Genomic DNA, 72,089 nt, shown 5'->3' on the forward strand with positions numbered 1-72,089 from the left:
ACATTTTATTGGGGGGAGAGGGGAAGCACCATGGAAACAATATTTAGAAAATATAAGTGTGGCTGGAGATACCGCACAGTGGTTAAGAGACATTCTATCAGAGGACCAGAGTTGGTACCACAACACCCACATCAGGCGGCTCACAAATATGCCTGTAACTTTGATTCCACAGGCTCCAGTACACCCTTCATGGGCCTCTGTGTTCACACACACACACACACACACACACACACACACACACACACACACACTGTTTCCAAAAATATCTGTTTTTTTGCATGTGTGTGTGTGTGTGTGTGTGTGTGTGTGTGTGTGTGTGTGTGTGTGTATTTGTGTGCTTTGTTACACGGGGTGAGAGATTATGTAGAGATAAGGCTCTTAAGAATGTAAACTAGGATTCTGGGGAATTCAGAGTAAGGTCTCTCTGTACCCATAGTAAGACCTTCTGGATTTGAACCCCATTCTGCCTGTGTTCTGATCCATGCCTTGGAATTCCACAGAGAACCATGCTTCTCGGGCTCTTTGTTGAACCAGAACCATTCTCTTTAAAATGGGATCAGCACTAGGAGGACTTCAAATGTCAAACAGCTTTTCATTCTCCTCCGGCTTCCGGTTTCCAGCAGTGACAGATGTTGCTCTGCTGTAGTGGGTAGCCATCCCAGCATTGGCCTGGAAGTTCCAACCCCCACTGAGGCTTCGGTAATGGTCACGCCCACAAGGCGGGGCAGAGGAGGAAGCGGAAGACGAAGGATCGGGAAGAGCTCTGTCTCTTGGTTCCCGGACTCTGGACGCTGGAGGTAGACCGAGCAGAGTTCTCCAGAGAACACCGCCGGACTGCGCTATACCCTTGCCAGACCCTGTAACCTACCCCTTCATTTATAAGTTACCCCACAAAATAAACCTCCCTTTTAACTACGTGGAGTGGCCTTAATAATTTAACCAATACTCTGCCTTTGGAAGAGCTGTTCTACCTGTGTGCTATCACTGTTAAGTAGTCACACACATACTTCACAGGGAGAAGGACAGCCAGTGGATCCTGGCTCAGCTGTTCTGTTGGGTTCTCGTCTACCTTCAACACCCAGTTCTAAAGCTGTTCTTCCGTTTCCCCCAGCTTTTTTCTTTATACTGTGAGATACTTTGTATTATTCATCGTGTTATATTTAGTCAAGATTTGTAAGATGTTGCTGAAATAATGCTTTAGAGAGAAATCTGTGCAATTAAGTCACTGTACTGAAAGGAACCATAATGTCAAATAGTGACGCTCTACCTAAAGAAGCTGGAAGCTAAAAAGAACGAACTCAGAAGAAGTAATAAAGAATAGAAACCAATTAAATAGAAAGGGGACAAATAACTGGGCATAGAGAAACAAGGAAACCAAGAGCTGAAATTATCAATAAAATCGATCAATCTCAAGTCACAACCACCAATCAAAGAGACAGCAAGCCAGATGGTGGCTTGCACCTGTAATTGCAGTACTTGAGGGCCTGAGGCAGGAGGATTGCCATGAGTTCAAGGCTAGTCTGGGCTACAAATCAAGACCCTGCCTCAAACAAAAGCACAGCACACGCTGATCAATAGCGTAAACAGGCAAGAGGACAATGTTGCTACCTACTATACACTATTAAAGAAGAAGAAAAGAATGGTGTCAGGAATTCAATGCTCATTAATCTCATAATTTACAAGACAAGGATAATTTTTTAAGAAAATAAAAATTATCTAATCTTCCTCAAGAATAAATAACCTGAATGTCCTTATATGTATTTTATGTAAAATCCTTCCAAGCCCGAGTAGGTTCAATAAAGAATTAGATCAAATATTTAAGCCGAGTGTGGTGTACCACGCCTGGTGTCCCAGCACATAGTAAGGAGTCTGTAAGGAGTCTGAGGAAGGAAGATTGCTGAGAGTCTGAGGCCAGCATGGACTCCATAGACAATACAAGAATGGTAACAGGGGTGAGATGGTTCAGGGACAGATATTCCTGCTGATAAGCCAGACAACCTAAGTTCAATCCTCCAGGAGCCATAAAGTGGAAGGAGAGAACAGATTTCTAGGTATCCTGTGACCCCGTGACTTCCACAGGCACATTGTGGCATGCACATGTGCATACACACACACACACACACACACACACACACACACACACACACACACAGAGAGAGAGAGAGAGAGAGAGAGAGAGAGAATAAATAAATAAAATGTAATTTTAAAAAGGGGACAGGAACAGGCTTAGTGGCACATGCCTTTAATCCCAGCACTTGGGAGAGAGGCAGGTGGATTTCTGTGAGTTTGAGGCTAGCCTGATCTATACAATGAGTTCCAGAGGATCTGAAGATTCATAGTGAGACCCTGTCTCAAAAACCAAACAAATAAACAAATAAATAAATAAGTGGGGGGAGGGGCTGGAAAGATGGCTCATCAGTTAAGCTCACCTGCTGATCTAGTTCCAGGGTATCTGACACTCTCTTCTGGCCTTCAAAGGCTCCTGCACATATGTGCTACACATAAACTCACTCAGGCTTACACCTACCCGCATAATAAATAAATTTAATTAATTAATTAAATCTTGGAAAGGAAAAGAAAGCCGTATTATCTCAATATGTGCAAACAAAAGCTCTTCATGCATTTTAATATCCCTTCCAGATGAAAATAATCGCCTAATAAGAAGAGAAAGGAACTTCCTTAACCCATTGAAGGGTGTGTGTGAAAACCCTTTTGTTAGCGTTCCATCAAATTGGGAGAGTCTCAGCACTTCCCTGTACTATCCAGAACCAGGCAAGGACGGGTGTGACTTCCACCATTTTCATTGAGCTTGGGCTGGGGTTCTCTGCCAATGCAATAATGTAAACAGGAGAACAAAAGCCATCTACATGAGGAAGGAGAAAGTAAAATGGTCTTTACTTACAGGTAACACTATTGTCATTTTTTTAAAGACAAAAAACCATCTGGGAATGATGGTGCACACCTTTAATCCCAGCATTAGGGAGGCAGAGACAGGTGGATCTCTGAGTTAGAGGCCAGTCTGCTCTCCAGAGCAAGTTCCAGGATAGCCAGATAAAGAAACTCTGTCTTGAAAAAAGAAAAGAAAACAAAATGAAAAAAACAAACTAAACCAATGTAAGGCATACACAAGGTGTTGCAGCACTATTTACAAGAGCCAGGAAATGGACCATCCTAGATATCCATCAACCGATGGGTGGATAAAGAAAAAGTGGCACACACAAACAATGAAATATTTATGCAGCCATGAGAACAATGAGAGCGTGACATTTGAGAGGAAATGGATGCAACAGGAAATCACTGTGTTATGTGAAATAAACCAGATCCAGAAAGGCAAATACCAGGTTTTCATCTGTATGCAGAACCAAGATTTTAAGTGATATGCATTGGGGGTGCAACATCAATTCCATTTCTATAAAGTAAAAACAAATAGAAACTGGAAAGAAAAAACGTTCAAATACCATTGGCCAGATGTGATGAGATAGGCCTGTAACCACAGCACTTCAGAAGCTAAGGCAAGAAAAGTGAGTTTGAGTTCGGCTTTGGCTACATAGTGAGTTCCAGGTCAGCCTAAGCAACATAGTGAGACCCTGACTCAAAAACAAAAGAAAAAAATTCATGAAAGTATGAAATATTTGTCAGTAAACTAACAAAATACACAGAGATGCATTCAAACTTAGAGCATACAGTCTGCCCTCTGGATCTGCAGGCTCTCCAGATGCACAGATCCAGATGGAAAACATTTAGAGAAAAAAAAAAATCCAGAAATATTCCAAAAGTAAAATGGATTTGTTGAGCAACACCCTCAATCCAGATAAAGAAGCAATATATAGGTGTACCCCACAGTAGCTTTCCGCCCTTTCACAGACCACTCCCGCCCCCCCCCCCTTCTCTTCAGCACTGGTTGAGCATGACTCCTCTTGCTCTGGGTAAGTTGTAGCTGTACCAAACATGCATAGACTTCTAAGTTGTCACTATTATTCTCTAATAATAAATTCTAACAACTATTTACATCAGGCTTGCATTGCATTGGGTGCTATACACACACTAGCTTTGACCTGATGTGTCCAGAGGGTCATGCACAGACTATATGTAGATACTGCACCACCTTAAGTGAGGCACTGAGATGTGTAGACTTTGACATTTACATGGGAGCCTGGCATTGATCTCCATGACTAATGAGGGATGACTGCATTAAGAAATCCAAGCTAGGCATGGTGGTGCACACCTTTAATCCCAACACTGGGGAAGAGGAGGCAGATGGATCTCTGTGAGTTCAAGGCCAGCGTGGTCTACAAATCAATTTCCAGAACAGCCAGGGCCATTACACAGAGAAACCTTGTCTCAAAAGGAAGAGAGGGGGGGGGAGAGAGGGGGGGGAAAGAAAGGAAGAAATCCAGGTCTTGGGCTGAAGAGATGGCTCATCAGTTAAGAGTGTATTCTGCTCCTGCAGAGGACCAAGTTCAATTCCCACTACACACATTGAGCAGTTCCAATTGACCTCTAACCTCAGCTCCAGGCACACTGAGCTCCTTACCATAGTTTCTAACATCAGCTTCAGTGGACCCAAGGCCTCTGACCTCGACAGGTACCATGTGCACATACCTACGCAGACACAGACACAGACACACAGACACAGACACACACAGACACACACACAGACACACAGACACACACACACACACACACACACACACACACACACACAACTGAAAGTTAAAGTAACTCTATTTTAAAAGAGAAATCCCAGTCTTTTACAACAAGCTTGCAAGCAAACCCATCAGCCTCTGTCCCAAGCGGACATACTGTCCTTATACCTCAAACAGATCTGTCTTGGGTTGTGGAGAGGCACTATAGGTGTGACACAGCAGTCTTACATTTTGTAATGATTGCTGAATCTCAGGGCCTGAACCAATGTCCAGCTCAAGAGGTTGAAACCTATAGGAATATGTTTGAAAAGAAGCCTGCAGGCTGCCATGGAAGTGTCTGGAATCACAGCAAAGACAGGACCTGAAGGAGACAAAGCTACCCCAATCCAAGCTCCCAGCCCTCAGCATGTTGCCTGCCTGTATCCCCTGATGCAGAAAACCTTCAGCTTCATCAAGAGAGCATTCAGTGAGTGGTACTCTGTGTTTCTCTCTTGGGCTTCTCATTACTCTGTGGAAGGCCTGTGGCCTCCAACTACAGTTTTTGGCCCTGCTCTTCTATGTGATGTAACAGCCCCCTCGGATCCTGAGTTGACTAGAATGAAGTCTGCCAGCTGCCTCGTTCAAGCTTTCATGCTTTAGAGAACAACTCCACAAATAGGAGTCTGTTCTATAATAAATATTCTTGGAGGGAATTAATTTCAAAGATGGCTTCTTCCTGTGGCTGGCCCATTGCATCATGTTTTCATGGTTTCCTCCACCTGGGAAACCAAACCCCACCTTTTCAGGGAGGAAGAAAGGATTCGTAATCATCCCAGGCTCATGAAGGATGCATCCGTTCTGAAAATGGCTTCATATACACCTGATTCTACCAGGAGCCCAGTAGGAGAGCCAGCTAAAGAAAATGGGTGCCAGGATGGCCAGCACAGACCCACAAGAGTGCTCCTTTGTTTCAGGGGGCTTTATCCTAGTCAGGCTTCCCACTTTGGTAGACCAACCAATCCACAACCCACGCTCCACACAGATAAGCCCGGTTCTGATTCTGTTTGGAGCAGTCAGCGTGTGAAATGTGATGAAATTCAAAATAGACAGGATACACACGCTCCAGAGGGAAGTCATTAATACCCATGAACAATGATAAAGCAAAATGCCATCTGCCAGGCTCATGTGGCAAACCTTTTAAAAATTCCAATTAGCCTATAAACCAGAAAGGGGGAGCAGATATGTCCCCCTGCCACAAGAGACCGTGTGTCCTCGATGTCTTCCATTGCTTTGTATGTAAACTGCAGTGTGGATGATGGAAACATTACTGGTATGTGAATCTATTGGAGAAATTATGTTCATTATTCTTTAGGACACAGGTGTTATTTATGTAACCAGGTGGGGCAGGATGATATAAACTGCTAATTAAGAACACATATGTATTTTCACACACATTCTGTTATAAAGACTGCTACCGTGATGTTATTGGATTTAGCCTTTACGTGTATTTGGAGTTAAAGATAATGAAACATTTCTGTGGCTGTTTTGTGAGGGAAATTGCCCAGCTTATGATGGATTCTGATACAGTAGGCCATTTTCCTGAGTTGCTTTTCATGAAGCACGCCACTATTAAAATCACAATGCCCATTATTAGAACTGGTGTATTTCAGTCGGAAAAGAAAGGCTCTGATTACAAACACATAGAATAGTTCTCTACGCTGTGCTTGCCCATTGCTTGTCTTTGAAAATATCAAAGAAGCCAGACAAGCTACTTCTGCATGCTGATGTTCTCAGTGTCTCTTGCTTTCTCCTTGGCTCATCATGCAAATGATAGTGGGGTTTATATATTTGGAATTTCTAATCCTAGCACTATCATTATTCAGTTACATGGTTTTGGGGAAAGCCACTAGTCTTGAGGTCCTTTGGTTTCTGTGCCTATGAGATGTCTTCTCTGCCATTGTAGAAATTTTTTTAAGTTATTGTAAGACTCAAAACTGCAAAAATTAAAAAATTTAGAAGTTTTTTAAACCCCTAATTTAAAAAAAAACCTAGACCAGATAAAGTAGACAGAATTGGATGTGTTATGTTAAAGGATGGAATTGGAATTGTGTAGCTATTGTTCAGACAGAAGTGTTTTTGTTCCCAGGAATCTGTCTTCTTCCTGGGCTTAGCCAAGGCGGAGCTAATAATACTCAATGAACAGCCATGCTCTGGAGGATACAGGCTTGGATACATAGGCTGTCTGAATTTGGGTAATAGGGAGTTATTTTGAAACAGGGACCTGTCTTCCAATTATTAACCAAATAATTTCCATTAATGAATTGCATTAATTTATATGAAAGGATACTGGGAAACTGACAGAATGTGAAGGACATAAATCTACATGTAACTTTCATGGAGGATGCTAAAGCACAGCCCAGGTGATGCTGCATGGATGCAGGGTCATCACTGTAACAAACACTGTGCATTCTGCGAGGTTACAGTACAGATGGGGAGGCTGCCCAGGTATAATGCTGATTAGTGTATGGGAGATCTTGATCTTCCACTCAACTGTCCTGTAAACCTAAAACTGCTTTACCAGCTAGTCTACTCAGAGGGGAAAAAAAAGGAAAGGAAGCAAGTCACTGTGCTATGTGGCTAGGATACCAGCACTTTAGGGGCTGAGGCAGGAGGATTACGAAGGTAAATGCCAGCGTGAACTACACAACAAAATCCTGCCTCAAACAAACAGGCTGAATTGTAGGAAGGGAATTGAATGGGATCCTGATAAAACTAAAAAAACAAAAAACAAAAAAACCAAAAAAAACAAAACAAAGGAAGGAGTAGACCTCCATCACTTTAAGTCATATATAATAAATCATTTATTGAAATATAAAGATCTCCATTTACACTTTTTTAGAACAAAACATGAACAGGGGTATCTGGAAGCCATCTTGTATTGGCAGACGCTCCCTATGGCGTTAGTTGCTCTCACGCATTCACCACACCACCATTTGGGGAACATGTAAGTATTTTTCCTCTTTATGACTTCTAAAATATAAATTTTGGACATTCAAAAGTGCAACAGTTAATGTGCCTGTGGGGAATATCACAGTTAAAAAAATATAAACAAAGGCAGTGATACAGCTTGTCATACACGTTTTGGCAGTATTCTCCAAGTCTACATAGCAATACATATATACATATTGATGTATAACATCATCTTATCTTATGTCCCTCTTCACAAATATAGGACCATTTTGTACAGGTTGGCAGACCACATTTTAAGGACATCTCACTGATCATTTAAAAAGTCACAAATTGTTTTCCTCGGGCTGGCTTTGATTGTCATCATACAAATAGAAAGCAGGAAAGATGGGTAAACTTTCTTTTGGGGACTCTGCAGGAGGCAAAATAGGAAATGAATCAGGGATACACTCAAAACACTGTTTAAAAATAAAAATGTATTCCTGCTGAGTGTGGTGGTGCATGCCTGTAATTCCAGCACTCGGGAGGCAGAGGCAAATGGATCTCTGTGAGTTCGAAGCCAGCCTGGTCTACAGAGTGAGTTCCAGGACAGCCAGAGCTACATAGAGATCCTGTCTCAAAGAACAAAAACAAGTGTATTCCCATTTAATCTCAGCGGAGAGAACTACTAAGGACAGTAACTGTTCATCCAACCTCATGGTGTCATGCAAGGCCCAAAGCAACATCAGAATAAAACGAACCAACAAAGTCAAGGCTGTTACGAGGGGGTGATAAACAGAATGCTTGAGCTGCAATTCTAGAAACACGAATGTGTTTCAGGTCTAATTGGCTCTAAAGAATCTAGTCAGGTTTTTGTTTTTAATTGGCCAATCTGGCTCAGTCTTCACACTTACTGTGAAAAAGGAAAGTTGGGGTTTGCACTGAGATTATACCAGTAGGCAGTCAAGTACCTTGTTATTGCTTCTGTGGCTTCCAAAGCATCACCTGCTGCAAGCAGATACAGTGATTGCAGTAATCACAGCCCATGTTTCATTCATACGGAGTCAGCAATTAGGCACATTGCAGAGAATGCCAATGAACTTACACTAACCAGTTTGATAGTTCGGAGGGTTCTGCTATCCTCCCACCTAAACACCCCCAAATCAGGAAAACCTTTTCATCTTCTCCACCACATACAGAACTGACTCTACAAAGACCTGACACACAGAGTTGCATCATCTGTGAACATGCATTGAGGTGGACAACCTGAGGCTTCCCCAACCAGTGGGAAGTGGTACCCACATTGTCTGAAACTGGAAGATGTGCCCAAACCAAGATTTTGCTTTCTCAGCCTTAGCTAAGCATAGAAACTTAAATTAAGAATGGGAATTGCTAGAGACGTGGCATCAAATGTTACTGACGTAGAGCCAAGGACTTAAATAGTAGCCTTCCTGCATGCTTGACTTCTAGCCCAGTTCCAAATTTCAAAATTGCCCCACCCACAGCAACCCTCTGTAACTCAGGCTGGTGTTTCTGAGTGCTGGTTAAACAGAAGCACCAAGGAGTTTATTAAGATTATATATAGGTTCCTGCTCCCATCAGACCTAGTGATTCCAAATCTCTGGGGCAAAGACCTGGGGCTAGTGACTGTAGTTTCAGTTAATGGTGGGAAATAAAGAGCCAAGCTAATGCCCACACAACCTTCATTCAACAGCACCATTGTGGTTTCGGGATCACCAGCTCTTTCTCTTTAAGACGAGAGAGGAAAGTGAGGTGCTGATGTTGAAGCATCCTTAAATGTCATAGATTTTATAAAGTAGGGATGGGTGGGATCCATCAAAGTCATCACTGGTCATAAAAGAAACTTCTGCCCATCTGAGCCCTTTTGTGAACTGTTCATTTCCACAAGGTCACAGCATGAGAAGTCACATTGGGCCCAGACTTAAGCCTTTATACTGAGAACATTTGGAACACGGGAGTTCCGCCTTGCTTGTTTCTAATCCCATTACTTCAGAGGTGATTGACTGCTTTCAGTGCCTTGGATTAGGGAGAACACTACTCAGTACATAGCATCAAAAACTTCTGGGCGACACTACTTAATACTCTGCTCTCTAGTGTTCACTAACTTTAATCCACTAAAGCTATTATATTTTACTGAGAAACATGTTATTTAATATAAATGTCAAAAACTGCCAAACTTGTCACCTACTTAGTAAGGGTTTTGTTTTAATTGTGCTTTCTCTGTCGGGAAATCATGTTATGGATTACATATTTAGCATTACTGTTAACAGTAGTAGTGTTATAAGTATAGATTACAATATACAGAGGAGTATGGGGCTCCTAAAAGACCCAAATCTATTATTCAAGGTTGGTTAGTTATCATCTTTTGCCTCTTTAACACTAACTAATAAGACAGTAAAACAGGGTGGTTCCAGTACCTTTCAAGGTTCAAAGTGGTTTTGCATGTACTTCATGAGAAAATTCAACAGCAGCTGGTACCGGATTCCAAGAGGGAAGTACATGGATGGACTGAGTGGTCTCTTCAGAAGTCCAGAGCGGAGAGTTAACACAAATCTAAACACATCCTTGGTTAGAGTTATTTACATAACTACAATGCTGGAGCTGTGTCACAGCACGAATTGCGTGTGTGGGAATCTCACCAAGGCCTTGGAAACACAAAGCTCATCTTCTGAGGCCTGTTATTCCCCTTGTCCGTCCTTTTCCAAACTTCACACACAGCTGAGATGCTACTGACACATTGCAAGAGGCAACACGGACCAAGTTCAATCCAAGTATCCCATTCGTTCACAGAGGCTCCCTGAGGCCCGGGTCAGGGGACTCCTCTTTCCACATCACACGAGTCCTCTTCTCGACCTTTGCATTGCAGGGAAGTGGTTTTCTTAAAGGGATCCCAAGGAGGCTCCAGGAGTAGACGATAACCCCCAACCCTGCCAGTTACAGGAAGCTGTCCTCCACCAGGTCTGAGGAGTCTATGCCGATGTCATCCATCATGTCGATGTCCTCAATGGTCTCATCCTCTCTCTTGATGAAGGTGGAACTGCTGGAGCCTGTCTCAATGGCACTCTCTTCCGAAGTCTGCGAGCTGGTGGGATTGAAAAGCAAAGGCTAAGGTCACGGACAGACTGACTACACGCTATACACGTGCTGCATTTCCAGGGTGGCTGCCCGAGGCAAAGGGACTCTTTGTGCAAGGTCCTTTCCTATTGAAACACGTGCAGCCAAGCATGGCAAGTCTGTCATAGAGCCAGCCAGCTACTCATTCATTACCTAGTGCCGCACAGAGGCAATACAAAACCAAGACACAGCCGTCTTCACAACCCAGCTTGCCTTCTTTCCTGTTTTGTGGAAATTGCTAACAAGACATGAGAGTTTCTACTTTCCCTATGAGGGAGAGAGTAAGTAACAGCCAATCAAAAGACACTGGGAAAGAAAAGCAAAGGAACAAAGTCAGCCAGACCAAGTTCAGTCCCACCAGCCGCTGACTGTCTCTGGAGCCTCCTGAGCAGGAGGATGGGCTCCCACGTTTTCCTCACTCCCCTGCCATGCTCCTTCTCGACTCTCACTTACCCAGCCCCTCTGTCTGAAGGCCCAGGTGAAGACAGAGGAAAGAAAGGTTTTCTTTTCGCATCTATAAAACGGCATACCAGAAGCCTCACTAACATGGCTGCCTAAGTGAGACCTGAATAAGAAGGACTCCAATAGACACGATAATGTGTGAAGGATGGCCACTCAGGTGGCCTCAACTCTAGACAAAGAACTACAGACAACGAAGGCACATTGAGATCAGAGAAATGGTCCTCCCTGGGGAGGAGCACGCCGGTTGCTTATCAGATATCAAACGGTCAGTCCCAACATACGCAGACAGACAGGTAGCATTATACAGACTGAGCAGGCTGTATCTGGAGACTTGGGTGAATATATCTACACACAACACAATTATAATCTCAAAAAATAATATATATATATATATATATATATATATATATATATATATATGAAATAAAATTTAAAAAAGATTTCTCTGGAACATAAATAAAACTAGACAAGGCTAAAAATGACATGACCGTAATGCCTAACAATATATCTGCTGAGACAATTAAATATGATAATAATCTAATAACCATGAACATATGAAGAAGCCGAATAAGTATTAGCAGTTATTATTCAAACTGTTATCTGAATTTGAATAAAGAGACCTGAGAACAGCTGTAGGTTTTCTTTCCTTCTTTTTTCGTTCAGTACTGGGGGTTGAACCTACAGCCTCAAACGCAGTCCATATGGATTCTATGTCTCCGACTCTAACTCTCTGGAACAGTTAACTTTCCTATTCTTAGCACATTAATGGCCTTATTCTTAGGAAGCTTATGCCAGAATACCAGGGGTGAAGTATCCTGGTGTTTCCTACTTAGCTTTGAGTGAAAAATAAAAATGCATGTGTGCTTGTGTGTGTATGTGTGTATATATGTATGTGTGTATGCATGTGTATGTGTATATGTATGTGTGTATTTTGTGTGTGTGTGTCTGTGTGTATATGTATGTGTGTATTTTTGTGTCTGTGTGTATATGTGAGTGCGTGTGAGTGCGTGTGTGTGTGTGTGTGTGTGTGTGTGTGTGTGTGTGTGAGATATGGTATATATACACTAAGCTGGATGGAGTAAATTAGGTCACCACTAACTGGTCAGTGTAGTCTCACAAAATTCTTGTGTACTAAACATTTTTTAAACAAAAGGTTCCAGATATACAATCGCTGAGGTCACCAGCCTGCCAGGACTCCCCATCTGTCTTCCCTTCCCTGGATTCTTGACCTCTTGTCTGTATTCTGCCTTGTCTCACTATCCACCTTGTCCTTGTATGTCTTTTTGCTCAAAACTCATGACCATCTGTCGGTGGATAGGACCATGGCTTCTTCCCCACAGTGGGGCGGCTGCCCTGTGCTTCACACAAAGAGGAGGCGAAGGCAGCCGCCGAGGAAGGAAGGACAGACGGACGGGGGAGGCCTGTGAATTGGCAGTTTGTAATTCTCAACTATAAGCAGGGCTAAGGACTATTGATGGAGCAGCAGACATCCCAACCCCGCCTCGCTCCTCCTTGTCCTCCGATCCATGACCGTGTAGGACCTCAGGGGAAAGGCTTCTCTGACCATCACCCCGGCTTCGGTCCGAGGCTGTTCACCAGAGAGGCGCTCACTGGGGGTGAAACACCTCAGAACCGTGGGGGAGGCATTTTCAAAATTGGGCGGGCTGGAGAGAGATGGCTCAGGGGTTAAGAGTGCTGACTTTTCTTCCAGAGGACCCGAGTTCCATTCCCAGCACCCACATGGCAGCTCACACCTGTCTGTAACTCCAGTTTCAGGGGACCCTGACACCCATGGCAGAAACACAAATGCACATAAAAATTATCTATATCTATGTCTGTATATTCTATCTATCTATCTATCTATCTATCTATCTATCTATCTATCTATCTATCTATACACACACACACACCTCTCTTACACACACACACACATCTCTCTCTCTCACACACACACATCTCTCTCTCACACACACACACCTCTCTTACACACACACACATCTCTCTCTCTTACACACACACACCTCTCTTACACACACACACATCTCTCTCACACACACACACACATCTCTCTCACACACACACATCTCTCTCTCACACACACACCTCTCTCACACACACACACACATCTCTCTCACACACACACACATCTCTCTTACACACACACATCTCTCTCTCACACACACACATCTCTCTTACACACACACACATCTCTCTCTCACACACACACACATACACATCTCTCTCACACACATACACACATCTCTCTCTCACACACACACACACCTCTCTCACACACACACATCTCTCTCTCACACACACACATCTCTCTCTCACACACACACACCTCTCTTACACACACACATCTCTCTCTCACACACACACATCTCTCTCTCACACACACACACCTCTCTTACACACACACACATCTCTCTCTCTTACACACACACACATCTCTTACACACACATCTCTCTCACACACACATCTCTCTCTTACACACACACATCTCTCTCTCACACACACACATCTCTCTCTCACACACACACATCTCTCACACACACACACATACACATCTCTCTTACACACACACACACATCTCTCTCTCTCTCTCTCTCTCTCTCTCTCTCTCACACACACACACACACACACACACACACCCCTCCATGAGCCACCCTGGACCTCTGCCACTTGTTGCCCAAGTTCACACCCCTGAGGGCCTCTGTTTCCCATGAGCCCTCCCCTTCCAGGCTCGCACATGGGGAGGTGGACAAGCACCCCACTTGCCTGTGCCTGTTCCTCTTGCCTAGGTCTTCCTCCTCCTCCTCCTCCTCCTCCTCCTCCTCCTCCTCGGGAACAGGGTCAATGTCTGGCAGGGGGATGATGTAGCCACTGTCTGCACTCAGCCTCTGCTCGTCCAGGCCGCCTTCCCAGTCCTTCAGCTTGTCCTCTTCGTTTTTGTAAGTGACGCCAATGTATGAGTTGTCAGAGTCCACGCGCATGCGTGCCACGGCCGGGTGGTCACTCTTTAGGAAGTCCAGGTGAATCTTTTCATAACTCTGAAAGTATTCATCGGAAGCATTTAATCAAGTGTTAACTGACAAACTGTGAAATGAATATAGACATTTAGAACATGTGGTTTAACATGAATGGGTTTCTACAAGGATAACAGTTTGTCATGTTCCAGATCAGACGGAGATACAAAGAGAGACTCTGTCTCATAATAATAACAACAACAATAATAATAATAATAATAATAATAATAATAAATAATGAAAGGAAGGAAAGAATAAAGCTTTTGTGCAGCAAAGGAAAACAACAAAAAGTAAAGAGAAAAACCTAAAGAATAGGGGAAAGCTTTGCCAAATATACATCAGTCAGTGGATTGGTATGTAGGATATATAAAGAACTGCAAAATTTAAATACCAAAAAAATCATCCAATCAATAAATGGACAATAAACTGAATATTTAGCTTATAAAAGAATAAATACAAATAGCCAATAAATAATTGGGAGAGTATTCAATATCCTTAGCCATTGGAGAAAAGTAACGCCACTGAACCCAGTCAAAGCGGCTATCATCAAGAAATCAGGCCGGGCCGTGGTGGCGCACGCCTTTAATCCCAGCACTCGGGAGGCAGAGCCAGGTGGATCTCTGTGAGTTCGAGGCCAGCCTGGGCTACCAAGTGAGTTCCAGGAAAGGTGCAAAGCTACACAGAGAGACCCTGTCTCGAAAACCTAAAAAAAAAAAATTAAGAAAGTAAATGAAAACAAATATTGACAAGTTGTATTGATAGGAGAGTACTTCCATACTGGATGTCAGTATAGAGGTTAGAGTCCTCAGAAAACAAACCAAGCAGGGTGGTGGTGGTGCACACCTTTGATTCAAGCACTCAAGAGGTAGAGGCGGGCGGATCTCTAAGTTTAGGATCAGCCTGGTCTAAAGAGCGAGTTCTAGGACAGTCAGGGCTACCCAGAGAAACCATGTCTCAAAAAGAAAAAAAAAAAAAAGTAGTCAAGCAAACCAAGAAACAAAACCCACTAAAAGTAAGTTGGGTATGGTGACTCACATCTTTAATCCCAGGATTCAGGAGGCAGAAGCAGTGGATCTCTGTGAGTTCGAGGCCAGACTGGCCTACATAGTGACGTCTAAAACAGCCAGAGCTACATAGAGACCCTGTCTCAAAAAAAAAAACAGAAAAAAACAAAAACAAAAACAAAAAATAAAAACAGAATCACCATATGACTTAGCTGCACCCCTCTGGTGTACTTAAATCAACACACCACAGAAATTCTTGCCATTCGTGTATAGGGTGGACCAGCCACAAAAGACAAAAATGGAAAAACCCTACTTTCAACCTCAGTGTCTTCCTCTTCCCACCAACAGAGAATCTTCCGCTGACCTAGGTGAATTATTCCTACCTGCTCCCAGCATCACTTCGGAGAGGCGCAACATGTGCAATCTAGACTGACCTTCTAAACTGTCAGCTCAAAGGGCGGGAGGCTCCAGGGCAAACTACTCATGTTGCCTCTCAAGAAGAAAGAGAAATGAGTCAGTCTACAGTGCCTACTCTGAGATGGGATTCATCACACTCGAGTGTGTGGCTTCCCTTCTCCAGGCCTCAGCAGAAAACTGCACCATTCATTTGCATCTCCCGAGTAGGTCCATGAAATCACATTTGTTCCTTTGAACAATGCTTCCTGTGCTGCAGAAAACCAGCTGGAGTCACAGATAACAGCTGGGATTGTCCCCTCCAGTCAGCTGGTAAAAGCCAGTTTCAAATGAATTTAAGTGAGTCCAAATGAGCAATTGAATGGCCTCAGAAGTCCTGAAGGTTCTAACGGCACTGTAGCTACAGATACAAATATGTCGGAGGATGAAGTGCCTACAGGTGTCGAGTATGTAAGACGAAAGAGAGCCCTATGGGAAGAGGTGGGGGGTGTCTTCATTCATCATTGCTATCAGGGTCCTGTAGAGCTCTCCAGAAGCCGTGGTCACAGAATTACATGATCTGTGTTCTCCTTTGAAAGTCCCTTTCAAACAGTGCTAACAGCGTAAGTGCCAGCTACTCCCTCGTCCTTGTCCACATCCCCCTGTCCACCATCCCAGGCTCACACTGACCTTTTTATATTGCCCAGGCAGCAGATTCTCCACGATCTCACTCAGGTGGTAGAAGGAGGGTCTCTTCTCAGGCTCGCTGTTCCAGCACTGCACCATAATCTCATAGCTGCAAAGGCAGAGCTCAGAGTGAGTGTGGGAGTGTGCGTAGATGTCAGCCACCCCACAGACCCTGGAGCACGGTTAGAGAGGAAGCTTACACTTCACTGGTGGCATGGTCAGGTTTGGCCATCCGGTATCCACTCTTGATCTTATTGTAGAAAGTAGAATCAACCATCATGCCAGGGTAGGGTGTGCCACCTAAGAGCCAAAAAAGAAAACTAGATGACCAAGGGCTACTATGGGTACCACACATCTTTAATCCCGAAACCCTGATGTCCCAATTCTTTCAAAGAATCTGTAGGTTAGCATCTCCTTGACTATGGAGGACTGCTCAAACTTGACATAGGAGTCTTGGTTGGTGGAGTTCAAGCATCTTGGGCAAAAAGCATACAACTTTAGAAAAAAAAAATCACTAACGAATTTAATAGTGGTTTGAACTACTGGATACATACACACACTTAAAAGGTGAGGAGGTGTTCTAAGCCACTAAAGGTAAGAATGTCATTTTCTTTTTTTGTTTGTTTGTTTTGTTTTCTTTTGAGACAGACTTTCTCTGTGTAACAGCCCTGGCTGTCCTGGAACTCCTAGAGATCCACCTGCCTCTGTCTCCCAAGTACAGGGATTAAAGGCCACGGTGCCCAGCTTAAGAATGCCATTTTCATCACAAGTGTCAAATAATTATAGCCAAATTCAAAGCTGGGACTGAACTGTCAATAATCCACTGTTTCAAGGGAGTACAAGGCTTCAGGAAATGGAGAGTGGGAATGAATAGTGGTGCCCTGAGCACCTGCCAGGTCAAGTTTGATTTCCTCTCTGAAGCTTCTACTCCAAAACTCTTCTCCTTCCTCTGAACCCATGTTATAGCTTGCAGGGTTTACCTCTAACTGTGTAACCCATATGTCCCCAAAGGTCACAGTCGTACCTCAGCATTCGCTTACAGCCCTCCCCTGTCAGCAGTCACCTGACCTGTCCAGGCCCTGGTGACAAGTGATCAAATGTTAAGGAGGTTTATCTCCTCCAGACGGGGAGCTACACCCCCTTCCTTGCCGCATCACCTCTCACCTGGACATCAATCATCATCAAATAAAGGGGAAGAAACTCTCAGTAACCTATGTCACCCGGAGTCCAAAATGAAAAGGCAGATGTCATGGGAAGCACTTTCCATGGGGACAAATCACTCTGGCACAACCCACGAGAGCAAAGGGGCAGTGGCCAGGGATGAGGGAGCATCCCCCAAAGATTCCTCTGGGTCTACTCAGCCTACATCAGACATGGTAAGGACTGACTTGTGGAGCAACTGCAGTGTTGACACTGTGTGTGTCGGCATCCTGGACCTGGGACCGACACATATCCCTTCAGAATTAGCCACACCAGCAAAGCAGTCAAACCCATACCAAGGGAAAAGATCTCCCAGAGCAGGATGCCATAAGACCAGACGTCACTCAGCGTGGTGTAGAGGTTGTCAAAGATGCTCTCAGGAGCCATCCACTTCACAGGCAGGAAGGTCTGCAGAGAAGGAGAGAGGAGATTAACCCAGGCTATGCTCTGAATGTCTGCAGAAGAAGAAACGGGAAGGTTCTCCCTGGGCTGTGAATAATGCATTAAGGATCCTGTCTGCATCATGTCTCTCGGGTGATTCGTGTTCACTGGCAACTAGGGGTGTTATGCGTGTATATGGATATGTGTGTATGTTCACATGTATGCAGGTGCTGTGTGTGTGTGTGTGTGTGTGTGTGTGTGTGTGTGTGCTGTGTGCGCGCGCGCGTGAGCGCATAGGAGGCCAAAGACCTCAGCTGTTGTTACTCAGGATACAATCCACCTATGTTTTTGTTTTTGGTTTGTTTTTCTCTGAGAAAAATCTCTCAATTCAGCTAGGCTGCCTAGGACAGAACAAAGAGTTCCAGGGATCTGTTTCTGCCTCCACAGCACTGGGATTACATGCACCAGCCATTATGTTTGGTTTTTCATATGAGTTCTGGAGCTCAAACTCAGATACCCCTGCTTATGCAACAAGCACTTCACTAACTGAGCTATCATCTTAGCCCACTGTCTAGATTCTTAATAATCATAACAAACAAGGAATGCTCAATTGTCCCTTCTTATCTCTTGGGAGGAATAATACAATAACAAAATTTAACTTTCTATTTAGCAATGAAGTGTGACCTTTGACCAGACCAGTCCCCCTGTTTTCAGGTAACTCTAGGGAACAAAACTAAAAACAGATACAGCAACCTGTAGACCAGTGACAACTTCCAAACTCTAAGAAATAAGTGGCTATTTTCCACTGTCAAAAAAGAAGACACTGAGATGTATCTCCTTTGCGAAGCCAGTTCAAACTTCAGATGAATTAATAAGTCTGCACAGATACACAACGCAACATCCTTCAGGCTAGCATCTTTCACCCCTCAATTACTAAGAAAACAGCAGACATTCATAACCTTAGATGAGAAATCATTTCTAGCCAAGTGTAGCAACTTGCTCAAGGTGCCTGGAAGAGCCACAGCTCTGGTCGTGGGCATTGAGTCCTGAGTCCTGAGGCACCAACATGGACTGTCCAGGCAAGTACTGTGGCTCTGGGAGCTGTCTTACTCCAGCGGAACAGAGTGGCACAGAATCATACCCCTGGGTGGCAGACATGTCCTAAGCTGCTCACATGCTTAGGTGGAAGGGATGGAGAGGTGGCTCAAGGAGGTAATGAAACTCTCTTTAAAGAAACTGAACCGTTCTTTTAACTCCAGCCATCTTAATGTTCTAAAGCTTAAACTTGCCTGTTGGAAATCTGGTAAGAATTTAAAAACTAGAGATCTCCCTGGAAATGCAAGCTTGTATATTCATGTACTTACTTGACTTATTAGGAGTTAATACTTACTGGGTGGGTCTAATTGTCTGTTTTTAGTTTTACATGTATGGGTGTTTTGCCTTCAATGTCTGTATGCTTGCATGCATGCCTAGAGCACATAAAAGCCAAAAGAGGGCATCAGATCCCCAGAGCTGCAGTTACCGATGGTTGTGAGCTGTCACATGAGGGCTGGGAATCGAACCCAGAAACTCTGGAAGAGCATCAAGTGCTCTTCTTAACCAATGAGCTATCTCTCCAGCCCCTGCTGGGCACTTCTCTATGTCAAGCACTGTCTATAGCACTTTATATAAATTACCTAAATTATTCCCTTGTAGTAATTTAGGAAATGGGTAATGCTACAGAGAAACTAAGGCATGAGATAGACATTAAACTTGACCAAATGCCAGCCCTGCTATCGGGTGGAGCTGATACCAGGCTGTCTGTTAAGCCCAAGCTTTCCCTATTGAGACCTCTGGAGCCAACTAATGAGCCCTGTGAACCTATTTCAGAAATCTGACTTCTGAATTAAGAAACAACACACTTCAGAGATTAAAGGGGTGGAGGTGGAGGAAACTTACACTGCCCTTTGACACGTAGTTGGAATCATGCATGATGTCTCTGGCCAGACCAAAGTCACAGATCTTCACAATTTTCCCCTGTGCCAGAAGGACGTTGCGGGCAGCCAGGTCCCGGTGGACACACTACATGGGAAGGAAAGATGTCATTTCAGAATGGCTCCAGCTAAGGCCAGACAGCAGCACTTCTGCAAGACCAGCCACTCCATGGTGGCACTTGAAGGGGGCCCTGGTAGGAAGAACCTGCCCTCCCTCCCCATGCTGACTCCACTTGAGGGACAAAGGGTCCCAGGGAAAGACAGACGCCCAATGATATCAGACTCCCAGCCAGTTTGGGGAAGTGACGACGAGGTAATAATCTGAGACCCCCTGTTACTGCTGCTCTAAGATCTCCCTACTGGCATGTCCGCCTCCCTCTGAACCTGTGGCTGGGTCAGAGAAGATCCCTGTGCCTTGCTTGAACTTACATTTTTGGAAGCCAAAAATTCCATTCCTCGTGCAACTTGATAGGTGAAGCTCAGTAAATCCAGCAAAGTAAGACCCTCGGAGTCATCATCCGACAGGAGGTTTTTGACTTCTGAGTCTGTGGGAAAGGCATCCAATGTGTTAGTGTCGGCTCAAAGCACAGGACCCTGCGGGACCCTGACAGTCCCTGGTCTGGCAGGTCGCAGAAGTTTGCCCAACGATCTCCTCTGAAAGCATTTTCTCTTAGTTTCTAGACTTCACAGGATACAGAAATTATGCCAAGGAGGCTATGGGTGTGGCTCAGTGGTAGAGAATTTGCCCAGCATGCATGAAACACACATTTCAACCCCCAGTGCTATAAAAATAGAAGACATAATGGCTCTTTCTTCCAAAAGAAATAGACACAGGTTGAGAATTCCTGACCCAGAATCCTGAATCTAAAATGCTTGAAACACCAAAAACTTAGTTAGCACCAGCGTGATGGCAGAAGCAGAAATATTCCCATGCCAGACGTCATGTGACAGGTCATAGTCAAAACACAAGCACACTAGAAAAAATATTGTATAAAATTACTGTCAGCTATGTGTCTGAGGTGTGCGTGAAACAGATAGGAATTTCTATTTTGGTTTGGCTCCCAACCCCAAGATATCTCATTATGTATATGCAAATATTCCACAATCTGAAAAAAAAAAATTCAAAACACATTCAGTTCCAAGTATTTCAGATAAGCGATACCCAGCCTGCATGCACAAACACATACCTGGGGGGCCTAATAATCAAACCAAACTTCTCCACGGGTTCTCACATACAGAGTTCTGTTTGCCCTTGGCTTTCATTCCTCCCCTTAGTCACAATCATCTCAGCCATCTTGGGGAGACACACATACACACACACACACACACACACACACACACACGGAAATCATCCATGGCAAGTTTGAGGCTTGCTTTAATTTTCTTTCTACTTTGTGTTTAGCTCGCCGACTACATCAACTAACCAAACAGACCAGGCAACCATCTTAAAGGACGGTGCCCATGATCAGGCATTGACCTGCCCTTGTAACTTGTCCATTTCCCAACTCCCCCATTCATCCCTTCTGGAAGGACCCCAAGAGTTTTCCAGGAAGGCCGTCTAGGCCAGCACTTCTCCGTCCTCGACGATGTTCAGGCCAGTGATGAGCGGCTTCAGCCATTCACACTTTTTTCCTCCCAGCTATGGGAAGGCCAGAAAACTGCAGTCTGCCTGCCAGCAGGACCCAGGCCGAGCATGAGTCAGGCCCACCAGCTCTGCCCTGGAAGCAATGTAAACTATTTTTAACCATATGGGAGTGGAAAGGAAGCAGTGCTTCCAAGAGCTCTCATTGGGTAAACTTTAAGAAGTGTTTGGAAGTTCACCCATTTGGCAACGTGAAGTGAATGGAGCTGCAGATATGGAAAATATTGCATGTTGGCTTTTACAAAACAAGCACATACTTTTTAATGGTTTGTACCTTTCACTTAAGAATCCTGAAAGTATTCAGAGAACACTGGAGAACTTTTTTTTTTTTTTTTCAAAACAATCTCCACGGCAGCTGAACACTTTTGCAGCAGCTGATGAGAGGCTCAAACCCCCAAAAGCAGGATCACAAGAAAAGGTCAGGCTCATAGACACTGCTCACTTCAAGTGTGTGGTTAAGCTAGATCCCTAGAGAGGCCACCCGAGAGCAGGCGTGAGGTGGTCCATCTGGCATGGCATTACCAGGTGGCCCCCTGGAGTTGAGAAATGAATTCATCCCCACCACATACGCTTCTGTTTTCAAAGCAGCGGGGCATGCTTTCAAACAAAAGTCAATAGAGACACTTGTCAGAAACTGTAACCTCAAACTGTCTACTCTCCAGTTACTACCCCACATTGTATGTTAGGAAAGTGAAAAGCGAGGATTATCGCGCACACAGAAAAAAAAAATCATGAGGAAACAATGTAAGATTGCCAACTTTTAGTTTGGCCACGGAAGGAAAAAAAAAAAAAAAAACACCAATTATCACCGCTTTCATTTTTTAACAAAAGACATGTTAACAAGAAAAGATCATTATAGCAGAATGAATTATTTATTTAAAGCAATGACATTTAAAGTTTGAGAAATGGATTACATTAGGTCTGTCATTATTCTCTATTTTTATTTTTACAATATTATATGTTTTTTTTTTTTTTTTTTTTTTTTTTTTTTTTTTCAGTGCCGGAGCTTGAACTGTGAACACACCAGGCAAACAAAAATCATTGATCTCCATCACTAACCTTGTCTGGACCCTTCTCATTCACAGACCACAGATCTACAAAAGACATCCAGGCCCATGAAGAGGCCTGTAACTTAGGGACCACACAGCCTGACAGATGTACCCCTCTTCCCCATTTCCCCTCCTCTGAGTATCCCATCAAACCACAGAAAGATCATATTTGCCAGAATGAGCATGGGCACTTTTACCTAGCATAGATTTCTTCTTATAGGAGGCTGGCCGATCATACAGCGATCTCTGGATGTCGGAGTACTTAGAGACTTCTTTCCTTTCAAGCATGGGGACGTACTGTGTGGTATCAGCTTGCTTCATGTCCATGTAGTCACCATTGTTTTCAAAAGATAAAATCACGTAACTGGAAAAAAAAAAAAAAAAAGACAAGGATGTTTCACCCCCAGTGGCCTCTAATTTGGTCACTCAGTAGATAACATGCTAATTTGGGTGCCTACAGTGTGCCATTAACTGAGGGAGGTATCTGGGTCTCAGGGATGAGCATAAACAATCCCCAAGTGCCCACTGCATGGGGTGGTCCAGGCAGACAGATGACCATTAATCCATCACAAATGGATGGATCATCTCAAACCCAGGCGTACTGAGAAGGAAGGATGCTTCTGATGTGGAAGAAACATGCCCATCCAGGAGGTAGCAAGCACTTCTCTAAAGAGTGTGAAATGAATACTATCTACATTGACGGGACACACTACAGGGTCAGCCGGCGTCCACAGATGGTGGCTACCATGATTCTTCATGGTTGACTTCTCTGTCCTCAATGTCACCCCTCTACAGACCCTCAGAAGTAGCAGAGACATCCCCAAGAGCCACAGGGAAGTTGAGAGCTACATTCCCGGAAACACAAAATACTCTGAGTCTGGTACACAGAGTTGAAAAGTTCATGACAGTAAGGACAAGTCACTGTTGTCCTCCGTCGGTTAAGCAGCCACGTGGCCATGTGGCTCCAACAAACAGTTCCTACGACTGAATGCACCCATTCAGAGTTCATTAGGTATTTTAATAGCAAGGGCGGTCCTTGGACTTTCTGACCTTACAGAACCTCACATCCATACTCTTTACAGTTTTAGCAGCAGAGACAATTGAGTATCACTGGCCCAGGTTCAGCAAGGACCAACAGCTCGAGCCTACAGATCCTCCAACAGCTCCTTGCAAGGCACAAATCTAGACATCCCTGGCCAGAGCTGCACTGACGCGTCCTGAGGCATCACATACCAAGAAGAGAATGGTTTTCAGGAGGGCCCCCAGCTCCCACTGTCACTCAAACCTATCAGTACAGCCTTCCCATGGAATGACCTAGTCCCAAACACCTGCAGCTATGTATCCATCCACACTGACGTGGATGGCTGGGTGGGCTGCAAGCCTTGTGGCCTCTGGGTGCTGGCCCAGAATCCGCAGGCCTGGAATCTGTCAGGACAGGCTTTTTGCCAATAGGACAAGGACACAGGCTGCTCCCTTTGTACTTACCTCCTTGTACTATCATCGGCAGGATTCAATCCGAAGATGTCCAGCTCCTTCTTTGGCTTCTCTGGATGACGGCTCATAAAGCTATCTCTGTTCTTATGCAAATAGTTGACCAGATCCCCATAGAAGCAGTACTCAGTGATGATGTAAATGGGGCCTGTGGGGACCAAATGCACCCAGGTATAAAAACGGGCGACAAAAAGAAGCAGTCATGCTCAGAAGCAATGAACTTTGAAAAAGGCAAGGCCACCAGTGGTCTCCACTTAGGAGCTTCATACCCATGAGGCATGAGTGCAAAGGCATGAGGCATGCTTGGAGTGCAGGGAGAGGAATGTGTGCCTGAGACTGGATCAAAGTTCCACGACCGTGAGTGTTCCCAACACACCCTCCCTCCAGGTCAGGGAGCCTACCTGACTTGGTGCAGGCTCCCAGCAAGTTCACAATGTTCAAATGTGGTCCCAAGTGGGTCATTATCTTCAGCTCAGACATGAGGGCTTGCTTTTCACTGGATCTTGCTGTGGCTGTTGAAATAAGAAAGATTTCAGTTCAACTGAACTACCTACCCCTGGCTCTCAGACAAACACATCGCTGCAAGTCAATAATATTAGTTCACCAAGAGTCTAAAAGAGTCCTAGATGGTCTCCTTAGTCTAGACTCGAATGATTGTGTGTGTGTGCATCTGTGTGACTTTGCTTATACAAATACACATGGAGGCCAGAGGTGGACATCAGGATAGCTTCTTCAACTCTTTTCCCATCTTATGTTTTGAGACAGGGTCTCTCACTGAATTGAGAGCTTGCCATGTTGGCTAACCAAGCTGGCTCGTAGTGAGCTCCCAGGGTCCACCTGTCTCTTACTGCCTCCCTGCAGTGTTGGTTCACCACTTCCGGTCACCATGTTAGCACAGTAAGCACCTTACACACTGAGCCAGGTTCCCAGCCCCAGAAACCCTAGTCTTTAAGATTAAAAAAAAAAAAAAAAAAAAAGTCACCAGAAGTGAAAACATCTGATTTTTCACAATGAGGGATGAGAGCAAAAAAAAAAAAAAAAAAAAAGAGAGAGAGAAAAAAACAAAAACGTAAATCTACATAAAACTCAGAGTCTGAAGACTCACAACACAATATTCAATTTACTAGGAAGTCACTTAATCTCCATGTCCAAAGCATCCCTGGGAGGAAACACTCACGCTTCAGCATCTTCACAGCCACCTTCATGACAGGCTGGGACCGGCTTAATCCATAGGCTGTGCCTTCAACCACTTTCCCAAAGGCACCAGATCCCAAGATCCGACCTGTGGGCAAACAGAGCCATCAATACCAGCTCCAGGCTCCTCGGCTTTACCAGCAGAGGCCAGCGCACAAGGGTGGGAGTTTTTCCTGTATTGAGTAAGCCTAATTATTCCTCCAAGCCATCATGGCAGAAAAAAAAACAAATTGAGCCCACAGGGAAGGAAATTAGTGCAATTGCTTTTGTCAAATAACATTTGCACTGGAAAGGAAAACACAGACGAGAGAGAGGGGAGCTCAGCCATCCCTGGTGTGAACATGGGCTCCCGCCAGGCCCCGGGCTCCTGGGCACTCACCGCCATGGCTTCCGCCCAAACCCCCTGTTTCTCTAGCCTTCTGTTTTTCTCATGCAGACAGAGGCGACCTTTGCATTAACAAATCCTTAACCACTGGAAATCTACAGTATTCCAAATGCCACTGATTCTGAGGAATGCCCGAGTGAAAGCTTGGACTAGTATCCTTTGTCATGAAGGAAGGTCCCTGGACCAGAGGCTGTGTGCCAACACAACCCTTCTTTGTGGAGGGAGACCAAAAAATCAAAGCTGTTGTCTCCACCCTTAAAGAGACCGTGATCAGGAGGGGAGGTGCATTTCAGTTAGCCAGTCTGACCAAGGGCAGCCCAGGCAGAAAATGACACCAAGAGTGGACATGCCCTCTCTTCCAGTCTGTACCTCCGGCATCCATGCCTGGGAAGGTGATGTTCCTCCAGTGAGTTGGACTTGCCCGAGAAGACAAGGACAAAGTGATGGACAGCAGGGGTTTGCCTGCCCCCACCACCCAATGTTACTATCTTTAACTTCTCTAAGCTCTGCATCCCTTTTTGGGAAACAGTGGTGGAAATATAATAAAGATGCCCAGGTATAAGCGAGGCAGCCTGGCTTACAGTTGGAGTGACTCGGAGATCTGAGCTCTGCTGTACTTTGGAGTGAGACAGACAAATAATAGAAAGACCACATTTGAATCTGGTGAGCCCCTTGATTGTGACATAACCTCTAAGTCTAACTTTTTTTGCCTTGGTCTGGTTTTTATTCATTTAGAATGTGATAAAACAAAACAAAACAAAACAAACAAACAAACAAAAACCCAAAACTCTTCCTGACTTCAATTTTTAGGTCCCAAGTCAGGATTGAAATCTTTGAAATGTGTGACAAACTGTCTTGATTTTTATGTTTTGCTTTAAAGTGTGTGTGTGTGTGTGTGTGTGTGTGTGTGTGTGTGTGTGTGTAGATAGGAGGGGGTTATTTGGGGTTTTTTGAGACAGGATTTCATGTAGCTCAGGCTGGTTTCTAACTCTCTATGTAGCTAAGGATAACCATGAATTCCTAATCCTCTTGCCTCACTGGGATTATAGGCATGCACCACAACACCAGCATGTATTTTTACATCCTACATTGAATTTATATAAAGAAGTATTTTATTAATCCTCAGAACAGATTATAACACACTGAATTATCTCACTTCTCAGCTAGTCCTTTTCAGTCACAGAAGTTCATTTCATTTCCCAACGTGCTATCTTTGCCAGGCCAAAATCATTCCAATAATACAATTATGAGTGTCTTTCCTTTTGGTATGTGGATATAGGGTCTTGTGTAGCTCAGGTTGGCCTGAAACCCACTATGTAGCTCAGGATGACATCGAACTCATGATTTTTCTGCCTCCACCTCCCTAGTCCAAAACTGTAAGTATACTGCCATGCCCAGTTAACTGTACCCTTTTTCAGTTCTGGGGATAGAATCTGGGGCCTCACATAGACTAGACAGCTTCTCAACCTTGACTTCCCCTTCTCGGGCCTAATGAGCTCATGCTCAAGATGTCTGTGTAGCCCAGGCTGGCCTTGAACTCACAGTCCTCCCCAGTGCTGAGGTGAAGAGTATGAGCCACCGCACCCAGCTCTGTGAGCAAATTTCCTACAAGGCAGAGTTCAAGCCCCCAGTTCCCCCCCCCCAGGCCCATAACTAGCAAAGCTGTGCAGGCGACACTGGGTCCTGGGAGGTTGCCCTCACAGGAACTTACCAAGCACCAGTCCATCCCTCGGGAATTCCCATCTGGAGTCATAAGGCAGCTGCATCGGATCCACATAAATATACTCGTGTCCATCAGGGCTGATAGACTCAATGACCCTCCAGCGAATTTCATAGCGCGGTTTCTGGAATTACCAGGGCAGGTAACTAGTGAAGTACCAGTCTTGAGGCACCCAAGCTTCACTGCAGAAGCAAAGTGACTGGACCCAGGAAGTACACGATTCTCCACACATGTACCTAACACAGTCCACCACACCTGTATCTAACATAATCTACCACATATGTATGCAACAAAGTCATCTAACACATATGTATCTACCATAGTCCACCATACCTGTACCTAACACAGTCCACCACACATGTATGCAACAAAGTCATCTACCACACATGTATCTAACACAGTCCACCACACCTGTACCTAACACAGTCCAGCACACATGTACCTAACACAATCCACCATATATGTATCTAACACAGTCCACCATATATGTATCTAACACAGCCCACCACACATGCACCTAACACAGTCTACCACACATGTACCTAACACAGTCTACCACACATGTACCTAACACAGTCTACCACACATGTATCTAACACAGTCCACCATATATGTATCTAACACAGCCCACCACACATGTACCTAACACAGTCCACCACACATGTAGCTAACACAGTCTACCACACATGTATCTAACACAGTCCACCATATATGTATCTAACACAGCCCACCACACATGTACCTAACACAGTCTACCACACATGTATCTAACACAGCCCACCACATATGTAATTACTGAGCCCCTTCTCTGGACCAAACACTGAAAGAGGCAGCCGTTCTTGTTCTAATGGCTCCAAAGACTCACCTGCTTCCAGATGACAACCAGGACAATGAGAGAGACTATGACAATCACCAGCAACACCAGCACTGCGGCTGCCACCGTGAGCTCAGAACGCAGGGCTGGGGGACAAGAGAGACGCAGTGGAGGATTTCCTCAGTTATGGGGGCAGAGAGCAGAAAGGCAGTGGTTGAGCCTGACTGGGACTGTCTTACTACTGGCAGGAAAGTGTCCAGGCTCCCCAGCTCACTTTGGGGGTGGCCAATACCATCTCTCCAACACTTGTACCCCTGAATGAGATGTGATTCTTCCCTGGGGCAAAACACATTTTCCAAAGATTCTCCCAGGATCCCCTTTTGGACAATTTGAACAGAGACAGGGAAGACTGGGAATGAGTTGGGAGCGATTTCATTTGCAGGAACAACCACCTCATCAGCTTCATGGTAGAGCTTTTTGAGGTGGCATTTTGCCTTTGGCTCTGTTCCTTTGTTTATTTCTTTGGAAGATCTCAACCCAACTCAGCTGTTCTAAGGAGCCAGAGACAAAAGATTCTTCCTCCTCGTTGCCCATCCCAACACCAATGGTCAAACTAACGAGGCTTAGTAGCTATACTACATTTGACAAACAAAAATGTCAGTGTTGGGGATTAGCAAGCACAAGGCCCTGGGTTCAGTCCTCAGCTCCGGAAAAAAAAAAATGTCCACAGCCTCTGCAAATGCAGCTGGGTCTTTATACAAATGAAAGGGCCTGAGCACAAGACCAGTGCTTCAAGTGCAGACAGGGCTGAATTTCTGTCTTGAGACCTTCCTGACTATGTGACCCCTGTCTGGCATTCCACATCCCACCTGAGGAAGACAGGGCTTGGCTGGGGACCTGGAGTTGTCCTGCCTACTGAGATACTCACTGGGAGCCACCAGCTTCAGCTCTCGGTTCCCAATGCCAAGGTCATTCTTTGCCAGGCATCGAACTGCGATGGTCTCTTCCACTTTGGCAAAAGACACTCGTCCCTCCACAGTGCTCCTGCCTCGGCGATGGAACTCGGTGATGATGTTGGAGACATTGCTGGCCAACGTTGTCCATGAAGTGTCATTGTTACATCTAGAGAGAACAAGACACAAACGGGGGTCTGATTACTGTGAGTCACAAAGACCTGGGACTGGTCCACATTTGTGACCTTGCACACATTTGGGGGTTGCCACAGATTAGCTTTCTCATTTTATCATGCATGTTCACCTACATCAGAATTCCTTTGCACCTGCTCAGAGGAGCAGTCTCACACTGATAACTAAGTTTGTGAAGGAGGCAGATAAATTAAAAAAAAATACAACTACCAATCCAAAATCTTGGGCCTATGAGCAAACTGAAGATAATATCAAACTTGTTTAATAATCCCAATTCCTCAGTCCTTCAAAAACACCCTCTCTCCTCACCACCAGCCCCAGGGAGAGCTTCTGAGGGGTCCCTAGGGCTGCAGGAGTCTTCTGGATTAAGTTATTAGACCTAGAGATTCCAGCACCTGAGTTGTCCCACAGCCCTGGGGGAGGGGAAGAGCAGAAAGATCAGCCTTCAGCAAAGATGCACTGAACGCATTCTGAACACAGCTGGTTGCCATGGGGATAAGTGTGAACACACATTTCAGGGGCCCATTTATTAAGGGGGAGGAGGGACTGGAGAGATGGCCCAGCATGGAAGAGCAGGTGGTGCTCTTGTAGAGGACCCAGGTTTGGTTCCCAGCACCCCCACTGGGAAGCTAACAACCACCCTGCTACTCCAGCTTCAGGGGATCCAATGCCCACTTCCGGCCTCCAAAGAACCAGTGGCTGTGAGCGTTCATGTGGGCACTGTTTTTACTTCTGTTCCTATGCCAGTCTGGCCATCAAAACAAAGTTGACCAAATCAGAGATGTGAGCTGGCCAGGGGTGGTGGTGCACACCTGTAGCCCCAAAACTTGGGAGGGCAAAGCAAGAGGATTTTATGTTTGAGGTCAAACTGGGCCACATAGTGAGACCTTGTCTCATAAATAGGACTGAGCTAAAAATATGGCTGGTGTGGTTAAAACCCTTGAACGACAGTGGTTCTTAAAATTCTTCTTGTTTTCACATTAGAGACAGTTTTATAAGAGAAATAGAAAAACAATGGTAATAAAAGGGAAAAATAAAGGCCCTTTGAGAACACACATTCGTGCTTGCATGCACACACACACACACACACACACACACACACACACACACACACGCCAGGAGACGGAATCCACTTTCAGAACCCCATTGTATAGTTTGTGAGCAATATGAGCCTTGGGCCAAGAAGAATCACGAATACAAAAGGGGTCAAGCAAAGACATAAAATGCACTTGAGGTCCTTGATGTCATGAAGGAAACATTCTGACCACACAAGAATAGGGGACATCTGGTTTCCATACTTCTTAATATCCTTGCAGATCATCCACTCAATGTCCGGAAGAGGTGTGCCTTCAGCTGTGCATCTCACAGTCTGTCCCCCGCCAGAGCCATGGTGGTCATCCACAAGCTCCAGGATGGATGCAGGAACTGCAGAGAAGGGGAGAAGTCAGAGCTGAGCTATTCTTGTCCCTGGCCATGGAGGAACATCCCTCCAAGGAACGTTCCCACGAGTTCAAAAATGGCCCTCCCGTTGTGTGAGACAGAAACACTCCAGCTTGAACAGACCCACTCAGTTAATCGCGACTTCAGTGTCAGCAGTGTCTCTGGGGGCTTTGTGCCTGGTTTAGACCTGGACCGAGGAGAGAGATAAGCGCCTGTGGTCCTCAGAGTGGAAGGCAAGGAGGACAGTCCAATTAGCTTGGGATCTGTCGAAAGGGTCATGCCAAGCAGCCTTCACCCAAATGCATCCGAGGGGCATCACTAGATTTTAAAGATCCTTTTGCCGATTTGTAGTCAAATACATTAGAGACAGCCAAATGTTTTGCTGTGCATGTATGTGCACCATATGCGTGTCTGGTGCCTATGGAGGCCACAAGAGGATACTAGATCCCCTGGAACTGGAGTTAGGGATGGTTGTGAGCCACCATGTGGGTGCTGGGACCTGACCCTCGGTCTTCTGCAAGAGCAGCAGGAGCTCTTAGCCTGGGAGCTATCGCTCCAGCCCTTCAATTTGTTTTAAAATATGGGATTCCATCATTAAGTAATAATAATAAACTGGAAAATATACATCTTTAATTGACTTTTACATACTTTAAAGTAAATAATAATTTAAACTAAATAAATATTTTAAAAATAAACTTAAAAACTAAACCGAATAAAATTTTAAACTAAAAAATACATACTTTAATTTAAAATTTTTCCTCAGAACAGTTTTTAATCCAAAAGTGTTTTAGATTTCAGACCTTTTCAGAAGTTGGGTTCTAATGAGATATCTTAGGGAAAGACTCGGCCTATGTATGTAATTCATTTATACCTTCATATACACCTTATACACACAGCCAAGGTGATAATTTTATGCAATATTTTTATATGCTTGAATATTTTCTGACATGTCACAAGATGTCAGGTCAGGATTATCCACTTGTGACAACATGTGAACAATCAAAAAGTTTCAGATTTTAAGTTATATGTGGAGGCACATGTCTGGAGTCTTAGCACTCTGGAGGCTGAGGCGGGAATATTACTATTTCAAGGCTAGCCTGGGCTACATGCTTAGACCCTATCTTGTCCCCTTCCTTGATAAAAACAATGTCTCAGATTTCAGAGCATTTCGGACTTTGAGACTAGAAATGCTCAAACCGAACCCGAATTTGCAGGCATGACAGCGTAGTCCCTGACACGTGCATGTCTGGTCCCTGCTCCTACCCTAAGGTCTTGCTTTTCCTCCAAGGCTATGAAGAGAAAAGCCAAGCTGTCGCTGATGGACAGTCATTCACTGAGAACGCATGGCCTCGACATGACCTTTACATACCTAGAGTTGACAGCTCAAACGTGTAAGCCTTCACGTCATCATCGTTTTGAACTATAATGGTATAGTGGCCGCTGTCTTCCTCCTTAGCCCGGATCAGCTTTAATTTGCTTTGATACCTTAGGAGAAGAGAATTTTATTCTAACAAGCAGTAGCCAAATAAACACCAATTGTTCAAGCAATTACAGTCTTTGAAATTTTATTTCTGGGGGAAAAAAGTCTCTTTTTCTTGTTATAAGGTCAATGTCTTTTCTAGAATTCTTGCCCTAGCTTCCACACACTGAAAGTCTCATTCAGAGACACAATAAAAAGCCAAATATTTTGAGATAAGCCATCTCCAGGAGCTACCAATTCTGGCAAGACCTCATTTCTAAGTGAAAATAAACACAGCCTCTTTCAATGAAAACACTTAAGAGAGCTCAGTTGGTAAAACTGCTTGCTACTCAAGCCTGACAGCTTGAATTCAATCCCCAGAAGCCACATAAAAAGTCAGGTGCAGAGGTACCCCTCTACAACCCCAGCACTCCCACTGTGAGATGGGGGAGACAGGAGAATTGCCCCAAAGCTCTCCAGACAGCTAGCTTGAAATATTCAGCACAATGGCAGAAATAAGAGAGACCCCGCTTCAACAAGGTACAAGACAACAATGGGGTCCCCAAAATTGTCCTCTAACTTACAGGTATGTTTGCCTACATTTGCATGCACATGTGTGTGCCTCCTGTGTGTGTGTGTGTGTGTGTGTGTGTGTGTGTGTGTGTGTACAGTATTTTCACATTTAGCTGTCATTATAAAACATTCCAAAACATAGAAACAGCAGGGATGGAACAAAATTGTAGAAGTTATTGGACTTTCTATGCCTCCATCTTCTTACATATAAAATATGATAATTGTGCATACAGAGCACTCATTCTGAGAATTCATTAGATAATATTAAATGTGTGGGAAAGCATTTCATGGGCTCCAAACTACTCCACAAGTGCAGGACCTGTAGAAAACCAGGCTATGCTAGCCTTCCCTCTCTGGCCTCTACTGGACTGGCTTCAGGACTGGATTTCCTTAGAGGCCACCTCCGCACACCCAGCTGTGGATGGCCAAACGATACAGACCAGTCATAGCCTACACTTGTTTAGCCAAGAAAGTCAGTGGGTTCATTGGTTTTAAGTTTCATGAAGCCAGATACTCCGCTCACCTCGTGCTGCCTGGCCCACCCAGGAATGAAGAGATTTAGCGCTGAAGGGTTCTCAAATCACATTAGTAAGCAGCTTTCCAATGCCACTCCCCAACAAGCCTGCCTTGCCAATGCTATTTATTACAGCCTGGAATTCTGGCTCACACACAAGTGAAATGTCAGCTGTGCCAGGATGACCCCGTATCTCCCAGCACTTGCAAGCTGGGGCATGAGGGTCACTGTGAGTGTGAGGCCAGGCACGCTACCATAGCAAGACCCTGTCCCGGGAAAACTAATAATAATAATAATAATAATAATAATAAGAAGAAGAAGAAGAAGAAGAAGAAGAAGAAGAAGAAGTAGCATGATGATAACTACTTTAAATGGTGCAGTGGTTCACACCTATAATCCTAAAGACTGTGAGGCAGGAGGATTGTTGAGAGTTTAAGGTCAGCTTAGGCTACAGACCCTGTCTCAAACAAACAGAAACTGTGCCCTCTGACTCCTGGATTTCACTCATAACTAGAAACTGCAAGAGAAATTGAGGTGCCCAGTGGGAGAGGGCTTGCCTAGCATGCAAGGGGCACGAGAGACCCAGGGTTGATCGACAGCACCAGGAGCAAGAGAAAGTGGCACCGGTAAGAGATGAGAGAACCCGCCACCTCACCAGGGTGAGGATCCAAATGACTCAATGACTGGAACTCAGTCAGACTCCACTCATTGTCAGTGAAGTCCTGCCCTGGGGCAGATGCACTCCAGATGATGGCATTTTATACAGGTAGGTCTACCTATAAATTACCTCACAAGTGGAACCCGTCCATATGTCTGCTGGAATCTGATGACCATCAAGGATTCTATTGAGTCCAAGCACATCCGATTGCCCCATCTTTCCCTCACTTTTAGCTAGATCCAGTATGCTGTCTTTCATGGGAAGACAAACCTTTTGGGTCCTTTCTTTCCATTTTGCCTTAATTTATCAACCAACGTATTTTCATCAGGCTGCAGCGTTATCACTAAAGGGTGATTAAAATGGGACTGTAAACACGTCTCAGCTCAGGTACTACACCTGGTGGGCTGACATTTGGTCTGGGTGCTCAGGCATAGATCAACCTCTTTCTAAGAAGACGCGAGTGATGGAAGCCATCTTTGAAGGGTTCGCTTTACCTTGTTTCCTGGCTCTTCTGCACGTCCGTGGTGATCTCAGTGAGATTCTCAATCAGAGTCAAGTTGTCCTTCAGCCAGGATATCTTGGGAGTGGGATAGGCCTGTACCTCCACCACGAACTCTCTGACCTGATGCAGGTTGACAGATTCCAGCTGGCCGAAGGTGGGTTTGATCTCAACAAAACCTTTCTCTGTGTAAGCAAGAGTTCCCGTTACATAATAATCACTGCATATGGATCCCAAGTACCACGAATGACTGGCATGTAAGAAAATAGTACCGTGGACGGAAATGGTGACTTTCTTCATTTCTTTGACTTCCTTAGTGGCCTGGCGGGCAGCACATTCATAATCTCCACTGTCTTTGACCGTGGCCTTGGGGACTGTCAAAGTGTACACCAATTTGATGGATGGGAGTTTGATCTCCTCCAGCATGGTGATGCCTTTGTTTCTCTGAAGTAGCAAAATAAAACAAAACGAAACAAAACAAAAACACTAATGTTTGAAAAGTTCCTTCCAGATTGAACCCTAGTAAGAACTCATCGGTTCTGATGGATGCACACTCCGCAGGAGTCTTGGCAATCGGGAGGGTAAATATGGGTCAGAGCAGGGATTATGCTGTACTTTGCAATTTTGCTGTGAGCCTAAAGCTGCTCTAAAACATAAAACCTGAAGAATAAAAATAAAAACAAGAATACGGAGGGGGAGGAGCCAACAAGGCCCCACTCTCCCCTGGGGACCTGGAAGCAGTCAGTGGTTGCTAGGAGACATTTTCTTCAATGATGTAGGCCCGGGGAAGTGACCCATTCCTGCCAGTGGCCCTCTGGCCACCCTTCTAGAAACAACTCTAATTAAGCTAACGAGGGCACAGACAAGTGGTCAAAGGGCGTGAAAGGGGGACAGGGACTAGCTTGAAAGAAGAAGGATATCAGCTAGAGCAGCAGGGGCAAGAGAGGAGAGTTAGGGTAGACGGGCATAATCAAATGTATGGATGAAAATGCTGTCATGAAATCCATTATTGTATATAGGTCATATATAAAAGTGAATATAAATAAAATAAAATAATAATAAAAAGTGAATATAACCCCAAATCTAGATCCTTTAAAAAAAAAGTCATGCTTTAAAATGATATTAGAGTTAGGTGTGGTGGCTGACAGCTCTAATCCAGCATGTGGGAGGCTGAAGCAGGACTGTCCCCCAAGGCTGAGGCGAGCTTGAGCTACATAGCAAGTTCTAGGTCAGCCTGAACTATAGAGTAAGCCCCCCCAGAAAATCAAAAGACAGGCAGACATTAAAACACTGGGCCGGGGCAGTGGCTTGGCGGTGAATCATGTGCTCAGCACATATGAGACTCTGAGTTCAGTCACCAATATTGCAACACATTTTTTAATAAAAAATAAATAAATAGGATAGTCAGTGATCTGTGTAAACTGTCCATGTGACCCACTTGGGGGAGGATGGATAAAACAGACTGTGTTGAAAGAATGATACTTATTATTTATAAATATTTATCTATGCATGAAAATTTCAAAGGGTCCATCTGTCTGGAATCTGAAAACGATGCTGATCTGAGAGGCAGGTTTTCCTGTGTCTCCCACCACATTTTTACAAAGTTTCAAAAAGAAACTTTCACTACTTTTGTGAAAAAAAAAAATGTGTTTATGTATTTTATGTATTTGTGGGACAAATATCTTGTGTTTCTGCTTAAGAATTACCTGCCTCGGGCCGGACAGTGGTGGTGCACACCCTTAATCCCACTTGGGGGGCAGAGGCAGGCAGATCTCTGTGTGTTCAAGGCCAGTCTGGGCTACAGAGTGAGTTCCAAGAAAGGCTCCACAGAGAAACCCTGTCTCAAAAAAAAAAAAAAAAGAATTATCTGCCCCTCATAAGTGAAAGGAATTTTTGTTTTAAGGATTTAAAGCAATCTAGAATGAAGAAAAAAGTGTCACCATATCGTGCCAGGAGTATGTGAACATACTAGACAGTGAGTATTCCTCAATGAATAGAGTTGATAACGTCTAATTTAAGAACGCCCAACTTGGCTGGGCAAGACGGCTCAGTGGGCGAGGGCACTTATCCTGCAAGCCTGCAAACCTGACTTCAACCCCTGGGACCCATTTCAAGAAGGAAGGAGAGAACTAACTCCAAAAAAACCGGAGTCAGAGCCCTGACCTCCACACCTATGCAGGTGCCACCTCACACATGTGCCAATAATGAATAAAAATGTAAAAGAACAGCAGGAGGCAAGGAGAGCCAGCCGAAGGAAGCCTGGGAGAGAAATGACCAGCAGAAGGCCAAGTTGTCCGATGACAATAAGACCAGCAGACAGAAATGTACAACTCAAGAGTAGGGAGAAAAGAAAAATACTTCTGTGGTGTGTATCACTGACACAGGGGTTTGTTCCCTCTGAGGCCCCCTCCACATTATTAAACACCGTTTCTGCATCAGATTTCCACACTCTTCGTGCACATCTCTGATATTCTCACTTCAGCCATCAGAATGAATGAAACTTTATACAGAGTTCCAGTTAGACGGAAGGAATACGTTTTGGTGTGCTGCCGCACAACTTGATGACTACAGACCGTAAGGACCTAAATGCCTAGCGACACGATCAGATGACTCAAAACCCCAAGGCACGTGAGTCAAGAGAATGAAGATGCATGACTACTTCTACAATGGGCAAATATTTAAAAGCCAGGCACTTCCTGCTTTTCTAATGTTTTCATTGTTGTGTTATAACCACAGAACCTCCCTGTTTGTTTCTGACGTCTCCAGGGGAGTCTTGGTGCATTGTGAACACTCTGGCCCCTTTACGTCATCTCAAACTCTCCCTGACTGAGAAAAAGTAAAGGCCTTGGAGTCATGTTCCCATTGTCCGGATGGAAAGCTAAAGCCTGGAGAAGCTCAGGGGAGTGCCCATGGGTGAGAAACACCACTGGCCTGTGGGCATTTCAAGTCCTGTTGTGCTGGCTCTGTGCACTCCATACGCCCCCCCCCCCGGGGGGGGGGGGGGGTACCTACCACTTCTCCAGGGTAGGTCCACTGCAGGTCAACCACCTCATTGTTAAAGACAGCACAGGTCACCACAATCGTTTCCCCTGATTTATACACAGTTTGACGTGCTTCCATCTCCAGATTCAGGTCTGACGTTGCTGTAACGGAAGTACAAAGGAAATACGGTGCAGTTAGGATCTCAAAGTAAACGTGGAGCTGAGTCAGGTTCATTTAAAATGATGAAGAATCGTGTGCAAAGTAGTGTGATTGAGACAAAAGCTGGAAAGTCTAAGAAGTCTTGCTGTTTGGTCCTATCCAACTTGGGACGTAGTTATAACAGAGTAATACAAAATAATAACAATAAGAAGAATGAATCTCTTTTAACCAGAACACCACGTGCCTGAGCATTTGGGTTAGCTATGGTTGGACTCTTTCAGGCCACCTTAAGGCTCTGGGCTGCCAGCGGCCACCACTTCTCCGCTCCTCAGTTATTCTCAGCGCCTCCCCCAAAGCCCAGCCAGCACAAAATAAGTTTGTAACAAGAGGCAAGTGACATGTTCTTGCTTCTGCCCCATGTCCACGTAATGTCCTCCCTAAAAAATCTTCCACTCCAGCCGCCAGCGTGTGATAGACTTTGCCAGTCTGACTAACCCCTCACATCCAAGGGGGGAAGTTCTGCCTCTTTAACTCCAGCCTTCCTTCAAAACTGAAATCACTTCGTTCTTAAGTTACTGCAATGAATCTAGGTCTCCAGCCCCCTGGGGTGTATGTTTGTTTCTTAAGGCTGTGTAGTCAAGAATGTGAATCAATAGTAAGAGGCTTATGCAAGAAAGGATTCCTTGTGGGATTTCTCATGGAGCATGCAATCTTACACGTATAAGCAAGTTCAGCCTGTGGTGGTTTTTAAGCCTGTGTTATTATAGCCACAGAGGTCAAGCACATTGTATAATGAAAGAAGCATCTTAAATTCCTGAGCCAGAACCAGGTCTCTGCTGCCAGTGCCTACAATCAAATTAAGAAGCCTTTAATTGTTCATCCGCTGCTCTCACTGAAAGATGAAGAGTACCTTTCAAAGCATAAACGTTAAATTCGCCGGTCTTGAACGTCCGTCCTTTGACGGTGGCCTCACAGACGTATGGCCCCACACTGAAGGTCCCGTTGAACCCCTGCCTGCTGTCGTAAGAGGCAAGCACCAGCCTCCCATTATTGCGCAAGGTTACTTGAGTCTCCGGGTCTGTGGTGCGACAAGGTATGATGGCCGAATCATCTTCTTCCACGATGACTAAAGAATCTGTCATCCCTAGAGGCACAAAGGCCATGTCTGGGTCTGTGATTTTAAGGAGAGAAAGAAGGATCTATTAGGGTTTCATTTCATTTTTACACACATATACAGAAAAGGTATCCCACTGACATTATCATCATCGTTGTTGTTATTTATTGTGTTCGTGTGCTAGGGAAACAACGCAGAGGTTCACACACGCTAGACAAGTGCCCTGCACTGAATTACACACCCAGCCTGGCATTATTCTTGCTAGGTATGAAATTATTATTATTATTATTATTATTATTATTATTATTATTATTATTGCTAGGTGTGAATGCTACCTCTGTACATATATCCAAGAGTCACACCGCCAACATTAGTTATTTTGACATGCAGAAAGTAACTTTAAGATCAAACAACAACTAAATAACAACAATGATAATTAGAAATAGCATCCAGGAAGCCAAATCAAAATTTTTAAGATTAACACCAATTATAGGGCGATGGTGGCTCACATTTTTAAACCCTCCAGGATTAAAAAAAAAAAAAAAAAATGAAAACTGAAGGAACCTACGTGTTCTTATTGTCATTATTAACATTATTATTAGTTTCATCAACATCATTAGTATGCGGCATTAAAGTAATATTCTAAATATATATATATATATATATATATATATATATATATATATATCTCCTCTTTTCACAATAATTTTTTTTTTACTGTTAGAAAAAAACATTTCAGGGTTGGAAAGATGACTTGGCAGGAGAAATGCTTGCCATGCAAACACAAGGACCCGAGTTCAGATCCCCAGCACCCATGTAGATGCAGTAAAAACAGGGTAGCCAGCAACAAGCCTATAATTCCAAAGCTCTCCCCAGCCCCCAACAACGTACTGAAATTCCCATTGTTTCAATTTGTGTTCAGAGTTCCAAACCCTTGAATCCTGTCAACAAAGAGTTCAAACAAAAGCCACATCTTAATTTCAAGTTCGGAAAGACAGACTAATGTCCCTAATGCTTCAGCTGGGCTTTCCTTTCCAATATTAATCTTCCCCATTAGCAAATACAATGTATATGTCCTCAAGGTAACGCAAGGGCCCTTCTTTGTACAGTTGTCCCTGGAGACAAGACCACATACACGTACTGACAGTTAAAGGTTGGCAAAGGCTCTTAGCAAAGGCAAGGTGGTTGGTAGACCATCTCCAGCCGTCCGCTAAGCCTGGATTCTGGAGAAAGAACATCCCTCCAACCACAGAAGCTTCACTCTCTAAAGCCTAGCCTGGTGGTCCTCATACCCTAAGGTCACACTCCCCAGCAATGCTTCCTACCAATGACTGAGGGGAAACTGAGGTTCATGGACAAGGAGGCCCACTCCCCAGCACTGTAGCACCTATCTACTGATAGAGTCAAGCAGGACCATGCAGGACTCCCCCACTCCTCTCCTAGGCCTTGACCCTCATAAAAACCCTTGCATATCTTCTATCTCAGCGCCTGCTTCTCAGCGGACACGAGATCGTATCAACAGCATGGAAATTCCCCTAAATGTTAGTGACAAAGACAAGAACAATTCCTCCCACTTCATCAAAAGTAAATACATGTTCGTATTAAATCTGAAACTGAGTGGCTATTTGGAAACTACCCGAATGAACTGTAAATATCCAAGGCAAGGCCTGTCTGTTGAATCTGCCTCGTACACCAGGCATGGTGCCTGATACATTTGTAAGCGCTTTTTTCACGTTGACTGACCCAAACAGAATGACTACATTTGATTTTTTGGCACCATACCAGCAAAAGACATGCCATAGTAGAGACTATTTTCAAAATGAATAAAACTCAGACAAGTTGACAATAAATTCTTCTCTCTGGGTGAGATCTACAGCCTTCCACATGCTAGGAAAACACTCTGCCACTGAGTTATAATCCCCAGCCATGAATCTCTCTCTCTTTTAAAAATAGCATTTGGGGTGGAGAGATGGCTCAGAGGTTAAGAACACTGGCTGTTTTTCCAGAGGTCCTGAGTTCAAGTCCCAGCACCCATATGGTGGCTCACAACCATCTGTGGTGAGATCTGGCTCCTTTTTCTGGCCTGCAGGGATACATGCAAACTGAACACTGTATACATAACAAATAAATAAATCTTTTAAAAAGTAACGTTTGTTTGTGTGTGTGTATAGGTGTTTTGGCTAGGTGTATACAGGTGCACCACATGTGTGCAGTGCTGGTGGAGGCCAGCAGAGGGCGCTAATCTCCTGGAAGGGGTGTAACAAATTGACACAGCCATCTGACTGCTAGGAACCAAACCTGGGTCCACCACAGGACTAGTGAACATTGTCAACACCTGAGCCATCTCTCCAAGCTTCCCATGAGTGTTTCTTGATTTGGAAGTGCCAATGATCTTGATTTAATTTTCTGTATCTGGGTACTCTCTAATGTGGGTACTCTCAACTATCTGAGAGGTTGAGGCAGGAGGATTGCTTGAGCCTGGCAGTTTGAGGATGTCCTGGGCAACACAACAAGGACCCATCTCAAAAGCAACCACAAAAGGGCTAAGTATGGTAACACATGCCCATAATTCTGAGACTCAGGAGGTGAGGAGAGAGGATGACGAATTCAGGACTAGTCTGGACTACATAGGAGACCCTGTCTTTAAAAAATAAAGATAAAAAAGCAAGCTAAACATGGTAGCCCATGCCTTCAATCCTAGCACTCAGCAGGCTGAAGCCAAGGGTTGCTATAAATTGGAGGCTAACCTGGACTACATTAGCAAGTTCTAAGACAGCCAGAACTGTACATCAAGAGTCTCAAAAGCCAAAAACAGACAAACAGACAGACAGACAGACAAACACAGAGCTAAGGAGATGGCTCAGTAAGAGCATTTGCTGTCCAAGTATGAGGATCTGAGTTCAAATCCCCAACACTCATGTAAAAATCTACACCCTCAGCTCTGTGGAAGGGAGAGACAGAAGGATAGCTGGGGTTCACTGGCCGCCAACCTAGCCCCCGCCTCAGTGAAAGAGGGAATAAAGTACAGTGAGAGAGCAAGAGGGAGAGGAAGGGAGATGGTGGGGGGAGCAGGGAGGGAGGAAGGGAGGAAGGAATGAAAAAACAGTTTTCTATCTTCCAATTTCTCTGCAATAAACATTTATGAGCTTTACATGTTTTATGAACCTTCACATGGTGAATCAGAGACAGGACAGGAAGCAGCTTGGTCCAGGAGAGTCCTCCAACTCACCTGGCACATAGATGTAAATGTGCCTGCCTTCGATCTCACTCTCGTCGGTCTGAGTGTGGTTGTAATAGCAAGTGTACCATCCGGTGTGGGCCGCGGAGGCGTTGACCACTTCCAGCACGGTCACAAAGAGGCCACTGTTGTTCTCCTCGTTTCTGACTTCCACGTTGGGGTCCTCTTCTTCAGACATGGGGTGCTGCCAGCTCACTTCACTCTCCCCAAAGCATCTCAGAGAAAACGAAGAATTCAGCTGCACAACCTTCTCATTCTCATTTGGAAGGATAGAGGGTAATAAGAGCTGGCAGAGGATGAGGCTCGGCCCTGTAGAAAGAAGCAGGCATTGAATAGGGTGAGCCAGAAAGGATGGCTTCGCCGGAGCACTGAGAGTGGCCACAGCAGAGGCTTGCATGAACAACGGCCATTTCTGCGGGAAACGCCATCGCTCTGGATGCCCATGAAAGGCCCCCCATTATGACAGCCCCTGCATCTGCTGAGAGTAGCAAGTGTTCCAACGGCCTCAACAGCCCCCCAGCCCCCCAGACTCACCCCCTCCAAACACTCAAATGGATAAAGGATGTCTGATTCCAATTCCATATTTCACACTTTTATGTGTGACCATAAAATATCCCAGTGCGGTCTGGGCTCAGGCACATATGGGTTCTTTATCGTGCATATGCCCTGCAGAAGTGTTCCTTGGTTTTTTTTTTTTTTTTTTTTTTAAAAAAAAAAGTGGGCAGAAGATGTGAGAAAGAGGAGATAGAGGAAACAGAGCACAGAGAGAAGATCTGGACTCCCTCAAGAATCACACATCTTTCCTCGCTGCGGCCCAATGACACGGCATCGCTCCTTAATGATTTCCAAAAGCCAAACCAGGAAGGCCTGGGTTTAAATTCACAACTGAGAACTCAAACCTGGGGGGAGGGGCTTGAAATGCGTCTCCAGGCTTCACGTTTCAGGTTAGCGTCCTTTGTCCATAGAGCGAAAGGAGACACACTGACTTAATTATTAATCAGTGGTCTCTGGTTTCCCTTGCTACCTAACTTTAGAGTAATATCCCAACACGTAAACATGGGGATGAAATCTAACACATACCAGGCAAGCACTCTACCACTGGGTATCTCCCTTAGCTTGGCTTTTTTTTTTTTTAGAAGGGTCTCACTATGTAGCCCTGGCTGGCCCCGAATTTTTATCTTCCTGCTCCAGCTTCTCAAGTAGCTGGGATGACAGGCCTGAGCCACCAAGCCTGGTGAAAGATTGCCTGAGTCATTACTCTATTTGAGCATGCTCGAATTGATCCGCTCCTTCTTCGCTGCAAGCCCATCCCAGGAAGAGCAAGAGAGTGGTGGGCAAAACATTTCAATGCCAAAACTATTCACAACCCTCAGACCTCTGACCGGCAGCGCTTGTTTCAAAACAGAGTTAATGCCTGTCGTTCAGCGAAGGGCACCGAAGTTCCTGATCACCCTAGAGAACCGTTGGTTTCTCCTCACCCCCTTTAGGTCTGTGGGCAGATGAAGAGGCCCACGGAACACAAGAAATAAGCATCAAGATTCCCGGGATGGTGAGTTAAGAGGACAGGGATGTATGGGAGGCTACGTACCGGTGAGGAGACAGCTGAGGGCCAGGAAAGCCTGGTGGGAGGTCCCCATGGCTCCTTAGAACTGCAAAAAGACAAAAAACCAGCATAGGGCATGAGCCAAAGGGAAAGCCACCGTTAAGCCAGGTTCTCCTGCAATGGGAAGCCTTAAAGGTACCATTTAGTAGAAACATGTCCCAGCTTAAGGTTAACAGCTAATATAGTAACGCAGATAAGAAGAGAGTATCAAAGAGCCTGGCAGGGCCTCAAAGTCATGCCAGGGTCTGTGGACACTGTCCCCAAAAAGAGAGAGAAAGAAGAAATAAATGTTAGGGGCTTTCTCGGCATCTAAGCAGGCAAATCTGCCTCACACGGGCTGTTACCGGCTTCATATCATGGTTGATCAGGAGTTTGAATCTCCCAACACTCAAAAAAGTTCCCTGGGCTGGAACAAATAATTTGATGATAAAATGGGTTTCAATGTAGACTAACCAACACAGCTTAGAGGTGGCCCCTAAGACCCAGAAGCATGTAAGGACCTGGGTTCCCAGTCTGTGTTCTTGTGGAACGTGGACACACAGCCAGGCTACTAGAAGCTTGGAAAGACCAGGACAGGCACATGAACAAAGGAACAGCTAAAGAGAAAGGAGGAGAGGCCTGGCATGGGTGAGGTACACTTTTAATTCCATCCCTGGGGAGGCATGAAGAGCATCACTGTTGTCAAGGTAAGAACGCAGCACCCTGCGCAGACCAAGTTCTGGGGAACAGAAAAGCTCCTTCCTAGAAGCTATCGACAGAGGGGGACCTCCATCTGTCCCCTCAGTTTCTTGCTGTGAGGTACAAAACTTTAGCAAATGATCCAAAAACACACAGCCAGGGCCAGATCCAGGAGTGAGTGAATGCATACGCACATGCTCACATACCTGTTCATGCATGTGCCTGTGTGTACAGGTGCATGTGGAAGCCAGAGGCTGACGTCCGACATCTTCCTCCATCGCTCTACACTTTTTTTGAGGCAAGGTCTCTGCCTGAAGCTGGACCTCCCCAATTTTGGTGGACTAGCAGGCCAGCAATTCCCAAGGATCCGGGAATGGTCAGCCTTTTGATGCCCACTCTTTCCTAGTACAGCCTGCCCCTGACCCCTCTCCTCTGCACACCACAATTAGAAAACCTAATTGCAGGGTTGTGGACCAAATGCACTTTCGAAAGATGCCGGCTGGCTTAATGGCCTCTGAGGATCTTGGCAGGTGCTGGAGGATGTAGGGTTTCCAAACTGCTGTGGTGACAGCCACAGGGGGCCCCAGAGCCAGACTGGTCCCTGATTTACCACAATTAGCAGTAAGGGCCTGTGTGTTTGTACACACAAATATCAACCTCCCACCGATAATCCACTTGGCCAGCTTCAAAGCAGCTCCCAGCGCCTGCCAGCTTGCCAGCCATCCGGCTGGAGGTTTTATCACATTCCCATCCTGTAGTTCTCCAGTGAGGCTCACCAGCCATGAACCTTTCCAGCCCCATGAAGCTCAAGAGAAGAACTCAGCACACTGACCAAGCAAGCTCTGAGGACACCGAGCCAGGATCCAGAAAATTTCCTTCTGTGTGTCCAGATATGATGCATTGGCTGCCAGGGACGATGATTTACTGGCATATCAAGTGGGCAATGCAAACAGGGCCTCTGAGAGCGTGATAATGATGCGAACAGTGAACATCCACATGTGTTTGCTGAAGATTTCAAACTTCCGTCTCTGGTAACCGCAGTTCCCTGGCTAGGAAAGCTGGGGGTGTTTACGAAGTTGCATGCTATTACTCTTGTATAACCTAACCTAGCCATGAATGACTGTGGCATGTCTGCCCCCACAGTGAGAAACAGAGACCAGTGAGGGAGAAAGAGACTCCCCATGCCTGCTGCCTGTACTGAAGATCTCAGGAAGGGAGTCTTGGTTACACTGGTCCTTTCCCACCCGGCAAGTACCAGTCCTTCACGGCTCCCAGACTGGAACTCCCAAGGGTCAAACACACAGATAGAAGTGTGTACACTTATTCCGTTACAAAATCTGAAGCTTGTGGCACTACTATAAATCAGTGTGATGGGGAATGACACTTTTTCTGGAGTTGGGGGTTTGGATTTTGTTTTGCTGGTTTTTTGTTTGTTTGTTTGATTGATTGTTGTTTTTGTTTTTGAGACAGAGTTTCTTTGTGTAGCTCTGGCTGCCTTGAAACTCACACTGATCAGGCTGGCCTCAAACTCAGAGATCCACCTGTCGCTGCCTCCCAAGTGATGGTATGAAAGGCATGAACCACCACTGCCTGGCTGGAATAATAGATTTCTTTAAAAAAAAAAAATTAATGGGACAGGTGAGATGGTCCAGTGAGTAAAGACGCTTGCTCTCAAGCCTGATGATCTAAGTTAGACAAGACCCAAATGGTGAAAAGAGAGAGAACAAACTCCCACAAATTGTCCTCTGGCCTCCACATGTGCACTGCAGCACACAAATAACAAATACATAAATGTACTTTTAAATTCAATGACTTATTAGTTCGGCATAGTGATATAGCGAATGAAGATCCAGAGTTCAAGGCTAGCCTAGGCTACAAGAGACTTTATCACAATAAATAAATAGATAAGTTTTGTTTCCTTCTCCCATGTCATTCCATGTTGGACTTGTCCCCAGCCTCCATAGTCACAGCTCAAAATCATGTCACAGTTGGAGAAACAAACGAGTATATTGCAACTATGCTGTCTCAGGCAGGTGCCCTGGTTCAACTCTAGCCTGTTAAACTCATCCTTTCTCAGAAGACACAATGCACATCTTATCAGACTAGATTCTAATCCCAACTCTATCCCTCTGAATTTCAGTCTTATCTCCAAGTTGAAGCCAATCATCACTGGCTTGCCTGTTGCCTCCCTGCGTCCTAAAGGACCAACACACATAGTTTCATTTAAGATGCTTCGATGCACACTTTGACTCTCTGCAGACGCCTAAGATGTTGTTAGATGATGCCGGCCATGTCCTTTGACCCCTCCTTATGGGAGGCCCCACAATTGTATCTTATGCCCAGCAAGGAAGCAAGTGTGAACCTCTAGCTGGTATCACTGTGACAGTTCAGCAACATTAACTAATACATTACAGTCCTAAAATACAGAAGCAAATTGATGGCAGCCACTGTCTCGGCCCACCCCCTTTCCATCCCTCCCTTTTCTCTCCTCTCTCCCTTTCCACTTCTCCCCAGATGTAGCTCAGGTTGACCTTGAACTCAAGATCCTGCTGCTGCTGGCCACCATCACATTCAGTCATCCCACTGCAAACAAACTGGAAACTGCCGAAGGTGAGTCTTTTCACAGAGACCACAGGATATGTTGGAAAGTAAACAGGATGCAAGTGACTCAAAAGCATCTCTTCCAGAGAGCTGCCATTGGCCTGAGGCTGGAACCAGCTACCCTGACACCAAGGGTGCAATGCTTGGATTCCACAGCCCAACCACTGGACACTGAAATGCACCCCACCCTGTCCCGATTAAAGACAACTGGAGACTCTCAGCCCCAAAGCCACCGAGAACCTTCAAGGCTCAGATTTCTGAGGTGTGGTCAAGTTCGGCTCTCCTCAGTTAATTCTAACTATGAAAATAACACATCTTGTTGTTGTGTTTCCTCTCTTTTCACTCGGTCTCGTAACTTCAGCTCAGGCAACTTAAGTCTGGGTCTGCAACGCTGGCAACTTCCGTGTTTTCTAGCCCAAAGGATATTTCCCAGGACCCACACCCTGCCAGGCCTAGGGTGTTTTTGACCTGCCAGATCACACTGTTAGATGTTCCGATGAGGGGCAGGGGCTGGGACACTTTTATATGCAAGCATTTTAAGGGACAGCCTGAGTTCATAAGCCTATCTGGGTCTCCCTGCACGAGATACATAACTATGAGGGAATAAAGAAACACTCCCTCCAGACCATCAACAAATGACTAGAACAACTGATCAGTGACTTGAAGTCACTGAGCCTCCATACCAGGTTTACAGAAGGTTACCCAACTACCTTCCTTACAGGTCTGCTCTGCAAACACTGTCCATTATATAAGTGTAAAAGATGATTGTTTAATTAGCTTGGAGGTGGTGGCACACACCTTTAATCCCAGCACCCGGAGGCAGAGGCAGATGGATCTCTGAATTGGAGGCCAGCCTGGTCTACAGAGCAAGTTACAGGACATCACCAAGGCTACACAGAGAAACCCTGTCTCAAAAACCAAACCAACCAACCAACCAACCAGAGATTAACAATTAAGGCATGGTGTCGCTCAGTGGGTACAGTGCTCATCTAGCATTTGAAGGGACTGAATTTTAGCTCCAGACTCATCTCCCCCTCTCCCCCGCCCCCGACACACACAAATTAAGTTGGAAACTGCACAAGTGTCTGAAAAATAATATCTGTTCTTCTGATGATTGCTGAAAATTCACAGGAAAGAAAAAATTAGTCAAATCATCTTCATGCTCCTCAAGAGCAGAAAGGGGGCTGGTAGGATGGCTTAGTGGTTAAAATCATTGAAGCATCTCTAAGTTCAATTCCCAGCACTCACAGGGCAGCTCAGACCCAGGAACCTGACACCCTCTTCTGGCCTCAAAAGGCATGCACATGTACATATACATACATACAGGAAAAACACGCAAACACCGAAAATAAAATTTTGAAGCGGAGGGGGTGGGGGAAAAAAGTAAAGAAAAGCAACTTCCCTGCTGTCAATTTGGAGTTTGCCAAGCCCACTCAGAGGTATATGCAGTCCTTCAGAATGGACAGCAGATGGCAGTGTTGGTTCAAGAACCAGCATCCTGGAGTTCACTGAGCTGCAGGCGCCATTGAAACCGGTTCGGACTTAATGTCCCAACTTTTACAATCTCTTAGGTTGCACTTTAAGGTTTCGTGATGACTTGCAGTTAAACTCCGAGGTGTGGAAACAGAAATAACAAAACTGCCGTCTAAAATGCCTAAATGTCCTTGGGTACCCTAGGAGAATTCGATGAAGGACGAACATAACCGCCAGCATCACCATCAGCATTATTATTACCACGATAGCCCAGGGAAGGACCAAGAGGCAGCCGTGCCCTGGAAGCCTGGAAGACAGCGCTGCTAACCAGGCCGCAAAGATTGAGCAGAACTGGCCACTTGGGTTTAGGGGAAACAACACTCTTTGCCTTCCCACCCCTCCAGACATGAAGGCCACTTGGACTGTGCCAAGAGGAGAGGAGGCCACGACTCCTTTCCCTAGCTCTCCATTGTCACTGCTCATAACCCATCCCCGCGGGGTCCCCGAAACTTGGAAACAACTATTCCCATCCCTCTGTAACTCAGGCTCATAAAGCAAACAGCACAACAGGCCTGGGAGTTTGCCCCAGACTGGACGCACAAGCAGGGGACTGTCCTCCAAAATAGTACTGGGTCCGGAATCTACCCGCCCACCCCCACCTTCTGCTAAATGATGACGCCCCAACTCTCCAGCCCAAACCCGGACCCTCAGTCCACCTTCGTCCACCCAATGCCTCTGCGTCCATGCAGTGCCTGCAGGAAGACTCGAGAACGACCTAGCTAAACCCAAACTCTGGTGCACCGGGCTCCCAGCCCAAAACCTCGGGGACCGCGGCTCCGACCACCCAAGGCTGGTGGGACAGGGGTCGCTCTGCGGGAGCCACCAGAGGGCGCGGCAGCCCCGCTGATCTTACCCGCTAGCTCCGCCGCAGCCTACGGCTCAGGATCCCGGTCCCCAACAGCGCAGCGCTCGGCGCACCTAGTTCTCCCGGTGGTTCCGCGCTGGCAGGCTTCAGATCGACATGCACGCACACGCACACGCGCACACGCGCGCACACACACACACACACACACACACACACACACACACACACACACACACACACACACACCGAACACCCTGGCTCCCTTTGCCTCCCTCAAACTCCCCGCCACAAGATCGCCACCAGATAACGAAGCGACGCAGATCTGTCCCGGGATCCCAAGCCCCTAGTGCGCCGAGCTCAGGGCTCCCGAGGCCGCCGCGCCCCAGGCTCTGCACTCAGCGTTTGCATTGTTTTCAACTGCGACCTGGGAGGACGCTGGGCAGGGAGGAGAGAGAGGAGCCCCAGGTTTAGGGTTACAGGCGAGCAACAGCGCCTCCTATAGGCCAGAGTCAGCGTCGCCCGCAGCCGCCTGCACCGAAGGCTGGACCAAGCCCTGGGTTGAATTTGGTCTAGAGTGCCCACCTTGCCGCTTTGTTGCCCTGTCGCTGGGCACCCGCGCCCCTCTTCGTGCGTCTAGCTCCCAGGGAGGGAGGGAATTAAAGCAGAAAACCGGGAAGAGGACTCCCCAAATCCGAGGCTTTCTTTTATCCCCCTCGTACCATCTAATGTCCCAACTTCGCAGTTCGCCCTTCAGTTTAAAACAAAAGAACAAGACATGGAACCACTACAACACAAAGACATGCCCCGGTAGGGTCGGGGGTCAGAATGCGGTCCGGAAAAGCTGCTTGCCGCAACCCCTCCACCACTCCTCCCCAAGACCGATGCCTCCGGCCAACCCAGCCTTCACTCGGGGCCCCGACTGTCGCTAAGCCTCACCTTTGAGTCACCTACCCAGCTTTTCAGCCTTTCGACCAGAATTGCCACTTTCCCGTCTGCTACCTTTAGCCTGCACGCAACTCACTGAAGGCTAGAGGGGGTCCCACCCTTGGAGATCCGCAGGCAGAAAGCTGGTCACCACGTCCCCAGGTCGCGCGCAGCCTAGGTCCCCGTCCCCGGGAGGCAGAAATCCCGCCCGCCCCGGCGCCTGACGCGTTTGCAGCTGGAAGCCCAGCCCGAAGCCCCTCCCCCTGCATCTCTCCCTAGCCCGCGCCTGGGGAAGAAAAGTTGAAGCCCCTGAGCCCAGAACTGGGAAAGCGGGTTCTGAGTCTAATCTCTGCGGGTCTCCAGACTAGAGCAAAAGTAGGGGACGGTGACTGGAGCTAGCTAGTGGTGGAGCTGGGCTCTCTCCCGAGAGCTAAGTCCAGCTGTACTAGAAGAGTCAATCCAAAAGCAGGACCTTTTGCAAGAGTCCCGAAGCGGGGACTGACCACGGCGACACATTGGTGTGGCACAGGCAGGCGCGCGCGCGCACACACACACACACACACACACACACACACACACACTCCTGTTGGGGAGTCGAAGGAGTCCTGATCAAGAGGAGTGTGGAGAGGAAGAGGCTGTGAGGGAGGAGGAGAAGGGAAGCCCGGGTCCGGGAAACTCAGACCACAAGAGAGGTTATGTAAAAGCCACTGCCAGTGCCGACGGCAGATGTGCGCACTCCCAGGAGCGTCCCCTGCCTCGCGCCTCTTTCTGCAACTTTGGGTGTTAGGACTGGAGACGTGCAACTGAGGACCATAGTGTGGGTTTACACTAGAGGCCTCCTCCCGCCCCAGAAGGCTGCCTAAGTCTGATCCGAAGCCATCCAGGAGAAGCAAGTCAATCCAAAACATTGAGCAATTCCGCCACGAAGCCAAAAAAAAAAAAAAACGTTTCCCACACCGCCCAGCCTGGAGATTTTCTGGGTAGCTCTGTCCGATGCTGGGCAGTCCAGACATAATAAGGGCCACCCACGCCCCCTCCCCAGTTACACACACACACACACACACACACACACACACACACACACACACCCTCGGGGGTGGACCTAGTGACAATCTCTTCCAGGCACTTTCCTTACATCTTGAAGTCTTAGCAGAGCTGGGAGCTCTTAGCACGGGTCCTGCACATTGAGGCAAGACCGACCCATAGTAGACAAAACAGGCTAGCACTTCCTCTCTGGCCAAAGGCGGTCGCCAAGTCACTGGCAAACTCCTGCACACCTGGCCGCGAGGCTCTGGCTTGGTCCTGCTACAGCCTGGGGCCGAGCCATACTGCCTTGCTCTGTAGACTGGCCCACACCCTTTCCAAACAGAAAGAATCGCCCACCACACCGAGGAGGAGGTTTTAAAGCCAAGCGGACGTCGCCCGCTTCCCTGGCACTGCCGGAGTTTGGGGAGTGGGGGGGGGGGGAATTAATCTCACGTGTGTAAACTGATTTCCACAAACGGTGAAGGAGCCAGGGCTGCTCGGAGACCGCTCCTAAACCTTGCAGGACAGTGAGTGTTGGAAGCAAAGAAAGGAGACTCCGGGAGAGGTTACGCCCAGGCGGCCAGTGCTGTGTACGCATCACCCCAAGGCCGACAGGCACCCAGGCTCCGATACCCGCAGGCAGGAGGCGAGGGTGGTTGGCCTCTCGCCTTTCTGCTTACCTGCACCCACGCCTGTCCTTTCGGGGGTTGTCCCTAACTTCTTCACAAGAAGGTCAGCTCCTAGCCGGAGATCTCAACCAGGCAGCCTGCAGCCAGGACTAAGAAACAGTCAAGGCCCCCCCAGCCCCGCAGAAACGACTCCACCGAAGATGCAGGCCAGCAGAGTGGGGGGTGGGGACTACAGAGCACAATGAGGGCCCCTTGGAGTGCTGTTCGAAATTCCTCAAATCCCAGTTGCTGGAATGCGAGGCCAGGACGACTTCTTCACTCGGGGCCAAATGTGTTTGTCATTATTCCAGACCGTTCGTCCGCGCCGCCGCCGCCAGCGTCGCCAGGGTGAGAGGCGCGCGATCCGAGCGCACTGCAGATCCCGCCCCGTGGCTTCTTGCACCCAAGTGACTCGACCCCAACGCTCCGGAGCCCTGGGAGCCGTCCCCCTTCGCCCGCCCGCGCGCGAGCCCCTCGGCAGGTCCTGCGGCCGCCACCGGCGCGCTCCAGTCTGGCCGCAGCTCCCTTGCCCAGCAGCGCCGTCCAGTAATTACGAGGGATCGGCTGGCGCCGAGTGGACCCAGCCAGCATCCGAGGTCCGTCTGCCTGCCTCCAGCCGAGCCCTTCACACCTCCCTTTTTCCTTGTCCTTTCCCGCGCCCCACTCGGCGCCCCTCGCTCCCACACCTCTCCTGGCGGTCCCCCCACCAACCCCAGCTCCGGGCCACACCACCCGCTACAGCGCAGTCCCGCCAAACCGCGGGCGACTAATGGAAATACTCATTAAAAACCTGTCCTCTTCCAGGACCCACTGCCAAGAGGCCAAACACCGCTGCTTCCACCCCCCGATGTTACTTGGTGTTCATCCCAGGATGCACGAATGCCACCCCCATCCTGGAGAAAAACCTCAAGAATGTAAGCCTAACACATTCTTTGGGAAGCTATAGGATTGTTAGAAAACATTGCTCTTAAAAATAGGCCTGGAAAAAAAAAAAAATGTTTTTCAGTCCTTGGACTAACTCTATGGTTACCCCAATCCCAGTGAAGTTTATTCAGAATAAATTACTTTCTGGACGCACAACTGGAATTCAGCTGTGTTGGGTTTGTTTTTTTTTTTCTTCCTTGTTGCTCAAAATTTAAAATTACTTCGCTTCTTCCAGTCCCAAAATATGATCAGGGACTTCCTTTAGGAACAAAAGTCGCTTTCCCCTCTGCTTACCTTCTCCTTCTATGTCAAATAGCAAGGAAAATCCTATCCACCGAGTGAAAAGTAAGCCCCAAGCCTCCAATCCTCCCTTGCAGCTCGTCTGTTTGTTTCTCTCCCTCAAGCTCAAACTGTAATGGGCTCAAAACCCGCATTTTGTAATTGATTCAATGTTACAGTCCATCCTCCTAAAACTAATCATTTGCTCAAAGTAAATATCTGTCAGGAAATGAAGTCCCCCCCCCCTTGGCCTCTTCAAAATAAAAGTTTCCCTCCGACTCCTTGCCCAGGCTCCAGATCTCTCCTTTGCTTCTTGCTCTTACGCAATCAGGGGGTCCAGTCCCAACCCCCAGACTTCAACAACAACTGGGGGGGGCGGGGAGAAGCAAACCAGATGGGGTGGGGGTGGCTACAGAGGGAGGTGTTGACGTTCTGCCGGGAAAGAGGTTTCTTGAAACTACAAACAGCCATCATTTCCAAAAAGAGTTGGCTTCCCAATTGCGGGGGGGATATTTCCCTGTGCATCTATTGTTTTGTGTTCTCCTCGAACAGAAAATACACGAAAAAATTGCTGCTAGTTTCCAAAACGAATATAAATCTAGAATGCAAAATTTCCCTTCTGGAAGTACTCTGGGCCCGGCTAGAAATATGGCCCTGGGGAGAAATCTTAACGCGGCTGCGGGTCGTTTTGAACTGGGGGTCTTAAGGGAAAGTGCCGTGTAGTTACTAATCCTTTAATGGGATTAGGAAACGGGGGCGTCTAATACGAAGATGGTGGGGTTTTGAAAGACTGGAGTGTGAGATGGTGTCCAAATAACGGTTGCTCAGCCTACCTTAGGATTGTTCTCCGGAAGAACGACCTTTGTCCCCTTGGAGCCACTTATCTGGACCTGCCTTTGTTTTCGGGGTTATCTGGTCCTCGCTTCTATCTTCATACGAAAAAGCTCAGGCTAGGCGTGACTACCACACGACTGCCCGCTGCATCTCGAGGGCAGAAGTATTTTGACCCTCCTAAATTCCATCCTATCCCAGTGGGTAGTATCCCACGTCCCCTACGAAAGCCCTCGGGATGTTGAGCCACAAACCCGGGAACCCTAGATACCCAGTTAGGGACAGCTGGGACAGAGCGATCCTGCAGGCGAGGGGAAGGGGGCGCTGACACTCCAGAAACCAGACCTGGGAGAAGCGGGGCTTCCCAGAGCGGGTGGGGGAAGGGAAGGCCTTCAACTTGCGCTCCAATTTTCAACTTTCTTGGTGGGGGAGATGAGAGCAGTCCTTTATCTCCCCCCATCCTCCACATCTCACACATCAACATAAAAATGGACGAGGAGGTCAGGTGGGCAACACAAAAGTCAAATAACCTTCACCAGGAGAGTGGACGTGGGGCTGAAGTGAATCACTGGGAAGGTCTCCCCGAAATGCTGAGTGCCGTGCCTAGATGGGACAGGAGTGTCGGGGTGTGGGGCTCAGGAAGAGGATGCCTGGGGCTGGGCTGGGAGCCCCAGTTCCCCTCCGCCCTTCTGCACGCCTGCCTCTGGTGTATCTTCAGCTCGGGTGACTGCCCCGCTCGCTATTACTTCCACATGCTCCTTCAGGAAATCATTGAAGGCGAAATGTATGAACAGCCCCTTGTTCGGAATGCTAGCAGGATACCGTAATGTCTGTAGATAATGGACAGGATGCTAAGGAGTCCTGCACACACACACACACACACACACACACACACACACACACACACACACACGCCACGGACACCCTGCCAGCTCTGTCCCACTACCAGGGTCTCTCTCCAGCAGGGCCCCTGCGTTCTCCCGCCCACAAATGGTAAGTAACTTCACAGTCCATTTCAGAGCCGTTTTAAAGGAGTCCGAAAAGCCGGCCGGCTGGGGCATCCTGGGATGGTAACTCTTCGGGCGTTTAAAGCAGAGAAATGGATGAGTATCGAGCACCCAGTTGCTCTTCTGGTAGTAATTACCTGCCTAATTTAAATGATGCCTTTGTTATGATCATTAACAAACATTTGCTAAAGCTTTCCATGTGTGACATTCCCTAAGGTTTAAAGGCCTGGAGAGCCGACTCCTGGGATAGCGCCCCAGCAGGGGGTGGCGCAGGCAAGCAAATGGTTGGGCGAAGATCTCGCTGAGTCGGGACCCAGCGAAGCAGCTGCCTACCCAGCGAAAGGAAAATAAACTCCTTGGTCTGGAGCAACCTCGGGGTGGGAGGCCTGCGAGCTCCGGCCGTCGGTTTCTTAAACCGGGTCCTGCCCCCGCCCTCCCACTGCTCATAGGCGGGTTTGAATCGCATTTTCCGCCCTCCACTCTCTAGAGCTGTAGGAGAGGTCCGGTCCGTGCCCGTCACTCAGCCCGGGGTGTCAGGGGGAGGGGGCGAGCCCAGCTCCTTGCCAAGTTGTTCTAAAGTCCTTCTAGATTGCTCCCACGACGCCCCAGGTCCTGGGTGGTCTCGGAGCCAAATAGGGCCTAGCCAAGATATTTTCTCCCCATTCCTGAACTCTGGTCCTGATGTCGTGAGGGGACCAGGTCACTCGGTGAGGCTAGTGGTGATGGCTTTCCGCTTGGGATACTGTAACGAGAACCCAACTTGCGCTCAGATTGTGGTTGTCAACTCCTTGGGTCTTTTTCTCTGGAGTTAAGAGTGAGTTTGTTCCAGCAGCTGAGACCTGGGGAGGCCCAGCTCGCGCGAGGAGGCTAGGGACTTTGGGGGAACCGGATGGGAAGGGCATCATCAGTTCTCTCACCCTGGTCTTATACCCTAGGGCCTGCGGGTGACCAGAAATAGGATACAAGGGTAGAAAAGGCTGCTGGCTGCTATAGATGATTTAACTTTCCAGAGAGGGCCAGTGAACTTTGGACAATCACATCCACAGGGTCACTGACAGGAAAACCAAATCTACCTTGCATCCCAGACTCAGAACGCCCCCCCCCCCCCCCCCGCTCCCAGCCCGGCATCCTCCCTCGGTCACCCGCGTCTCTCAGAGGCGCCTTTTGGGCCTTTCCCACTGCTCGCCTGCTTTGCACACCAGCACTACCTTCCTTGGAGAATTCAGGTCTTTCTGCTGAAGACCCGTTACAGCCATCAAAGCCGGCACCTGGGAAAATTCACATTTAGACAAACTTGTTAATTTCTTTCAAATCAAGTTGACCCGCGGGGCAAGATGCAGGGTCTGGTCTCTTGTTGGAAAAGAAAGGGGCATTTGGTCTATAGCAAAAGAAAACGCTATAACTCTGCCTCTTTAACTCCTGACTGAATCAAGAGGAGGTTCCTCCCAGGGCTGGCGAGCCTGGAGCAGGCTGAAGACGAGGCAGCCAGATGTCGGAGTCCCTGCGGGGAGACGGAACAGGGCTCCACCCCAAGCCTGGAGCAACCCCAGCCGAGGGGTAGCCCGCTCTTAAACGAAGAGGAAAAGGATTCTGGAGAATCCAAAGGGCTGGTGTGGCTAGTTACCCTCTCTCCAAGCCTTGTCGCCCACCTCCTCAGCTGCGGTGGTTGACTTGCTCCAAAAGTGCAGGGCCTCCCGGATCTCCAAGGAGCAGCGGAAAGCAGTTCCCTGGGTCCGTGGCCCCGGGCACTCTCTCTAGGGCTCCTAATACAAGGGCAGATGAATGACCCTAATTGAGGGCATGAGCGTGTCTTGCAGCACAGCCCAGCGGAAGCGGGCCTTACACCCCTCTGCTCTCTGAACAGCTATGGCCGGACAGGACCGCGGGGAATCTGGCCTTCCAAACCCCTCTTCCTCTGCAGGATAACCCCCCAGACTCCTTCTAGGGGTCCCCCAGTCCTACTACCCTCTCCTTCTCCTCAGGCCTTCGGTTTTCAGTTAACTTTTAATTTGAAAAGCCATGTGAGAGGTGGGGGAGGGAAGGCGATGGGGAGGTCTGCTCTTTATTAGGGGCCTCAGCCATCCAGCTTTCCAGCACACAGCTGCGGCCTGGGAGGAGGGCTGGCTCCGCTTAGGTCAGCCGCCTCTGAAGAGAGAGCCTTGTCCCCGGCAAGCCCCAGGAGTGTAGCAGAGTCCTGTGAGGTGTTCCGTCGTTTGCGTTTGTTTGTTTGAGTTTTGGGTAGACAAAGCCTGGGAAGTGAAGAACCAATGAGCTGACTCTTTGCTCACCCATGAAATGGGATAGCGCTGCACAACCCACGCGATGGATGGGGAGAGAGAGGGGAAAAAAATCCAAAAGAGGTAAATTCAAATGTATGTGTTTTAACTCCGTACAATGGAGTCTTCCCAAGCCAGAAGATGCCCCCAGCTCTGTGCCAAGTAGGAAAGTTCTAGCCCTGCCTTCCTAGGGTTAATGGGACAGGAACAGTAGAGGCCCCTAGAGGAAGAGTCCAAAACCCCATGCTCAGCAGCTGAACGCCAAATGGATGATGGGCAGGGCTTCTCCGTGGAAAGGGACCTAGTCGAGAAGAAATAGCAATCCACACACATACAGAGGAATCTCAAGAGGGTTCAGCAGAAGAGGCCTATAATGGCTGGAAATCACAACCGTCCATCTGGGAATGGACGAGGAGGCCAGATCTTAGAAGGCTGGGCACAGGGGTGTACACCTGCAGTGCAGCACTCTGTAGACTAAGGAAGATCACCAGCTTGAGGCAAGCCTCTGCTGCAAGCAAGTTTGAGGCCAGCTTGGGCTAAAGGAGACCATAGGTAGATGCATAGATGGATGGATGGATGGATGGATGATAGATAGATAGATAGATAGATAGTAGAAAGATGGATGGATGGATGGATGGATGGATGGATGGATGGATAGATGGATGATAGATAGAGATAGGTGGAAGACAGGTAGATAGATATAGAAAAATGATAGATATATAGATAGATAGATAGATAGATAGATAGATAGATAGATAGATAGATAAAAAGATAAAAAGGAATGTTGGCCTCAGCTGAGCTCAGGGAGGCTGCCTCAGGCCAGCAAAGAGGAAATGCCCCTGGCAGTAAGAAGCCTCTGAAGGGAAATCAAAGCCTTAACTGGGTGGGTGTGAGCTTTGAGAGGAGAGGCGACCCTGGCTTAGGTCACACCTAGTACCTTTTTCTCAGGTGGGGAGGGCTCAGCCAGGAGCAAATTTCGGAAGGAAAATGATGAGATCACTTTTCAACAGGACAGATTAAAGAAAGCTTAGGAGAAGGAATAACATGACAAGAAAATCTTAGGGTAGAATTTTGGACAATCCTGGAAAAACTCTACTTTTCCAAGAAGACATTGAGGAAGGACCAGTAATCTTTATCTCCTGAACATTCAGGACCCAGACCACGGGAGTCATTTGAATATGACTGAAGTCTGTACTTCCTACCTAGACTCAGTATAAGTCCTAGCCAAACTTAACTGTGAGTGACCGGACAGTCTAGGAAATATGAATGCTTTAGTTACTACATGACTGGGAAATGAGATGGTATCTCCTTCACACCTACTCTTAAATGGACATCCCTGTTCATGGGACTTCAAATCACCTATTGACCTACAGCAGGGTTTAACCAGATCTTTGTCCTTACTGAGTTCTAGCTTTCTATCCGTCACACCCATCCCCTGGGGAGACAGGCAAGGCTAGCTTCTGGGTTAGAAGAATGATGCCTGAGTCCAAGGACAAAGGTTGCACATTTTTCTCTAGTGACCATTCTCTTCCCAGTAATGGTTTCTGAAGATTCATGTGTTTATATATTCTTCCTATCACAGTCTCTTTCCCAGTTAGTTTTGATCTTGAAGAAAAGTCCAGCCAATCAGATGTGAACACTAGTTGGGGGTGAAATTGGGTGAGTGTCCTTCAAAGTAAAGGACACACTTTTCTCAGGTCTTTTTGTTGGTTTAGAAGAAGGAGGAGGAGGAGGAGGAGAAGCAGAAGGAGAAGAAGGAGCCATGTGATTGAAGCTTTCCAAAGCATGGCCTCTGAGGCCTCCTTGAGAATGGGAACCATCCTCTGTGGCTGTGGTACAATAAATTAGAAAGGCTCCTGGCTCTCAAAGCCCCAAGCCCACCCAGACCTAAAACACGACAGACACAAATGACATCTTGTCATCTTGTTAAGACACTTATTCTGGAGTTTTCTGTTAACGCCACACTTGATCCTAACTGATAAAAAGAAGTTACTGTAGCTCCAGATACAACCACAATAGTCACTCAAAAAACAAGCAGGGTGTGGGGGCGTGGAAGGGGGCTGGAGAGACGGCTCAGCAGGTAGGAGCACCCACTGCTCTTCCAGAGCACCCGAGTTCAAATCTCAGCACCCACATGGCAGCTCACAACTGTCTATAACTCCAAGATCTGATGCCCTCACACAGACATACATGCAGGCAAAACACCAATGCACATAAAATAAAAATAAACAAATTTAAAAAAACAAACAAGCAAATTAAAATAACTGGAGATGGAAAAGCTGAAAGCTGAAACCCACAAAACTGCCTAGTGTCTCTACTCAGCCTGCCTGGTCTAGGCTCTGCTCTGTGCCTGAGCTCAGTAAAGCTTTCTTAGAATTTTACAGCATTGAGCTCATATCAGACTTGCTGCCTCTCTGTTTTTATTTGTTTGTTTGTTTTTCTCTGTTATTGCTTCTGTTTGGTTTTTGTTTTGTTTTTTTTTTTTAAAGTGGGGAGAGTTGATTGTTGGTTTGGTTTGGTTTGGTTGTTCTTTTTCCTTTTTTTTTTTTTTTTTGGGGGGGGGGGCGGAAGGAGGAGCTCCATATGTAGCCCAGGCTGACCTCTACCTTCTGAGTCTCCTGCCTCAGAGGCCTCCCAAGGTCTAAGGTCACAGGCATACACTACTGTGCCTGCACCTTTATCTTTGGAAAGTAGGCAGCACAAAAGAAAGCAGAAGAGATAACAAAATGTACATGCCGGGTCTCTCTCCTCCCTTAGACTGCGGGAGGGTGTTGGTTGGTTGGTTCCTGAGCTCAAGCAACCTCTTCAGCCTCCTGAGTAGAGACACTGGGACTGCTGGTGTGCACCAGGATCAAAGTACAGTTTCTTCGTCGTTTCCACAGTGCTGGGCCCGAATCCAGGCCTCCTGCGTGCTAAGGGCTCTGCCACTGAGCCAGACCTTGTCCTACTTCACGTCCACAATCACCATTCTGCTGCATCTGCACGGTGGCAGCTCTTTCTGACAGCTGTTTCTGCTCTAGAACCTCAAGGCATTCACTTAAACAAGGGGATGTGGGGAGGGGGGTGGCTGGGAAGGCTGCTCAGCAGTTAAGAACACTGGCTGTTCTTCCAAAGGCTGGGCTTCCAAAGGTTTGATTCCCAGCACCCACGTGGTCCCTAACAGCTGCCTGTCACTCCAGTTCCAGAGGTTCTGACACCCTCACACAGACACACATGCGGGCAAAACACCAGTGAAGATAAAGAATAAAAATAATCATTTTAGGGGTTGGGGATTTAGCTCAGTGGCAGAGCGCTTGCTTAGCAAGCGCAAGACCCTGGGTTCGATCCCCAGCTCCGGAAAAAGGAAAAGAAAACAAAAATAATCATTTAAAAAAAAAACTTTTATTTGGATTTTTTCTGTTTGGTTGCTTGATTGGTGGACTTTTTGAAAAAAAAAAAAAAAAAAGTCTGGCTATGTATGCCCTTTGGGCTGACCTGGAACTCTGCTCTGAGCCCCTCCCCCAGTGCGATTTGACTCTCAAGTGTTTTAGAGGTGAATTTGTTCCACATTGTGAGGTAAGAAAGCACTCCTCCCCAGACAACCCTACCACAAACTATCCATGGACCTTAGGCCATCTGCCACCAGGCCTAGGAATGCAAAATGAACGCAGAGAAACTTGGAGCCACGGGGTCAGGAGATGGCTGGTGCTCACTCACAAAGTGCACTGTGGCAAGGAATTCGAACTAGCCATGTGGGTGCATATCTCGGCCTTGGGAATGGCTACCTCTGAGCCTTGAAGCACCTGCTTTTCTGAGTAATGGTGTCACTTAGGATAAGAATGGGCCTCACCCTTGCCTTTGGCCTGTCTCCAGCAGCATTTACCCCAAGGGACTGCCGAAGCTGATAAATGTTTATTTAACACCTCCTGTGCCCAGAACTGTGCTAGACTCTACTCTGTTGTCTGTTGTCGTGGACAAAGAATGAGCTGCTGTACGGGGCTGAGCTTTGGCTAAGGGAGACAGACAGAAAACAAACCAGGCCCTGATTAAACTGCAGGTGTGAACAGGGCTCTGTGCTCGCCAGGTGCTTGAGGCCACCATGAGCAACTCAGCTGCGTGGGTTACAAAATCTTCCTTGAAGGGGATTCTTCCATCTGGTGATGTGTAGAAATTTGAGCAGTCCCCAGGCTAGACTCCTCATTTGAGGCTTGACAAACTCACTGTAGGGTGTTTAAGTGGGCATGCGCGCGCATGCGCATTTACACACACACACACACACACACACACACACACACGCGCGCACGCACGCACGCACACACAGAGCTACATTTGCTCCTCTTTTAAAGTCATTCATTGCATGTAGATTACATAAGAAGTCTATGTGTTTGGGGCGGTGTAGCCTCGATCTTGAGGTTTGCGACGTCCCCAATGAACTCTGATGCCATGAGTTGAATACATTCTTTTAAGGGCTGTCATTGTTCAAGAGACAATTTGTTCTCCCAAGGATTGGACGGCTATTGTGGAATCTGAGCAAAACTGAGATTTTTTTTTTTTTTTTTAAGCTGAGGATCGAACCCCGGGCTTTGGGCTTGCTAGGCAAGCACTTCTACCACTGAGCTAAATCGCCAACCCCAAAATTGAGCTTTTAAACTGGTGACAACGCCACATGTGAGGCTTTACGGTCATCTTGGGAGTGGAGCTATCTCGGGAAGATAAGAGCCCTCCGTGTTGTTGCTCAGCTCCGCGAGCTAATGTTTCACAGGCTGACAACGAGAGAGGAACCGCCTTGGATTAGAGCATCTTTTCAATTATCCATTAAGTATTTACAGCCTATTGGGTTTGTACCACGAAATAAGATACCGAAAACCTTCCACAGATCCCACAAGATGTGTCAAGTCTCCTATTGTGCGTATTTGGTTCATTGCTTTGTAACTGTAACTATGAACTGAATTCACTACACAACAGAAAGCTATAAAGTTAGGGCAATTCATCCACGGAGAAAAGGGGCGAGGTGGGGGGGGCGGGGAGGATCAACTCGTTGAGTGACAAGTTCTATGAGGTTGTGATTTTAACCACTAGAGGGCGCGAGAGGCCAGCTGAGGATCTAAATCCACACACCGTGGCCAGAAACCAAACCCATTCCCAATCCTCCCGAGAAATTAGGTCACAGCCTCGCCCTTGCCGAAGCCTCTCTGGCCACTCAGGGAAGACGGTGTAGTTGAGTCTAGCCCTCAGCAAGTCTGAGGTTGCACCAGAAGGTGAGACTGTGTTTGGATTCATCCTCGGAACACTAAGTTTGAAATTAAGTGATGGGGGAGGAAGGGAGCGTGATGCCGGTTTCCAGCCTTCCCTCTGCCAGGCTCCGCCACCGCCTTGGCTGTGAAAAGATTCACAGTCACAGAGACACGGAATCAGGGAGCTTTACTCAGCCTACCTACGAAAAGCTACCTCCTGGGAAAAGCTACCTACGGTGCCATCTTTGCCAGCGCAGAAAGGCCAGGGCCAGTCTCCTAAGGAGGGAACACTTGAGCAAAGTCTCAGAATCTCGAGCTGGGAGCAGAAGCCATACAAAGCCCCCTGCAGAGGCTTGGATGAGACAGCCCAGCCAGAAAAAGTGATTGCCATCCAGTCGGACGACTTGAGTTCTGTCCCTGGAACCCACGTGAGGGAAGGAAAGAGCAGACTCCCACAGGCTTTCCGAGGACTTCCAGAAGCTGTTAGTGTAGTAGCTTGTGTGTATCACACCCAGGGTCGACAGCACACGCCTTTTAATCCCAGCCCTGAGGAGGCAATAGACCCATCTCTGTGGGTTTGAGGCCAGCTTGGTCTACATAGAGAATTCCAGGCCAGCCAAGATGGCTTAGGACCTGACCAAAATAAACAAACATTTTAAAGAACAAAACAAAATTTCAAACATCATTGGGGGCGATTATATCTTATCAAATTCTTTCCTTGCGATGGCTCTGTGAAAAACTGATATTATTATCATGAGTTAGCCATTTTGCTCTCTTGGAACTATGAAGGTCAACAGAACCAAAGCAACTTATCTAACTACATTAGTGGATACAGCACTGGCCATCGAATGCAGGGCTTCCCAATACCACACAAGCACTCTACCAACTGAGCTACCAACATCCCCAGCCCAGGATTTGTGTCTTGGTAGGTGGTCATATTACTGCAGACACCAGTCAGTGTTGAAAGACTCATATGTGCAAAGTTGACAGTTGAGGGCTGATGCTGTGTTTTTACTGATTTTTCTTGTATTTGTTTGAGACAGAGCCTCACACTGTAGCCTGGGTTAGCCAGGATTCCTGGGTGATTCTCATATCCTCGTCCTCTGAGTGCTAGGATTACAAGCATGAGCTACCACTCTTGCCCCCAATGCCTAGTTTGCATTGGGGTCAACTTTAGCCAAGACTGGGATGACTGCAAGCCTTACCCTTACCTCACACTATCCCATCTTCCCCTAAATGGCTGTGCAAGGGGGAGTGTTCACTGGTAAGAAGAAAATGCATAAAGTATGTTGAAGATTTATTCCCACTCTCCTTGAGATAGAGACAACATTGCATGGATGAATGTCTAAAATAACTCTGTTAAAGACTCCTGGAAAGCGGGGTAGTTGGAAGGCTAACGGGTCTGTCCACCAAGCTTTGAACCCCCTGTTTTGTGTGCTCAAATCTTGTCCTTGGCATCAGCTGAGGTTCCAAATGAAAGACAATTCTTAACTTCAGGCTCCCACTGGCAGGTTATCTTATCTGCATGAGTGCTGTTTGCTTCTCCTAAAGCCACCAATAAAACAAGAGAAAGTAGAATTGGAGAACCCAGAGTGCCCTGCCCTGTCCTGCCCCACCTGGAGGACAGAGGAAGACTTTCTCTGATAGCTGCTCAGTCTTGGAGCAAAGGGACACCATGATGACTGGTTAAAATGCATGGGGCAGTGCAATGGCTTGGATATAAAGCATTTCTTTAGCAAGCCCTGAGATGACTCTCCAGGACCTACATAAATAAAATAAAATAAGACACCAGACCTTCCCCAAGCATTACAAATTTCACTCCAAAGTTCCTGGGTATCAGCTTCTCTTTAGGTCCAGTGCACAATCACATACCCTTTCCAAGGGTGAACATGGCCTGGGTTTACGTATTAGTCAAGGGTTGGGTGGAAAACAAATGTCCTGGTCATACTGATGCTTTGTAAATGTCTAAGTTCTAAATTGCTGATGCTTTCTAGACAACAACAGGTGGGGTCATTCATTCCCTTCAGCTCAGTTTTATTTTTCACTGCATTGCTGTGGTCCCCTATATCTCTGCTGCCTGGTATACCACTCCCACAACACTGCCCACCATACTCATTTATTCAATGCACCTCACCTCTGCATAGGAAGGCCAGGGTAGAAATTCATCTACCGGCCAGTGCTCGTCACCACAGGACACAGATGATTACTGCAGCTTCTAACACTATCCAGTGATGGGGACTAGAATCCTTGTTCTTCCAGCATGGCCTTTCTCCCCCAGGCACTGACACACTTTTTACCATTGGAAATGACTTCTGTGGGTACAATAGGAACATCATCAAGGAATTCAGAAATATGCCTTTTCTCCCCTATGGTGGGCTGTGTCCTCCTGAACTTCCTCCCAATGCTGTGCTTCTTCCTGTGCAAATGCCACTAAACTCAACAGATATATTAAAGCTTTACTATGCCCAAAACTGTGTGCTAAACTGACACATATTGATAACAAAAAAAAATGCAAAGCTAGTTCCCAGAAGTTTAAAATCTAGTTGTTAATCTGTGTGCCTCACAATAGTGGCGCACACCTTTAATCCTAGCACTCGGGAGGCAGAGGCAGGCAGATTTCTCTGAGTGAGTCTCGGGCCAGCCTGGTCTACAAATTGAGTTCCAGGACAGACACAACTATTACATAGAGAAATCCTGTCTCAAAAAACAACAACAACAAAAAGAAAGAACAAAGAAAGAAAGGGGGAAGGGAAGGGAAGAAAGAAGGGAGGGAGGGAGGGAGGAAGGAAGGAAGGAAGGAAGGAAGGAAGGAAGGAAGGAAGGAAGCATTATCCATTATCCAGCTGCGGTAACATACACCACAGCAATCAGGAGGCTGAGACAGGAGGATTTCTGAGAGTTTGGGCCCAGGCTGGGCTACATGAAACCAAGAAAGAAAGAAGGGAAGGGAAGGAGGAGGCTGTGGATTCCCAACACCCAGAAGAATGCAAGGCAAGCCCAGGTTACACAGTAAGAACCCGGGGGATGAGGGGGATGTCAACCATTGCTATACAGGCAAACTGGACAGGTGGGTCACCGATTGGCCTGAACCATGAGGACTCTTTCTGGAAGGAGAATGGAGATTCTTTCTGGGTCAAAGAGGCCGGCTAATCTCATTCATTCCTCTAACCATGCCGTGTGTGTGTGTGTGTGTGTGTGTGTGTGTGTGTGTGTGTGTGTGTAGTTAAGTTATTGCTGTCATATTCCAAGGCCCCCTGCCAGGCTCATCTGCCCCCCCCATCTGTGCCATAGTCCCCTCCATACACATTCTGACCCACTTGCTGGATCTTGACATCATGTTCTTTCCCTGCCTTCGAGGCTCCAGTCCTCTTATCCCTTGTCCAGGCCATGGTCACAGCTTCCCAGCTGCTTTGCTTAGTGCCAGTCTCCTTTGGGCCAGTCACTCATCTCCCTGCCTTGGAGACCTGTGTCTGCAGTCTGGAATTCAGCCATCCCTTTCTCAGTGTCCTGCTGTTGCCCCAGAACCTTAGAAAACACTTGTCAGAAGGAACCTCACACTAAATTAGTCCCGAGGTCTTCACTAGCCTCCCTTTCCACTGTTCAGTCAAGCAAGCCTCAGGTCTGAAAAGAGTGTGAGTATTCTGACAGTTAAGGCAGGGAGTTGATGCCATAGACAGTCAGGCTTGGAGAAAGCAAAAAGTGAAGAGAAAGTCGGTCATTTCAAAGTCACTTTCCTGCAAAGATAGGGACAAGCAGAAAACAATGGGAACATACCTGATTAGCTGCCACCATGTTATTTCAGGTTGCTTCTTTTGTGTGCAGATCAAAGCGGGGGCTTTATTCAAATCGCCTGTTTTGAGAAACTCTGTCTTATCATGAATCTCAGAAAGCCACATAGGCAGCCGGTCTAGTTTCTCCTTGATGACTGAGAACTTTAATGTGAGTGACTCCCTTTTGATTTCTTTTCCTAGTCTGTCTAAAAGCTTTGTCCAAAACAGTGGCAGCCTATTTCCCCTTCATTTTGGAGGCCCAGATGGCCTGGGACTCACTGTGTAGACCAGGGAGGCCTCAAATTCACAGAAATCCTCCTGCCTCTACCTTCCAGGTGCTGCATCAGCCTCCCAAGTAATTGGTTTAAAGGCAGTTGTCAGCACAGCTGGCTTTCGTTCTTATTTTTTAAAGATAGTATCTCACAAGCTAGATAGTGGTGGTGCAAGACTTTAATCCCAGAGCTCAGGCAGATCTCTGTGAATTCAAGGCCAGCCTGGTCTACAGAGCAAGTTCCAGTATGACCAGGGCTACACAGAGAAACCCTACCTCAAAAAACCAAAAAACAAACGAAACAAAAAAAAACCAACAACAGCCGGGTGTTAGTGGCTCACGCTTATAATCCCAGCACTCGGGAAGCAGAGGCAGATGGATCTCTGTGAGTTCGAGGCCAGCCTGGTCTACAAAGCAAGTTCCAGGATGGCCTCCAAAGCTACAGAGAAACCCTGTCTCAAAAAAACTAAAAAAGAAAAAGAAAAAGAAAAAAGAAAAACCAACAACAACAATTAAAGGGATCTCATGTAGCTGAGGCTGTCCTGGGACCCACTTGTCTTTGAATCCTGATTCTCCTGTCTCCGCCTAAGTGCTGGGGTAACAGGTATGTACCACACGTGTAGCACTGGGGGGAGAACACAGGGCTTGTTAGACAAGCACTCTACCAAACTAGCTACATCCCGAGCCTTCCTATCATTGTATTTTATTCTTCCCTTCTGTGTTCCCTGTTTGGGGTTTCACATTCCTTTTCCCCTACAGCACCACCCTGAAAACATTCTTCTCCATGACAGAGCTCTGTGACTGAAGAGGAAGAGACAGGAATTTTCCATTTTCCAGCCAAGAGGAAAGAGCACAAGCATGAGGCTGTTGTGAGTGCGCTAGTCCGGGCTCCTTGTTAACTCCAGAGCTAAGGGGTCGGAGAGCCGGGAAGGGACCACAGAATCCTGCAAAGACAGAAGCTTCCCTGGCTGGACTCTTTACCCTTTCCGGGGAGCTGATCTTAGGACGCCAGAGTTCTAGACATTCTGTCTACGTCCTTTTCATTTTCTCCACCTCCCTGAAATTTATTTCCTGGGCCTAGGAGAGGGGGAAAGGACCACTTACCACAACAATTCTCAAGCCTCCCCTTTTATTTTGGAGCGGGGAGGCGGGGGAGTGTCGTCTCCCTGTGTAGTTCGGTCACAATTCACAACCCTACCACTTCTGTCTCTGGAGTGCCGGGGTCCTTAGGCTTATGTCACCATGCCCACCTGGAGAAAAATGAATTCTGAAGAAATATTTATCTCTTTTTATTTTATGTGTATGAGTATTTTGACACATGTATGTGTGTGTGCCTGGTGTCCCTGGAAGTCAGAAGAGAGTGTCCGATTCCCCGGAACTAGAGTTCCAGAAGGTTTCAAGCAGCCAAGTTGGATGCTGGGAACTGAACCCTGTGAGAACAACAAGGGCTTTAACCACTGAGCCATCTCTCCAGCCCCAGGAAACACATTCTTAAGAGTCATCAAATAGAAATGGTGCAGGCAGAGGCAGGCTGATATTTGAGAATTCAAGGCCAGCCTGGTTTATAATAGTGAGCTCTAGGCCAGCCAGGGCTACAAGGTGAGACCTTGTCTCAAATAAATAGCTCTCCATTTCCCCGGGAAGTCCCTAATATTGCCCAAGAAGAAAGTCCTTTTCTTCAGCTGAGTTCCACAGCTGCTCACTGGATCCTACAACAGCCAATAACTTCCAACAAGAGAGCGTTCTTCAATTGTCCTAAGACTTCCATCAAAGAGAGACACTGGCATATGAGGAATTGTGCTCCTCAGATTTCGTTTGTTTGTTTGTTTTTAAGACAAAGTCTCACTATGTAGCCCTGCCTGTCCTGGAATTCCCTCTGTAGACCAGGCTGGCCTCGAACTCACAGAGATCCACCTGCCTCTGCCTCCCGAGTGCCGGGTTAAAGGTGTGCAGCACCACTCCGGGGCTGAGGATTTTGAGAACACGGTCACCATCACGCCCAGGCCATTTTGTATTTTTCTTGTATATCCAAAGCCTCTCCTGTGCAGGTTCACCTCCCTCTGCCGTCTGCCCATTCCAACTGCAGCCTCCTGAAAGCCAGGCTGAAGGCTCCCTGCCAGGGTAACAGGCCTGGTGTCCCCTCTGTGTGAGTGGAAGCAAGCCTGGAGGAGTATGGGATGAGAAAACAGTGGGATGCATCACGGTCTTCTCTTCACATGCTACTTACCGTCAGTCTCACACAGCTGAGAGCGCTCCCTCCTCAGTGTACGCCTTTAAGAGATTTCTTCTGGCTCCAGGAATTCTCCTGAGTTAGCCACAAGAGTGTGTTTCGAATCATAAGCCACAAGAGCCACATACCTTAGCACTCTAGAAACGGGCATTTTTGGCAGGGCGACTGGTATTTTAAACTGAATGGAATCATTTTCTTGTATAAACCATCTGACTTCAGGAAAATGGTTCCTTTGTGTGAAGTCGTATGATGAAGCTGAGGGGCTTCTGGGTGCTCAGGGTACGAAGCCATCCAGGCTGGTCTCTGTTCTCCAAGAAGGGGAAGAAGATGGGCACGGTGACTGCGCCTAATGAATCCAGATCAGGAGGCAGAGGTAAGACCATCTTCTAGCGGAGGGAAGGGAAACTGTGATGGATGATGTAACGTCTGAGAGAGAGAGAGAGAGAGAGAGAGAGAGAAGAGAGAGAGAAGAAGAAGAAGAAGAAGAAGAAGAAGAAGAAGAAGAAGAAGAAGAAGAAGAAAACCCCAAATGATCTTAATACGGAGATTGACACAGATAAATATGGTGCATCATATTCATCATAAAAAATAAAAAATTTTTTAAAAAGGGAGAGAGAATCTTCTAAGGTTAAGACCAGACTGGTCTATATGTCAAGTTCCAAGCCAACGTAGACTACACAGAAAGACCCTGTCTCAACAAAACAAAACACCTAATACATACTTGTTTATTTGTTCGTCTGAAATAGAATCTCACCCTGTAGCCAAATCTGGCCTTGAATGGCAATCCTCCTGTCTCTGCCTCCTGAGGGCTGAAATTTCATGTGTGACCACAGTGCCGGCTTAAGCGTGTTGTTATTTTCTTTTGGTTAGGGCTGTCTGTTCGTGTTGGAGATCGAACCTAGGGCCTCACTTGGGACACTGCAGTTCCAGTCTGCTTTTCTTGTTTCTGTTGATGTTGTTGTCTTTCTATTTTGTTTGTTTGTTTTTATCTTCCTGTTGTTTTAAACAGAGTCTCACTAGGGCCAGACTGGTCTCCTGCTCTAGCCTCAGGAAAGTGGGAGCACAAGTATGCACCTCCGTGGCGGGCAAAGAAAGAGGTTTGTATCTAACAGACAGCCATAGGAAGGCAGAGGTGTGGCGTTTACAAGGGCTGCAGCTGAGGCTGACTATTGCCCAGGAAGGAGCCCACAGCAGGAATCCAGGGACAGACAGGCCAAGGCTTCCAGAAAGCTGCTCTTCCTTACTTGACTGACATTTTTGGTGTTTTGTTTTTTGTGGGGTTTTTTGTTTGTTTGTTTTGTTTTTTGTTTTTTTGGACAGGGTTTCTCTGTAGCTTTGGAGTCTGTCCTGGAACTCGCTTTGTAGACCAGGCTGGCCTGGAACTCAAGAGATCCACCTGCCTCTGCCTGCTGAGTGCTGGGATTACTGGCGTGCGCCACCACCGCCCGGCCACATTTTGGTTTTTAAACCAAGCCCTCACAATTCAGCTCCATGCCATTCCTCAGAGTTAACACACACACACACACACACACACACACACACACACACACACACACACACACATCTGCTGGAACACCAACACAGCAGTTTTCTTACCCCTCTCCATGGCGTTTATTTGTACAAGTGCCATCTCTAAACCACCAAGGAACAAGGGGGCTGCCATGAGTGTTGGCTCTGGGTCAGGCAGACAGGGGAGGCCAGAATCTATCTGCCACTTCCTGATTGACCCCCAGCTTATTAACTCACCTGACCGTGGGTTCATCCTCTTCGGGGAGCTAACATCACCTGAGTGGACACAACAGTGCTTAGCACACAGAAAGTGCTCCGTCAGGGCTCTACTGTTGCACTGGGATTGCCTTCTTTCTTTCACTAAAATCTCCAGGAGGTGACTGTTTCCAAAGAGGCCCCACATCCTAGGACATAAATACCTAAATGGAGGGTCAAGGATGTCACACACCTGAACCCTGGCACTGTGAGAGCAGAGGCAGGAGGGTGTCAAGTTTAAGGTCAGCCTGGGCTATATAGAGAAACTCTACCTTAAAATAAAACTTAAAAATAAAATACAAGGGCTGGGTTCGGACCTTACTGGTATGGTACTTGCCCAGCATGGGCAGATCCTGAGTTCAATCCCCAACATGATCATCATAATCTCGGTCCTCATCCATCATCATCTTCATCATTGTTTGGTCTAAGGTTCCAACACTAACTGAAACTAAATTTCAACCTTCTAAGAAATCAGGACTAACAGCCAAATTTCCCAAAGAGGTAAGTGCAATCCGTACGAATAGTGACACACTTCCTACTTTACTCGTGATAAAAAGGTAATGTGACTTTGACCCAGCAGTTCTCAACCTTTGAACTCAGCTGACCCTTTCACGGGGGTCACCTAAGACCTTTGGAAAGCACATTATGATTCACAACAGTGGTACAATGACAGTTATGATGTAGCAACGAAGATAATTGTATGGCTGGGGTCACCACAGCATGAGGAACTGTGTTAAAGGGTCGCAGCACTCGGAAGGTTGAGAACTGCTCCTCTAGCCTATCAGTCACCCTCTGTTGCCTCTCTTGCAGTCTGTGTCTTCAGGAAAGTGACTTTAAAGTGACAGATGTACTTTTTACGTCATCTCTACATCCCTCCACCTTTCTCCGTCTACAGAGCCAGCTTGGCTCCTTGGAAAACTTTGTTTTGGGCATTTCTATGTTCTCTGATCCCAGCATGAAAAGTAAAGTCAGTAACAAGTGGTAGCAGATGGCTCTAACCCAGGAAGGAGAGGCAGGAGGGTCAGACATTCAAGGTCATCCTTGGCTACATAATCAGTTCAAAGTCAGGTCAGATCACGTGAAATATTGTCTCTAAAAAGTCAGAAAGCTGGGCCGGTGAAACGGCTCAGCGTATGAGGGGGCTTGCTGCCAAGCCTGGCCTGAATTCAAACTGAAGAAGAGCCTATATGACTGTAGAAGAGCCCTCCTCTCATGTTGTCCTCTGACCTACATGTGTGTGCCCTGGCATGTGCATGTACACACACACACACACACACACACACACACACACACACACACACGGATTTTAAAAATTTAAGAGCCAATTAACATCTTTAAAGTCTGGGATATAGTACAGGCTTTTAATTCCACCACTTGGGAGGTGAAAGCAAGGAGCTAGGAGCTGAAGGTTGTCCTCTGCCACATAGGGAATTTACGGCCATCTTGGATATGTGAGACAAAACCCTCATTCAAAAGAAGAGAGCAAACAAGAATACCTTTAGACTAAACTGTTGGAATTCTGTCTTTTGACAACTTGTCAGCCCCCTGCCCGTGTTCATCTTCATACTCTATGAATGGGTTCTAACCATTCTCTGCTCACACACAGTGTCCAATGTGACCCTCCTACATGCTTCGGGTAATAATGTTTGCTGTGTTCATAAGGGTCTACAAGATGCTGTGTGACTCTTGTGGGGTTATTTAGAAAGTACACACACCTGTAAACCTAATGCTTGAGATGTGGAGGCAAATAACTCACTCAGGAGTTCAAGGCCAG

The 72,089-nt window shown here is 46.8% G+C and overlaps 1 protein-coding gene across 6 annotated transcripts; it reads right to left on the bottom strand.

Annotated features, from left to right (window-relative positions):
- Positions 1 to 8,178: 8,178 nt before the first annotated feature.
- Pdgfra (platelet derived growth factor receptor alpha) lies at positions 8,179 to 53,807 on the bottom strand. Of its 6 annotated transcripts, none has more exons than XM_036201289.1 (23): positions 53,787 to 53,807; positions 43,501 to 43,561; positions 41,904 to 42,221; positions 38,471 to 38,731; positions 37,432 to 37,562; positions 34,692 to 34,863; positions 34,415 to 34,604; positions 32,086 to 32,201; positions 30,575 to 30,701; positions 29,060 to 29,253; positions 28,183 to 28,277; positions 27,309 to 27,441; positions 25,196 to 25,300; positions 24,420 to 24,530; positions 24,013 to 24,166; positions 22,725 to 22,891; positions 20,266 to 20,381; positions 19,802 to 19,924; positions 17,779 to 17,890; positions 16,483 to 16,582; positions 16,286 to 16,391; positions 13,951 to 14,222; positions 8,179 to 10,674 (listed from the first exon to the last, which is right to left on the bottom strand). In XM_036201289.1, the coding sequence occupies exons 2-23, from the start codon at positions 43,547 to 43,549 to the stop codon at positions 10,527 to 10,529; spliced, it is 3,300 nt and encodes a 1,099-aa protein (XP_036057182.1). In that variant the 5' UTR covers positions 43,550 to 43,561; positions 53,787 to 53,807; the 3' UTR covers positions 8,179 to 10,526. The 6 variants fall into 6 exon arrangements, with proteins under 6 accessions (XP_036057182.1, XP_036057177.1, XP_036057181.1 ...); XM_036201284.1 differs by lacking the exon at positions 53,787 to 53,807 and adding an exon at positions 52,969 to 53,175; XM_036201288.1 differs by lacking the exon at positions 53,787 to 53,807 and adding an exon at positions 51,763 to 51,911.
- Positions 53,808 to 72,089: the final 18,282 nt, after the last annotated feature.

Source organism: Onychomys torridus, chromosome 10, assembly GCF_903995425.1.
Source record: "Onychomys torridus chromosome 10, mOncTor1.1, whole genome shotgun sequence".
In the NCBI taxonomy this organism is placed as follows: domain Eukaryota; kingdom Metazoa; phylum Chordata; class Mammalia; order Rodentia; family Cricetidae; genus Onychomys; species Onychomys torridus.

What these genes read in the sequence shown, in the direction of transcription:
- Pdgfra (XM_036201289.1), bottom strand. Translation starts at nt 43,549, where the DNA reads ATGGGGACCTCCCACCAGGCTTTCCTGGCCCTCAGCTGTCTCCTCACC. An exon ending in GTTTGAGCTGTCAACTCTAG is followed by an intron (nt 30,702 to 32,085) that starts GTATGTAAAGGT and finishes CCTTCTCTGCAG; the next exon opens with TTCCTGCATCCATCCTGGAG. An exon ending in GGGAGCCTGCACCAAGTCAG is followed by an intron (nt 24,167 to 24,419) that starts GTAGGCTCCCTG and finishes TGGTCCCCACAG; the next exon opens with GCCCCATTTACATCATCACT.